The 57,365-nt window shown below is 29.9% G+C and overlaps 8 protein-coding genes across 10 annotated transcripts; 7 read left to right on the top strand and 1 right to left on the bottom strand.

The window, feature by feature from the left end:
• The first annotated feature begins 6,366 nt into the window (after nucleotides 1-6,366).
• Nucleotides 6,367-9,455, top strand: LOC114189178 (nuclear transcription factor Y subunit C-2-like). 2 transcript variants are annotated; one of them, XM_028077884.1, is made up of 3 exons: nucleotides 6,406-6,445; nucleotides 7,751-7,791; nucleotides 8,507-9,455. In XM_028077884.1, the coding sequence occupies exon 3, from the start codon at nucleotides 8,535-8,537 to the stop codon at nucleotides 9,285-9,287; it is 753 nt and encodes a 250-aa protein (XP_027933685.1). In that variant the 5' UTR covers nucleotides 6,406-6,445; nucleotides 7,751-7,791; nucleotides 8,507-8,534; the 3' UTR covers nucleotides 9,288-9,455. The 2 variants fall into 2 exon arrangements, with proteins under 2 accessions (XP_027933684.1, XP_027933685.1); XM_028077883.1 differs by lacking the exon at nucleotides 7,751-7,791 and having other exon boundaries at nucleotides 6,367-6,445.
• Nucleotides 9,456-15,629: 6,174 nt separating this feature from the next.
• Nucleotides 15,630-18,199, top strand: LOC114187327 (protein trichome birefringence-like 11). Its single transcript, XM_028075546.1, has 4 exons — nucleotides 15,630-16,417; nucleotides 17,073-17,462; nucleotides 17,544-17,702; nucleotides 17,769-18,199. Exons 1-4 carry the CDS (start codon nucleotides 15,966-15,968, stop codon nucleotides 18,118-18,120), a joined length of 1,353 nt encoding a protein of 450 aa, XP_027931347.1. The 5' UTR covers nucleotides 15,630-15,965; the 3' UTR covers nucleotides 18,121-18,199.
• Nucleotides 18,200-18,633: 434 nt separating this feature from the next.
• LOC114188999 (3-dehydrosphinganine reductase TSC10A) lies at nucleotides 18,634-22,565 on the top strand. Of its 2 annotated transcripts, XR_003605543.1 has the most exons (5): nucleotides 18,634-19,250; nucleotides 19,821-19,968; nucleotides 20,768-21,058; nucleotides 21,259-21,343; nucleotides 22,242-22,565. XR_003605543.1 is itself a non-coding variant. In XM_028077694.1 (4 exons), the coding sequence occupies exons 1-4, from the start codon at nucleotides 18,726-18,728 to the stop codon at nucleotides 22,259-22,261; spliced, it is 984 nt and encodes a 327-aa protein (XP_027933495.1). In that variant the 5' UTR covers nucleotides 18,637-18,725; the 3' UTR covers nucleotides 22,262-22,560. The 2 variants fall into 2 exon arrangements, 1 of the variants encoding a protein (XP_027933495.1); XM_028077694.1 differs by lacking the exon at nucleotides 21,259-21,343 and having other exon boundaries at nucleotides 18,637-19,250; nucleotides 22,242-22,560.
• Nucleotides 22,566-31,140: 8,575 nt separating this feature from the next.
• On the top strand, nucleotides 31,141-32,323 carry LOC114187029. Its single transcript, XM_028075133.1, has 2 exons — nucleotides 31,141-31,642; nucleotides 31,764-32,323. The coding sequence occupies exons 1-2, from the start codon at nucleotides 31,520-31,522 to the stop codon at nucleotides 31,992-31,994; spliced, it is 354 nt and encodes a 117-aa protein (XP_027930934.1). The 5' UTR covers nucleotides 31,141-31,519; the 3' UTR covers nucleotides 31,995-32,323.
• Nucleotides 32,324-35,470: 3,147 nt separating this feature from the next.
• Nucleotides 35,471-37,776, top strand: LOC114186603 (peroxiredoxin-2F, mitochondrial-like). Its single transcript, XM_028074555.1, has 5 exons — nucleotides 35,471-35,717; nucleotides 35,814-35,843; nucleotides 36,044-36,202; nucleotides 36,839-36,933; nucleotides 37,438-37,776. The coding sequence occupies exons 1-5, from the start codon at nucleotides 35,514-35,516 to the stop codon at nucleotides 37,541-37,543; spliced, it is 594 nt and encodes a 197-aa protein (XP_027930356.1). The 5' UTR covers nucleotides 35,471-35,513; the 3' UTR covers nucleotides 37,544-37,776.
• A 252-nt stretch (nucleotides 37,777-38,028) lies between these two features.
• LOC114186602 (peroxiredoxin-2F, mitochondrial-like) lies at nucleotides 38,029-41,088 on the top strand. Its single transcript, XM_028074554.1, has 5 exons — nucleotides 38,029-39,790; nucleotides 39,889-39,918; nucleotides 40,042-40,200; nucleotides 40,530-40,624; nucleotides 40,807-41,088. The coding sequence occupies exons 1-5, from the start codon at nucleotides 39,431-39,433 to the stop codon at nucleotides 40,910-40,912; spliced, it is 750 nt and encodes a 249-aa protein (XP_027930355.1). The 5' UTR covers nucleotides 38,029-39,430; the 3' UTR covers nucleotides 40,913-41,088.
• A 2,104-nt stretch (nucleotides 41,089-43,192) lies between these two features.
• Nucleotides 43,193-46,171, bottom strand: LOC114189009 (E3 ubiquitin-protein ligase RHF1A). The gene is made up of 7 exons (XM_028077705.1): nucleotides 45,843-46,171; nucleotides 45,152-45,198; nucleotides 44,946-45,008; nucleotides 44,717-44,807; nucleotides 44,254-44,591; nucleotides 43,821-44,158; nucleotides 43,193-43,497 (listed from the first exon to the last, which is right to left on the bottom strand). Exons 1-7 carry the CDS (start codon nucleotides 45,984-45,986, stop codon nucleotides 43,487-43,489), a joined length of 1,032 nt encoding a protein of 343 aa, XP_027933506.1. The 5' UTR covers nucleotides 45,987-46,171; the 3' UTR covers nucleotides 43,193-43,486.
• Nucleotides 46,172-54,705: 8,534 nt separating this feature from the next.
• LOC114187952 (glucose-6-phosphate/phosphate translocator 2, chloroplastic) lies at nucleotides 54,706-56,985 on the top strand. Its single transcript, XM_028076400.1, has 5 exons — nucleotides 54,706-55,345; nucleotides 55,604-55,829; nucleotides 55,925-56,147; nucleotides 56,306-56,519; nucleotides 56,711-56,985. The coding sequence occupies exons 1-5, from the start codon at nucleotides 54,845-54,847 to the stop codon at nucleotides 56,720-56,722; spliced, it is 1,176 nt and encodes a 391-aa protein (XP_027932201.1). The 5' UTR covers nucleotides 54,706-54,844; the 3' UTR covers nucleotides 56,723-56,985.
• The last annotated feature ends 380 nt before the right edge of the window (nucleotides 56,986-57,365 follow it).

The raw sequence follows: 57,365 nt of genomic DNA, 5'->3' as shown, positions 1-57,365 counted from the left end.
AATAAGTTTGACAGCCTATTACAATCTCTTAACATTTTTTAAAATGATATTTCTTAAACATCTAAATATCTCACAGGATTTCAAAATATGAGAAATAGGTTTCATGCAATCTTTTAAAAGAAAGATAAAGACATCATCTTCTAAACCATCACTATCCTAAGCATCACTGATTGACTACTTCAGCTCGTTGAGCTACTGACCACATCTGTTCCTACTCCTACACACATATTAATATAATATCATTGCAACAAAAAAAAACAACAACACAAGAAAAGCTAATGCATTTAAAAGAATAATCGAAAATAAATATTTCATAATTTCTCACAATTTCACTAAATCAAACTTAACCAAATCATTTACAATTATCAATTATCATTTTAAAGTAGTTTAAATGATCAGCTCCTCTTATCTTAAGTAAGACTCTTATCACCGTTCTTTCCTTGCACAATGTCTCTGGTTATCACGATCCTATATTTACAACCCAGAACGATTGAATAATGATTTAAGAACCATGACTAAATGAAAATATATCTAGAAAATAGAAGAATCACATACAACTAGAGAAAACTGCATGCACACAAAAAATTAGAGGTTCTCTATCAGGTAGAGGAGAAAAATTTGAACCTATCCTAATATGAAGTTGATTGACTTTGTATGGTAGAATTCTTTACACTAATTACTTCTATAGATTTAGATATTTAAAAGAAAGAAATGAAGGATGTCAATTTCATAAAAAAGGAAGAAGATTGAGAATAAGAATGAGATGAATTTATTAAAATTTATGATAAACAACTATTTTTTTTTTTTTAAAAAAGAAGACCCCTTCAACAAATTTTAACTTTTTTTTTATAGTATGTATAATATATTATTAATAAAGAAAATTAAAGTATTAATATAATAATATAATTCTACCTTTCTAGGATCGAAACCGCTTCTATAAGATTAATTGTACCTCTATTGAACAGTTATATTATATGCAAGTTCACTAGTTAAAAATCAAATTCACCTTACACTTTGTTTTATCTTAATAACTAACTTAAAGAGTGACTTAAAAATTTTAAATTTATCTTTTAGCGAAGAGTACCTTAACAAAAAAATTGAGTAAATGTGGTAGCACATATTTTTTTTCATTTAATTTAAAAAATATTTACTTTCAACTAAATTAGATTTTTTTTTTTCTTTTAAATTTAACAAAAGTTTTAGTAAAAATATACAATGGAAGTTTTTAGAATTGATATCGATAGCAAAAAAAATTACTAATTTAAGTTATTGATATTATATATTAAATTAATAAAAAAATAAAGTTGGGTGTTTACAATATTGACAGTTTATAAAAAATAGTTTTGTATAATATTACCGTTAAAATGATATGTATACATAACTTTCTAAATCGAGGAGATTGCGATTGAAAATAATATATTTTAATCAATTGGAAGTAATAATTTAATATTTTTCATAATAAACAATTTAACTTTCCAAATAAATTTAATAGTTAGAAGGGACATACAAAATCGTGTATAAAAATGATTCTAATAAGGGATACCCTCTAAACATTTGATTTGAAGTTATCAGTGTAATTGAGACTAAAACAATTATGGATACTTTGTAGGAGTGGCAAAATGGGCCAGATTCAACGGGTCGGTCCATCAGTTAGTGTTAAAAGGGACGGGTTGGGTTGAAAATGTTAATCCGTCAGTCTGTTCTAGCCTGTCCCATGCAGTCCATCAATTTGACGGGCCAAAGTACGGGCCAACCCGTCCTGATCCGTTGGTCCGTTTTAAAAAAATAAAATAAAATAAAATTAACTAAAAAAATTAATTTTTTATATATATTTTTTAAATGTGCAAATATATCATAGTATTACAATTTAAATCACTAAAACCTACAAATTAAGTTTTAATTATTAGTTATAATCAAATAATTTAATATGTAAATTTTTAATAATTATTTTAATCTATCTAATTAAAAACATTAACTAATCAATTAAAAGTTTAAAAAATATTTTATTTGATTAAATATGCCTTTAATAATAATTTATATGTATATATAAACAAATTTTAAAAATTACAAAATTTTAAAAAAATGAAAACAAATTTAAAAAAAAAAGAAAAAAAAAATGGACGGACCAGCTCGGTCCGCCCCGTTAGCCCGTCCTATATGGGATAGGTTGTGATTATTAATCCGTTTATGTTTAACAGGTCAACCTGGCCCGACCCATTTTTTACGGACCATAGACGGGTCGGGCCAAAACGTGTTTCATAATAGTATTTGACTTAACATTAAAGCAAAAATGTGTCAAATAGTATAAACAACTCAAATACAATCCTGAAATGCGTACTAAACATCAAATAAATGTAACCAAATTTGATTAAAAAGACTAAATCCATGTATTTCGAAAGATGAATAACTAAATTGGTCCAAAGTTTTGAAATAGACTAATTCAAAAATTCACTAAAAGTTAAGGGACCAAAAACATATTTAACCTTATAAAAAATTATCTTCCTTACTCTATTATCATTAATTTTTGTTTCATTTGAATAATTATTTTGTTTCCTTAAAATAATTTTCTTTATTTCTCAACTATTGACTATATTGATATTTGAAAATTTTTCTTAGATCTCTAAAATATTTTTCATTTTATCATACCCTTAATTAATTATACACACACACACACACACACACACACACACACACATATATATATATATATATATATATATATATATATATATATATATATATATATATATATATATATAAAGTTCATGTTAGGCACCAATATGAACTTTACATCTAAGCTCATCAATTATTTGTAATCACATGAAAATTTATTAAAAAGAAAAAATAAAATCAAAGAATACAACGCACAAGAGTACCACACTAAACCTAAGATAAAAATTACACTTCATGAAAAAAAATTACACATTAGGAAACATGGGCAAACTATACTTATTATAGAAAAAAATCTCTAAATAAATACATGGAGCTAAAACATTAAATCACTTATATTATTCTCTATGAATCAAAACTTAATTAGTTAACTTGTTAGTACAATGATTTCTTTTCCTTCACGAAAAAACATAAAAAACTATAAACATTGTATGCTTACATATATTTAAGTCCAAACGTTATCTCTATCTATAACTCGTCAAAGAAACTGACTCGTTGATCCAAACTTCAATAATAATTGTTTTTCTTTAATTTCATTAAATAGAATTTATTATACTTTTATTATTAACAATTAATGTTACGTTTGGTGGAAAAACTATTATTGTATCATTAGAGTCAAATATCAATAATTTATTAATTCCATTGCTATTTTCTAAAAATGTTATTTTCTTTTCTTTCTTTCTACTATTTTTTTTTTCTCAAATTTGAAATTGAAATCTAAATCTCTTCACAATAAAATTGAGGTATATTATATTTTATATATTATAATTTTTTATATATAATTAATGTGGACCTTCAACAACAAGTAACAGTTTTGTTTTTCCAAAGTTCATTAAATATAATTTATTATACTTTTATCAAACTATTAAATAACAATAAAATTTAATAATTAAAATAATTATTTATTATATTTATTAAGTTAGACACTATTCCATTAACTAAAAATTATTAGTACAATAAATAATTTATACTGTAAATAAACAATATAATTAATTTTGTAATTAAAGTTTAAATTAATTTCTAATACTAGTTATCAATGTTTTAATTATTTAATATTAATTATTTTAAATTAGTCGCTATTTTTAAATTAGACACTAACTCATAATCAATAATACTAATTAAGTAACTCCAGTTTTGGTAGTTATTAGTGAAGATCAATTTAGACTCTAATTTACACATTAATTATAATTTTTTATTAATAATAAATAATATTTTAGATATAATTTTTTTTAATAATTTATAAAATGATGTTTAATTTAATTATTATTTAATAATTTTCTTGTATAGTGTTATTAGTAAACTTTGTTAGTTGATAAAAAATGTTATTGTATCATTAAAATAAACTATGAATGTTTTACTACTTCCTTTACTTTTTGTATCTTTTATGTTTTTGTTCCTTACAAATTTAAATTTTGAATATTATTAGATTTTTTCATATTTCATAAAATTTGTCTTATAATTTTGTTATAACATTTGTAAGAAAATATTTTTCTTTTAATTTTTCTAAAAGTTTTAAATTTTGAATATTATTAGATTTTTTCATATTTCATAAAATTTTTCTTAAAATTTTGTTATAACATTTGTAAGAAAATATTTTTCTTTTAATTTTTTCTAAAAATTTTAATTGACAAGTAATTCTTTCATAAGTAATTGTTTTTTTACAAAATTATAAAAATTACAAGTATTTATTACAATTTTTTTTTGTAAATAATGTTTTGTACGTACTATTTAAAAAAAAATGATAATAATGTTCTACAAATTATTTTTATAACAAAATTTTTAAATATTTTTTACGAAAAAATTATAGAATAAAATACATAAAATATTTGATTCTTTAGTAATGAATATTATTTTGAACTATGACATCGTAAATACACTTGCATTCTTTTGTTATTTTTTTTTCCTTTAACTTTTCTTGTTCATCTTTTTTACTTTTCTTCTTCTTTCCTTTGATTTCTTTTTTTTATTCAAGTATGAAATTTAAATCTAAATTTTCTCAAACCAAATTTCAAATTTATTAGTATCACTTATATATTTTATTTAATCATTTGGTCATTTATATATATATATATATATATATATATATATATATATATATATATATATATATATATAAATGACCAAATTATATAAATGTATAATAAATACGAGAACTTCAACAACTAATAGTTTTATTTTAATTTCATTAAATATAATTTATTATATACTATTATTAGTGATAAATGTTAGAACAAATATTAATATATCATTAAAGCAAAACTTTATTACTTTCATTAATTATTTTTAATTTTTTCATCTTCACTTAAATTTTGAATTTTGATTCTCTGCTGATTTTTTTGTGTGTTGTTTCTCTATTGTGCTTTCATAATACACTAATTATCATTATCATTAATTTTAACGTTTTAAAATATATTAAAAAGATATTTAAAATACCAGTACAATGTAATTTTAATGCCCAACAGAGGACAATACCAAAAAAACCAGTAGAGAATCTGGACTAATTTTTTTCTCACAAGAATTAAATTAAAATTAAAATTGTTTGAAATAAGTTTTAATATATATATATATATATATATATATATGTGTGTGTGTGTGTGTGTGTGGTTAAATATGTTTTTAGTTTGTACACTTTGACCAAAAATTAAAAGTTGTTTCTGTCCAAAACTTTGATATATTTTGTTACCCAAACTTTAGAAATGATTGAATATCGTCTTTTTAATCTAATTACATTAAACGTTTTTTACGTGTCTAAGGCGGTTAATATTAACATTTGAGTTGTGTACACCGTTTGACACATCTTTACTTTAATGTCATGTGTTTTGTACTAATATTTTTGTTAGCCAAAACCTTGGTAATTAAGATTAGAGACCAATTTAGATACCTATTCACAATCCAATTATAAATTTTTATTCATAATAAAAACTATTTTAGAAATCAATAATTTTTAATTTATAAATTAGAATCTAAAATTGTTATTATTGTCGCTAATTATTTTTTATATCTAAATTTAGTTGTTATTTAGGCATTATCTTATAGTTTATTGCAGTGAAACTACATACAATTATTGTGTTATAATTAAAATATTTATTATATTTCTTAATTCTTGTGAGAAAAATTTAAAAGATAAAAATAAAGAGGAAAACTTGTTCAACAATTATCCCACTAATAATGAATTTGGTAATCTTATTTTTAATACCATTTATTATATCACTTAATAATAATTACCATGTCAAAAATTATAATTATTAATTAGGACATAACTCTTTTTACTTAAGATGCAATATAAATGTTACATTTGATTTTGATTTTATGATACACTTTGAATTTGTACAAAACAATTGATGTCATGTACAACATACTTTTATATATATATATATATATATGATGACAAGATAAATTTATCAATCTTTGATAAGATAAACTTTTACACTGTCTTAGAAATCAACTATGTTTAATTCAACTATATAAAACTGACTTATAAGATGAGATCGAGCATAATTATATATACTATAACTTAATTGTATATATAATTAATGTTTATAAGATAAAGTTTGTGTCTACTTATATATTATAATTTGATCACATATTTAATTAATGACAGTTTCTTATATTTTTGGCTATTTGTAATGAATGCTAACCGGCGTGTTTATTACAGAAAATATTATTATTTCTTTAAAATAAATCATCAGTATTTAACTAGTTTCTTCGTCCATTTCTTCATCTTCTGCTCTTTATCTTTTCTCAGAAACTGAGATCTGAGTTCAACAAATTTCAGGTAAATTTTTTCTTTTCTTTTTCCTTCTTTTCTTCTTTTTTTATTCTTGATGTCTAGCGATCAATCTTGATTTAGTTAAATATATCGCAATTTTTTTTATGTTAAATTATATAGTTAGTCTATTGGTAAATTTTTTAAAAGATTATGAGTTATTTTGTTTACAAGGCTAAAACTAGCATGATATTGACTTTGGATTTTTATTCTTTTTCCTTGTTTTACAAGATTTGTGCAAGTTGTATTCAAGTCTACAATAACATTATATTTGATTTTTTTTTAATTATTACCAAAGGTATGATAAAGCTTATTTTTTTCTTAAATTCTTACTGTTGAAATTTAAAAACTATAAATCTAGATCAATAGTTAAGATTTCATGTAGTTTGTGATGAAAAATATCTTTCACAATTTTTGATAGATAATATCTTTTATAATTTGTACTCGATAAAACTTTTCAAAATTTGTCAATGATAGAATCTTTTATAATATTTGACAAACTCGTCTTTACCAAGAAAAGTAGATTTAAATATGTCAATTTATATTATGTTTTTTTATTTATTTTTTAGAAGTTGCGATGGTCATTTTTCTATGTCTATTTGTGATGGAGAAAACAATTCTTAAATATTTTGTGATGTCTAGATTTGTGGTGAATAATTATACGTGATAAATATGCCACTAATATTTTTATGATAAAATTTAGTTTATCTTGTGATTCTTTGTTATTCAATTATTTTGTAAGTAAAACTAAAGAAAATGCTTAATTTTATTTATTAATAAAATTATTTTTATAAACAATATCTAAATATTTTTAATAATTTTTTCTTACATGGTAAAGTGAGATTGGACCCACATTTATTATAATTTGTTAATATTTAGTAATTTGAAATCTTCAATACACCCTTTTATGTTGAAAAGTTGGTATCTTATACAAAAATAAATATTTATGAATGGTCTAATAACGAGTGACATGATAATTTAATAATCTTTTTATTATAACTCTTGTATCATCTTAGAATATTCTTTAAGTTCAACCTATACATATAAAATTAATTTATAAAATGAAATTTATATTCAGTTATGCAATATTTTTGAACATATCTCTAATAATATGAGATTTTCAACCTTAAGAACTAATGTTTTTTTTTTCAATTTTATTAAATATATTTTTTGTTATTAATAATATATACTAGCCGACAAGTTAATCAAAAAAAAATTATTATATCATTAAAGTAAATCATCAATGTTTAATTATTTTGATTACGCGTTTTTTTTTTTACTTTTCTTTCTCTTCTTCTTCTTTTCTTGTATTAGGTTCGAAATTAAAATCTAAACTTGTTTAGAACAAATTTCAGGTATATTTTCTTCTCTCATATCTTTTCTTTATTTTTTTTCTTGTTCATTGATGATCAAACTTAATTTAATTTAACACATCATAATTGTCTTTATGTTAAATCTAATAATTAATTTATTGATATTTTTTAATAACAAATTTAAAAGATTACATGCGTCATCTTGTTCACAAGGCTAAAAGTGAGCACAATCTTAATTTAGTACTTCTATCTTTTCTTCTTCTTAGTATTACATATGTTGTGCATGTTGCATATCAACCAAGAGTAACATTATATATTCAATCTTTTTAAATTATTGTTGTCAAAGGTGTTATAAAGCTTTGGTTTTGTTCCTAAAATCTCAATTTTCACTGATATTCTGATTGTTGGTAAAAAAAAGAACTTTTCCCATATAATTCAAGGTTTGACACATTTAATTTTAGAATTTTAACTACAACCAAGACTTAAGTTTAATTTCAAGGGGTCATGGAATGGGTTTGTGTAATCTGATCATGTGTCTAAAGTAGAAAATGGACATAAGGTAAGAAATTGTATTATTCTACGAATTTTAATTTTGTTATAAGATGTACATAATGTTTATTAAATTTCTATTCCTTTTATCACTTATGTTATGTAAACCAGTCTATGTATGTTCTAACTCTGTTTCATTTAGACTAATGTGAATTTTTATCTGAGATACATAAATGTTTATTCTTGTTGCATGTACCATGTTGATCAGAATATTTTGAAGTCCAGTGCATAAGAACATGGATGAGAAGAAGCGTGATGAAGGAGCAAAAGAAGGACGCGGCAAGAGCAAAGTTGAATCTGACACCAAGACGGATCCTCCAGCCAGTCCTCTGGCTCTGACCATTGGTCCCTCAGCACCTTCCTCTAGCACACAGTCACAAAAAAAGGAACCATTGGAGAAGCAACTGAGCAACTTCTGGGCAAAACAGCGTCAGGAAGTTGAGGAGCCGAGTGAGTTGAGGAATCATCACAGTTTGCCATTGGCTAGGATCAAGAGGATAATGAAGGCTGATGAGGATGTGAGAATGGTATCAGCTGAGGCTCCTGTGCTGTTGGCCAAGGCCTGTGAGATGTTCATCATGGAGCTCACAATGAGGGCATGGTCTAATGTTGAGGAGAACAAAAGGAAAACATTAAGTAAGAATGACATTGCAGCTGCAATGACAAAGTCTGATATCTATGATTTTCTTATTGACATTGTCCCCAGGGAAGACACTAGGGGTTCTCAAGTGTTTCCAGGTGTACCAGGAGCAACACCCTTTCCTCAGACTCTGTCTCAGATTATGCCTAACTATCCTGTGCCACCTCATCAACATGCTGCTGCAGGCTCACAATCTGATGCTGCTGCTGCTCAAACAATGCTCATGGGAATGCCCCTTCTTGATCCAACTCATCCTCAGCAGCTGCAACCCCCTACTTTTCCATCTCCAATGATGCCACCCAACCCTGAAGAAGAGAACAGCCCTTCTCCTGATTCTGATGATGACTGAGCAGATAAAAGTTAATCACTGAAAAACTTTGCAATTATGCATTCGGTGTATGGTCAATAAGCTCAGCAGACTTTTGCTTTTCATTTTCCTTTTCAATGGTTTCTTAAACTGAATTTGAATGTTTGAAACTTTTATCCTTCGCAATTTGATGGTTTCATGTTGCTTTTATTTATTTACTGTTAATTTGGGGTTGTGAATATGGTTGATTATAAATGCTTGAGTATTGCAGGGAGCTGAAGCAGTATATGCTACTACTATATGACCGGACATAACTGGTCTCTACCGTAGTATATGTTTCATAGATTGTTGCTGTGTTTTCCATAGCACAAAGGCGTTATTCCGTAGATATATAGAAGAGAGTTCAATTGCGCTAGTATCATGAACTCTCTAATATGGCATTGCATATGAAAGTCACGTTATTCATTGAGTTCAATTGCGCTAGTATCATGAACTCTCTAATAGGATATTTATATTTATCAGAGATTCATCTGTGTTGCCATTGATTTTCTATAAGCAGAGGATCCAATCAAAGGATCATCACTTATCAGATGCTTTCACAATTTGTCTGTGATACAGTGTTTAATCAAGATTTATATGTAGTGTGCCTTTCAAAGTTAGTATATATTAGGACTATTATGCACTGAATATGCCTGGAATTTTTGTGAGAATTATCACAAGCATACACACTAAAAGGCACTGATTTGCACATTATAATTAATCAAACTATTAAGTGTCTGAACTTCGGCATGCTAGTATTTGCACAACCCAAAAAGGATAACCACAATTCATGGCATGTTTCCTTTTCATGAACGTTGAACAAACTAGACTGACTATTCTCAACCCAAACAAGAAGATTATGCAGACCTCCAAAACCTTTTACATGTAATGTCTCAAAAACTCAAACTCCAAACACTTTTCAACTGATCCAACTGAAATCACAGAACTCCTATGCCATTTTTTTTTTATAAATACAGATAAATAAATAAAAATTCAAACTGTTTCAGAAAACATAAACAAGCTAAAAAGGGAAATAAATATTTAGTTACTTAATCTTTTAAACTCATGAATGTTATTATTTAGTTGGTCCTTAGCTAAAGTGACCACATTTCACTGTTAACTATCGCCTATAGAATAAAATGACCAAAAGGACAATATTAACACTAGGAGACCAGACTTAAAATTTATTTTTTATTGATAAAATATGAAATCGATCTAATTAAATAAAAATATTAAGAGTAATTTAGCTAAAAAATAAAACTTTGTTAATATATTCTATTATTCTAATTAAATAGAAAGGAAAGAACAGAGAAACACATGAATGTCATATCTGATAAAAAAGATTATCTTATTCATATGTTTATACCAGACAGAAAAACCCAGGAGGCTTCAAAGTTCAAATCCACAGTCTCAGATTCAGCCCGCGTTCATAGTTTAGCTGAGAATTCAAGAACAGTGAGAAATTTCTTCTTTTTTTCAAATTTTTGGTTTCTAGGTTTGGCGTTAGGATAATTGTACTTGGAAATCCCCAATTTGGAAGATTTTAAAAAAACGAAGTGTCATTGACACCGTTTTCGCTATAGGTATTTATTTCCTTCTATCGAAGGAGTGTTGTGTCGTGTCTTGATTAAACTCGGAGAAACATGGGTCCAAAACCAGTGTCAGACATGAAGATGAGCAACGCGATTAGGTCTGGGATAGTGGTGCTGGGAACGCTTGCATTCGGCTACTTGAGCATACAAATTGGTTTCAAGCCTTATCTCGAGAAAGCTCAGAATCAGAACGCACTCTACCAATCTGATGCTTCTCAGGCAGAATCGTCTTCAGCTTTCCCAGAACGCCCATCATAACCACACTCTGTTTGGATTAGGAGAAAAGGAGGCAAATTATGTTGTCCCAGTTGTGTGATGGTAACTAATTACCTAGTTAGTTTTGTGTTGTTAAGCTTGATGTCTCTAATTTTATTTCTTCATATAACATCATCTATCTTGCTTGAGCCGTGTTTGTGTTTAGTGATGTGATATTATCATCTTGGATTGTTATATGTGTTTGGAATTGGCAATAATATTTGTTCTCATTACCCCAACAACAGTGTTTTTTTCCCCTCTTTTCTTGTTATTTATGTTAGATAGTGATATGGATTGAATTTAGCCTGTAGAAGATGTTACTTGATAGGGAGTTAGGGACTATGCATGCACCAGCTATTTGCCTGTGTTCTATATCAGACTCCTAGGGAATCTTTGTCCATACATTCTTCGTGAGCACAAAGAATAGACCAAACATTATTGAAGGTAATCAAACCCCAAAAACACAAACTAAGTATGCCACAGGTTACAGTTAAATTCAGGCTGCATTGTTTGCACCAGTATTTTATATTTTTTTCCTCTGCAACTTCAGCACGCATTGATCCAACAAAGTGCTGCACAAGTTATGATATCAAAGAAAGAATGACAATATATGATTAGTGCTGTAAGATTAATGTGGGATATACTTTTTTAGTTTGTTTGATATATGATAATATTGTGCATAGCCAAATCAAGAGTTAATGGAAGAAACTGATAAATGGTGTCAACCATCTATGAGTGCATCTTCATCAGTATAGGATCAGTATCTCCTTCTGTACCTAAATGAATATACATTTCCTTCCCTTCATCCTTTGGTTAAATTTGATGATACTCGGTAGTTTAAGCTTAGAAAGAGGGAGAGAGACATAGAGAATTAGACTTTTTTTAATTTTATTTATTCTCAAACATAAACATAATAGGACTTTACCTCTGAGCATGATAATCATTTAAGACATTGCATATTCTTATGATGATTTTGTGTCAATTTTGTCTGAAAAACCTTGAAAATTTATTGCATTACCACCCAATTTGTGGGTACCATTGTGATAGATTAACTAGTAAACTCTAATGATGTTAGTTTTGAGTAAATTAGTAATTAACATAAGTGTGAATTATGATGCACAATTACAAACGTGGAAATGGTTAAATGAAAGTAAGTTTGGTTTCTGCTATTCAATATCAGTTTGGATATTGGATCCAAATGTGTGCCCAGGAATCAAGCCTATTTGAGTAAATGATGATGGAGGGGATATCAGTGAAGCCTACAAGTAAGGAGTGCTTGTTATTGTTAACATTTTTAGATTGCAGTATTTTTAATATTAAGAGCAGGAGAAGTAGTAATGTATGATTGTTTTCGATGTTATAGCTGTCGGGCTTTCTGCTTGGAATGTTTACTAATTTGGATAGTTTTGCCGGGTTCAATTCACAATCCCCTTTCACAATGATGACCCTGCAACAAATCTATGGCTTTCTACTGGTTGGATGATTGATTTCAACATCTTGTGCTTCAATCAATTTCATGATTAATTATAATTTCTTTGCCTTTCAAAAAACAATGGTGTGAATTTTTCCTCCATGATTTCCAGAAATTGATTTGGAATATTTGCGATGCAAATTAATTTCTAATAATATTTGGAAATTATTAAGGCGCTATTAGGCCTTTTTTCAAACTGCATTTTTGTTGTCCTTTAGTCATCCATTTTGAGACTATTGCCATATAATTAGTACACAATTTAGTCCTGAAAACGGCATATTGTTTATCTTTTATCCTTGAATATATATTTAGCTCTTTAATTAACCGTTGCATCAGGCAAGCAAAGTTACTGGCATGACAAATTAGATTGCACGTCTACTGTTTAAATCACTTGGAGAATTCCTAAACGGATTGATTCACAAAATTGGATCAATTTGTCAAATTTTCCTCCCTGATTTCATAAGCCTAAATTATCCTTTTCTGACACATAACAGAACATGTGTCCCAACTGTTATCAATCAAACCCATGCAATTAATGATATGATGAAGTGGAAGCATTTATCGGAATGATAGTGGTGTTATGAACTTGTTGACTACGGAAAAAGGTTATGGATTATGGAGTGTTAGAAGTGACTGCGGGCTAGAGCATTTAAAGCTTTATGAACAAACTTGCAAGGAGACTACAAAAGTTTTTATATTCGACATTTAAATGGACATATCAAATTTGGAATGTAGAAGTTTCACATGTTGAATGCATTAACCTAACTGAATTTGAGGATAACATTTATGTTAAGACAAAGAGGGAAATAACCCTTCCTTGCGAAGGATAATGAGAGGGATGAGATCATGAAAGCTAAGGATGTAAATCTAGACATCTTCGTTCTGCTTTAGCCCGCATCGCATTTGATAGGCAAGAAGGGGGTCGGATTGGCCCGTCCCTTATAAAAAATGCAAGTTAATTTTTATGATCCATTATGCATAATGTTTGGTTCATGAATTTGTAAGTTAGCCCGCAATCTATATAAGAATTTTAATAATTTTATTTATTTTAATTAAATTAGTATAAATAATAATTTCTATTAGTCTATTTCTTAAAATAATTTTTAAGTTTTAAGTTTAAATTTATTGAAAATAGAAATGACTTTTAACTAGACTGAAATAAGAAAAGAAATTTAAATGAGGGAACTACTTTTAGATAGTTTAAAATCGGACGAGCAAGCTATATTTAAATGGATTAGAGAAAAGACGTGAATGAAAAGTTGCTTAAAAGAAACAAACAAAACCTATTGTATTTAAAGCTGTCAAAACGAGCTACCCGACCTACCATTAGTTTGCCACTTACTGAGCCAACTGAATCCACCTCACTTATTAGTAAATCAAAAAATTTTGAACCTGGCTCAGCCCACTACAGATTGGTGGGTTAAACGGATTGACTCACTGGGTCACTAAATTAAAAAAAAATACAAATTTTTTTCTTCTGTCCCAAAAAGACTAATCTATAATTGTGATTAAAATTTAAATAAACTTCAATATAATCCAAAATAATGTTCAATCCCAAATACAAACCAAAACCACAAAAATATTAGGTTTGCATTTGCCAACCCAATATGTTGGCTAAAAAAAGCAGTCTAACCCAATCCAAATACAAACAAAGGTGGGTTGGTGAGCCAAATCGGATTACCACGAATTCAACTCGGGTGAGTCGGATTCTTGGTTGACCGCATCAAAAATTACCCTGCACTAAAATTTGTAAAAGAATTTCAACTTAATCTGATTCAAACTTGTGATGGATTGGACTGACCTACAAATTTTAATCCACTTTAATAGTTCTAATTATGTTGGTACTAGTATTATTGAATTTTATAAATTTAAGTCAATACATGTTAACCTATCGTTGACCTGTACAAATTATTGTGAATTATGCGAGATAAATCTAAATAGACCAACAAACTAAAATACTCAACCTATCCTACATTTTTTCTTCCGAGTAAAGCCGACCTGCATGATCCGTCTTAGGTTATCATTCGCGCTAAAAACTTCACTAAATCAGCCTTCCACTCTCATATATTTCATTTCTCGGGATTGTTCTCTTCTTACGGACAGTTATTGTCTTCATAGTACATACTTTTTCTGAATACAATATATCCTAAGGTTGCTCTCCCAATTATTTTGTACCTTGCAAACATCAACAATTATTCATCGAATAACATTCTCTTTCTCCTAATTTCTCCGAATTGATACATGGTTAACAATCAAAGAATTAAGATTAGCGTGAGTATTTATTTAAAATAATATTAAAATAAAATTATAATTATTGATAAAATAAAAAGCTTAAACCACACAAAATGAACAAGAGGAAGTAAGTAAATCAACTTAAACATTAAAATATAAATTATTCATCGCATATATTTAAGTGATTAAAAGCCATTAATGAACCATGTTTTATATATTTATATCATATATTTATTAAAACCAAAATAAACGACTATTTATAATGGTTACAAAATAAAATTATTAATATTTTGTATTAACGTCAATAACTTGCATCCTTAAAGTAAACCGGCGTGGCGGTGTCCGGTTCATATATAAAATGAAGCCATTGACCCACGCTCCACGCTTCCGCGCATGAAACCACGTTCCAATCCAAAGTCCAATTCCCCCACTCTCTTCCAACAACGCGGTGCACGTCTCTGTAACCGTTGCTCACTTCCTCCATGTTCTTCCAAATATTAGACTCGTATTTTTTTCCGTTTTTAATTTAAATTAAATTTCCTATTTTGCCATTTGAAAACAAATCATCCTCATTGCTCATTTCCTCCATGTTCTTCCAAACATTAGACTCATATTTTTTCCAGTTTTTAATTTAAATAAAATATCCGATTTTGCCATTTGGAAACTCATCCTCACAAATAGACAAAGAAAATAATTCAAACACACAATATCCTCAGAACAATGAAAATTTTTATTACTATTATTGTAAAAAATAATGAATGATATTCAAAACTGACCCATAAATAAATATAGTTAACAAAGGTGATAAACTCTTTAGTCAAATTGTGATTGGAGAGTACTTTTTAATATGAAGCCATGCTGTAGCTTTTTTTCTTCTTGATCAACCATAAATATTTATTTTCTCTTTTGGCTTTGCATACGCGCCATATTTCTTCAACTCACCCATCAAGTAAGGTTTAGCGAAGGGGCCAATGAACATTCCTTGCATGCCACCCTTCTGAGTTTACAAAGTTGTCATCTTTCTTGTCTTTTCTCATCACTCTTCACAAGTTCAACCGTTATTACAGGAACACCACTCTCACAAATTCTAGAATTGCGGAATTTGATTTTCCTCTGTCTATACTCAATTTGATGTCTTCTAAGAGGACCCCAGAGCAATACGTTGAAGCCATGCCGGTGTTAGAAACTTTAAGGAGGGTGAAACGTTTAAGGTTGTTTGAACCTTCGGTTAGTGTTGCCGGGTTTTCTCTGGTATCTGCCTTTATTATATGCAGCTTCTTCTACTTGGATTATAAGGAAGTCGCTGGAAGGTTGGGGTTCTCGGGTCAATCTGAGAGGGTTAGTTGGTGGCACCAGAAAAGGGGTTCCGTTGAGGAACGTGTGCATAGAGTTGAGTTTCTTGGAGAAAAGGGTGGTGAGTGTGATTTGTTTGAGGGTAACTGGGTTTGGGATGAAAGTTACCCTTTCTATGAATCAAAAGATTGTAGCTTCCTTGATCAGGGATTTCGGTGTTCGGAAAATGGAAGACCTGATTCGTTTTACACAAAGTGGAGGTGGCAACCCAAAGCTTGCAACTTGCCCAGGTACACTTATGCTGCTCCTTTTTGTCCTTATATTTCCCATTTTTGCCTTGAAAAACGATAAAAAATAAAATAAAATCACGAAGTACAACAGACCCTCCGTTATTCATTGTTTCGAGTACCCTTTTTGCTACTGAGAAATGTTAGCTCCATTTCCATTCATGCAGTCAATGTCCAGTTTTCAGTATTTGAAACTCAGAATAATATTTTTCTTTTTTTTTCAAAAAAAAAAAAAAACAACAAAAGATAATGTGTGACTTTTCCAATTTTAATAATGTTAGACTTAGCTAGTGGTGTAAGACTAATCTAGAGACACTCTATTCTGACTTAGTATTACGCTATTCTTATCCGCGTCTTTTGAGAGTGACGCAACTATTGGGTAGCAACGAATTTTTCCTTGTATTGTTTTATAAGGTAGAGATATTTCCATAAATATTTGTTAAAAAAAATATAAATATATTATCTTGAAGTCAATAACCACATTTTATATAACAATATGATCAGGTTAGGTGAACACTATGGCTCGTCTTTCTTTTGGATTCAACAGCAACCCCCCTTCGATCCTTCCTATATTAGTTGCATGGCCTTTTCATTTATCTTAGGTTGTAACATTGTTTCTCTGAACTAAGAACATTGGACTTCTCATTAATAAACACAGATTTAACGCAACAAAGATGTTAGAAAAACTGCGAAACAAGCGCCTGGTGTTTGCTGGGGACTCAATTGGGAGAAACCAATGGGAGTCACTATTATGCATGCTCTCTGCTGGAGTTTCTAACAAGGATTCAATCTACGAAGTAAATGGCAGTCCAATTACAAAGCACAAGGGGTTTTTGGTGTTCAGATTCAAGGATTATAACTGTACAGTGGAATACTACAGATCTCCATTTCTTGTATTGCATAGCCGGCCTCCTCCTAAAACCAATGAAAAGATTAGGACAACACTGAAGTTGGATCAGATGGATTGGTACTCTTTGAAATGGAGAGATGCAGATGTTTTGGTTCTTAACACAGGGCACTGGTGGAATTATGAGAAAACCATAAAAGGGTAACTCATTTCCAACCTGGCTTTGACATTCATCCGAAGAAAAAACATGATTGATTCTTTTTTTTTCTGTAATTACTCCAGGGGCTGTTATTTCCAAGAAGGTGTGGAAGTGAAGTTGGAAATGAAGGTAGAAGAAGCATATAAGAAGTCCATTGAAACAGTGTTGAACTGGATACAAAATTCAGTAAATGCTAGGAAGACTCAAGTTTTCGTTCGCACTTACGCCCCTGTGCATTTCAGGTATGTAAATTGGTTTAGAATATCTGAATATGCTTAAGTTCATGGAAACTAATATGTATGATGCAGAGGTGGTGATTGGAGAAAAGGTGGAAGCTGTGATTTGGAAACACTGCCAGAGCTTGGATCCTCGTTGGTGCCTAAGGATAACTGGTCACAATTCAAAATAGCCAATTCTGTGCTATTAGCACACACAAAGAGCAATGAAGTTTTGAAGTTCAAGATATTGAATGTAACTGAGATGACGGCCCAGAGAAAAGATGGCCATTCATCCATATACTATATGGGCCCGAATGCAGGCCCAACACCTCTCCATCGCCAAGACTGTAGCCACTGGTGTCTCCCTGGCGTACCAGATGCTTGGAATGAGCTACTCTACGCATTGTTCATGAAACATCAAACTTTTCATAGACAAAACTAGCAATACACATGTCAAGCATATACTACATATAGCATTTCTTTTTTTGTTTTGTATAGATTCTTTGAATATTTTGCATTACAAAGGTATATAAATCAAATTTATTTTTTTTGTTTAATTTAATTCATTTAGTCTATATTAGTATATTTTTAAATGTATTCTTTAAAATATTAAAAAATAGAAAAAAATCATGGCAGCATACAACTTCTAAAAAACGAGGCAACCTTGACAAATAAAGTGACTATCGTTTGTTAATTGTATTGTTTTCAAAAAGAATTGTTTTAGAAACAATATATTGTGTAAATATACAACTTCCAATTCTTAAAATGAAATAAACAAGTATCTATACTAATAAATATATTAAAGGTATAGAACTAAGAAAAATTTATTTTCTAACATTAGTTAATATATAAACAATAAAATATTTGATTACTTTCTAATTTTCCTTCCATCTTCGATATATATGATTCTTATAGAACAAAATAAAACAATCTTATTTGATGAAAGCACATACTCTCAGTACTTAAATAAAATAAAAATGGTATACAATTTTCAAAGTCGCATAGACTTTTTCTCTGAGTGGGGATAGTTTCGAAGGCGCATTATCAATGGCGGACGCATACTTCTTTCTTTTCTTTCTTCTTCCTCTGCTTCTTCTGGTCGTGCTCTATTTCCTGGTTAAACCGCGATCGGTGAAGATCCCTATCAAGAATCGGCACGTGTTTATCACGGGCGGATCCAGCGGCATCGGGCTGGCTCTGGCACACCGCGCGGCGGCGGAGGGCGCGCGTGTGTCGATCTTGGCGCGGTCGCCGGGGAAGCTGGAGGAGGCGCGAAATGCGATCCGGCTGGCGACGGGGATCGAGGTGGCGGTGTTCTCGGCAGACGTACGGGACTTCGAGGCGGTGAAGCGCGCGGTGGACGAGGCCGGGCCAATCGACGTGTTGCTGCTGAACCACGGCGTGTTCGTAGCGCTGGAACTGGAGAAGATGGAACTGAGTGAGGTAAAGTTCACCATGGACGTCAATCTCATGGGAACATTGAATCTCATCAAGGCCGCGCTGCCGGCAATGAAAAACCGGAAGGACCCGCTGCCCGCTTCCATTGCTCTTGTTTCCTCACAGGCCGGTCAGGTAAACCTGCACCTCTTTGCGCCCTCTGTTATTTATGATCTGATAATCTATCTTGTGAATTACTATTGCTGGGTTTATACGTGTGAATTACTTATTTGGTTGTATATATTTGCATTTTATAGGTTTTAGTTTGTATAACTATGAACTAATAATTATAGTCCTAGTGTATACTCCGTTTAATTCGACTTAGGCTTTGCTGACACTAAAAATTGTCCAGATTAAACTAATAAAAAAATTATCTGTTGGAACTAAAGCGAGTTAAGCAGTGTATGAACAAATACTGAAATGAGTAGTTTCTAGGTGCAGGGACTAAGTGCATGTTTTGATTAATGTTTGCAAAAGCAATTCTGGTCTTACTTCTTAAGACTAAGACAATTTTAATGTGCAAATGTGCTTATCAGAATAATCAACATGTTACAACTTTTACTTTCTAAACTCAGTTTGAAACATTCCCAACTGAAAACCAAACATAGCCGCTGCTAAAACAAAAAAATTTAACAGGTGTATCGACTAATAAGTAATTAAACTTTATTTTATTTATACTGATGTGGAATTTGTGTTTATGTTTAGGTGGGCATTTATGGTTACGTTGCTTACTCAGCGAGTAAATTTGGTCTCCGTGGTTTAGCAGAAGCATTGCAACAAGAGGTTATAGCTGATAATATTCATGTTTCTCTGATTTTTCCTCCGGATACAGATACTCCAGGATTAGCTGAAGGTAGGTATTGAATTGGATGTTTGAGTTTATTTCTTGACACCTCTTACTTTTTCTAGTTTCTACTTCATTTTTCATTGTAAATAACCTCAGTTTGTGTAAAGCTCACCGTGGAAGTCGTGTACTTGCTGTGACTCCTTGAAATTACTTAGGGTGTGCTTGATTTCCATTTCCAAAAGTTTTCAAAATGTAACTAGGCAAGTTGCTCAAATACCTGGTGGCGAGTGTTGCAAGGCACGGAGCATACTGTGAAATTGAGGAAGATGAACAAAATGAAAAGAAAAGATGGCAAATCTTGCATTTCTTTCTGTATTTAGTTTTTAAGCACTTTTTTAAAACAATTTCGTAACATAACAGATTTTGGATGAGAAGTTGATTGTAGAGTAGTGTGCAATCGTTTAAGAAAATAACTTTTAAAACTGAACAATGTAAAGAAAATCAATTGGGCCTTAAGTTTGTTACACAGAATTCTGCATCAATTGCGGATTTAATAATTCCAGCTCCCTTATTATCTGAATATCTCTTATTTCTTTACGTGATCTAAATCCATACATTTGACTGATGTCATGGGGGATGCTATTGTATCAATCCTATTACAAACTTATAGAGATTAAAGAATGAATAATTATTGCTTAAGATAATAAGTTTAAATCCATGATTACTAAATATCCACTTAGAGTTCATGAGTATAAAAATAGGATTGTTGCTTTCAGTTTATTAAATGTCTGTTTGTAGCATCTCTTTTGAAGTCTTTGTATCCTGTAATCAAAGTGAAGTATAATCTGAAAGGTTACTTTTACAGAAAACAGGAGAAAACCGGAGCTCACCAAAATCATTGCAGCCTCATCTGGTTCTATGAAAGCTGAAGAAGTGGCTCAGAAAGCTTTGGATGGTATAAAAAGTGGCAGCTTTATCGTTTCTTGCAATTTGGAGGGAATTGCGCTATCCCTAGCAACTGCAGGTTTATCCCCTCAGAGGTCCTTCTTAATGGCCTTTGTTGAGGTGGTTGCTGCTGGAATCCTACGGATTGTTGCACTAGGCATGCAGTGGACTTGGTATGGAAGTATAGAGAAATATCACAGCCAAAGGAAGGGTAAGTGCTGCAAAAAGTGATATTGGAAAATTATTTTAGTTTTTGTTAATTTAATTCGTATCTGTCCAATCATCAAAAGATTAGTAATGCTTTACTTATTTAATCTATTGCCTTCTATACTTTGCCCGCTTTTCAACTTCGTTTCTAGAGTTAGAAAGTTATTGGACCCTTACATCTGATTGGCTCCCAATTTTGACCAGCTATCCGTCATCTCCGTTAATTTGTGTCGGCATAGCAAATGGTGTGAGATTGGGAGAATCAATTTTGCCCGATTGGACCAGAGAGGTGACCAAAGTGATATTGGAAAATTATCCCTTAGTTAATTTGTGTCCGCATGGCATCAGTTAGTTAGTGCTATAATAGCATACGGTGAGTTGATGTGAAGATGATTTTGCTTGCATGTATGGTTAGGTGACCAAATCAACCCATTTAGAAACTGTAACCAACAAAATTTAGGGATGGAGAATGGGGGAAATGTACAAATTTGACTAAACTTGTCCTGGTTTTCAAAGTAAAACTTAGTACTCATCTGTGTCTTCGTAATATAAATTGAATAATTTTTTTATGAAAGATAAAAATCTCAATAAAGAAAACATGGTATTATCAAGAATTGAATGTTAGTACACATTTTCTATTAAAATATGGATAAATTCAGACAATTTTCATGAACATGTAGTTATTTGTCATCTCTAAAAGGATCTAATTCAAAATTGGGTTAGACGCTTCAATGTGGTTACTTAGAGTTTGCCTGGGAAATCCTGTTACGCTCCTGGGCTTTAGAAGTATAGTGTTATATTTGGGCAGTCTTTTTAAAGTTAATTTACAACAGTGCTTTTATGATTTTATTTTCTTTGCTTAAAATTTGAGAATGGGTCTATAACAGATTGAAATAAGATTGTTATTATTATTATTATTTTTTATATACTTATCTTTTTATTTAGTATCTGTCGTTTGATTCCATATAGTGACTGTGGTTCATGCACTCTTATTAAACACGTAGCGAACAGCAAATGATATAATGTTTGAATTCAAAAGCAATTAGGACATTGTAAAAGTTTAGGATGTTACTTTTATCTGGTGGAGCCCCTTAAGGTATTACTTGTACCCTGTTAAAAGGTTAATGTTAATTCAAATGAATTCCCCAGCTAAAACTTGTGAAATTGATGATTTATCATTCTGACAGGTTCAACCCGGAGTAGCTGAAACAGAGCCCTGTGCCCCATTTTAGGAGTTATATGCAAGAAAGATACTGGATTGGATCTCGATAAACATCAAGTTGATTAAGGCTTTTTCTTTTCTTTTTTCAACTTTTCTTCCGTTTTCTAATGTTTCCTAACATCTGTTAAGTAAAGACAGGTTAAGTAACTTGTTCAGGTTGAGTAATACGCTATGGATTGGATAGGATTGATGTATATTTTCTTGAAAAAAATTTGGTCCTCAGTTTTATTTTATTTTTTTACATTTTGATTTTGTTCGGCAATAATATTTTGTCCTCCATAAAATTTTAGTTTTGTTTTGAGTTTTGTTGATATTTTTTTATTTCAAGTCATAACTTGTATGTTAATTTGATCATATTAGTATGTAAGTAATATGTATATCTAAAATTACTTTGTTTAACACTAAAATTACTTTGTTTAACACTAAAATTACTTTGTTTAACACTGAAGTAGATAATGTTTAGTTCTTTCAATTAGGGTTTGGAGTTTTTTTTCAGCATTCTTTTATTTGTCAAGACAACTAAGACGAAGAATTCAGAAAAAAAAAGGTCTTATATCTTTTGATCTTATTTCTCTGTGGATTTCATTATGAAAACGGAATTAAAAGAAATAATGCATGAAGAAATCTTGTGTAAAGAAAATAGCATTGTTTTTACTATACATTAATTAATTCTTTAAACAAACATTATTTTTTAAAAAGTACAAAGGTTATCTTACTGAAAATAAATTATTTTTCTTAAGGATCATTAAAATTTTATTGGATTCTAAAAGTAAATGAAAAATTACATGTGCCAGACTTTCTTAATAGCTAACATAATACTTAGGAGATATATCATCACTTTGATATATATATATATATATATATATATATATATATATATATATATATATATATATATATATATATATATATATATATATATATATATATATATATATATATATATATATATATCATTAAAATAATAAGAATCAAAAAATTTTATAAAAGTTGAAAAAAATATGAAGAATGATATCTAAACGTAATTTTACAAGGGGTAAGAAAGTTATATAAGTCTATTTTTAATCACGAATTTTTGAGCAAATAAATTATTAAAATTTTAGGGTGATTAGCAATTTAAACATTTAATTTAATCAGATCTCTTTAAAAGGTCATATATAATTGTAAAAGAAATTCTGTCTATACGTAGCATTCAATCAATAAGTTACTGTTATTAATCAATCAATATTTCTAGTCATATGTTCTTTTAGAGAATAAAAAAAAATTAGGATTGACTTAAGTTTAGATTTGGGAAGTCTAACACTAAATAATTTATTAGTATAAATAGGACTTACATCTTTTTCCTTTATTATTTTTTATATATAGATTGCTTTTAATTACTGTAATGTTATTTTATTACTTGATTATTTGTGTAAAAGCATTTTTTTTTAATATTTGGATATTTATTATTTGAGAGTCAAATTATTGATAAATCGATTAATTTTCTGTCCTTTGATTGATCCTACTGCACTTTGATGTTTAAAATTTTCAAATTTAAATTAATGAATTAGAATCTCGATATTTAAATTAATGAAAAATTGTGTTTTTAAAATTTATATTGATGTAAATTGTCAAATAACATGCACCTCTTATGACAGACAATGAAAAATGACTACTTCCAAAAGTGTAAATAAATACCTCATTCATAAAGTGGAAAGGATAAGCATACATCATTGTGATGAACTTTCCTGTTAGTATTAATTAACTACATGATATTTTGATTGTATTAATTAAACTTGATGGAAAACTACATAATCTATATATAGAAGAAGCAACAATACTTCCAATAACTTCTAAGAACACTATATTAGAAATTAATCAAGCTACTTAAGCTTGTCCGATATAACCATAGCCATGAAATTAAAACAGTTAAGAATTCCGGGTTCTTGATTAATTGGTTTGTAAATAGTTAAGAACACATGAGGAAGCAGTTCTTGGAAGCACCAGCTGGCATGAGACAACACATAGAAGAAGGACTAAGAAGTACTAACTCAAGTGTTTAATAATGTTCATTTACCTTTCAACCTTTGTCTAAGAAGCACCAACCATATACGGCAAAATCTAAAGTCAAGTGTATGTGTTCAAAGATTTTTAACCTAAATACAAGTTTGTGAAACTATTCATAGATTGGTTAGTCAATACAAATTGGTGCCGTTGTTTTGCTTAGTCACCCACAAGCACACGACCGTGATTTTTGGCCATTCTTTTGTCTCATTCTTTTGTCCCTTCAAATCAAAATACCTTCATCTTCATATATTGTTTATTCAATTTCTGATACAAAAATATGTACATAAATACGTGTACCACATGACAGAGAATGATTAATACCCTTCAAACTTCTTTTACATATTGAGTGAACATGCATTTGATCTTTACAAAGAATGAAAAATAGTCCTAAAGAAACACTTAAACTTGTACCGTGGACTTGTGAGTCAGCTGTGAAATCTGATACACGTGTATCATATATATGTCATTGAGTTTTACAAGTCCTTTCCAAAAGTCACGATGGATCAACTATCATTGTTTTAAAATTTTGAAATAAGAGTGTTGTCAACGTCTTATGTGATTGAACTCAGGTTTCATTAATATTATATCTTTCTTATAAAACTTTTTATGTAAAACCTAACAAGTGAGAAGGACATTGACACTTGTTAGAAATTCAATAAATATTATTCTTTTTAGAGTAAAAAAAAACAGGGTAATTTAATTTAAAATACTAACATATATTATTAAAATAGTTGCACCATAGTATTTTTATTAGTGTGTTAAAGTATCGTTTTTGAAGCATGAAATATAAGTTCAAAAATTCGAACTATTCATCTTTTCTCTGACTCGGAAAGTAAGGAACGGTAATAGGTATTAAATTTTGTTTTCATTATATTCATCATACTAATTATGTATCCTTTACTATCCTAATATGTCACGCTTCCTCAACTATTCAACGCCAGATTTAATGTAATGTAACCTTCAAGACCATGTCAACGTGTATCATAATAGCTTCTAGACAGATTGGTTACAATTTTTTTAAAATACAATATATTATATGAACGAATTATTATTTAACTTTATTAAACATGTCATATTTTATTATATAAAAATAAATAGTATGATTTAAATAGATTTAAAAAGTATTCATGTGTTATGTGTATATCACTCTAGAACTTCATTTCTACTAGTAGAAAAACAATTAAGTTAATATGTTTTGTTTAGGAAATGGATTTTCTCAAGTTATTTTTTCACGTGATCATATCACATGAAAATTGTATCTATCCTAATAAACAATCTTCACATAATATAATTATGGAAAACAAAATCAATATAAGAGAATATTTTCCCGATTTGCCACTGTATTCTTTTCTCTTCCAAATACTTTTATGTTCGGTGCTATTTGTAGACAATAATATCATGTTTATTTTTGCTTAATTAATAAGTCACCAAATATATGCTTGCTGGGTGATTTTTACGTTTATGGTTGTGCCATTATTATATTATTACTATTATGAAAAAAATCAATCATTATTATTGTAAGTAGTATACCCGTGACACAATAATTGCAGTTTTAGTAACATGAAAAGAAAATTAAATCGATTGATTTTTTACTTTCAAACGAAGTCCTTTTTTGTTAAAATTTTTCTGGGAAGTTAATATACTTTAAAAAATGAAGTTATTTTGATAAAAAAATAAACTTAAATTTTGAAATAAAGTTTGGAAAAAATGATGTATTATTATTAAATTGTGTTAAAAGAACATTGAACTTAAAGTACAAACAGAGAAAATTATTGTTTTTTACGACAACGTTATAACTATACCTGCACACGGCATTAACAAACATATGTCAATAATAATTAACATAGCTTTGACAAAAAAGTAAGATAATATTTGAGTTAAAAATTAAATGAAATGTAGTTTTCTAGATTTGAACACTCCTCACTGTTATATATGGTGCTGTTCAAGGAAGGTTCCTCTCCCTTTCATTTGGCCATAGACATTGACATAATATCAGATGTTTTGTCTTTTTGAACTATTCAGCATCTTCATCCAAATGTGTGGATATGAATATTGTTTCAAAGTTTATAATCAATTACAGACAAAATAAAAATATTTTTAAATTATAATAATAAAAAAACCAAAACATCCAATGAAAGACATCGCTAGTTGCTTGCTTCATATGGTTTAAATATAAATTGTAATAAAACTAAGAAATATAACATAATAAAAATTAATCTGTATAATTCTTTTCATTTACTAACATAATATAGTTGTAATATATTTATGTTAATCCCTTTCAAGATGGTTTACATGTTAATCATTTCTAGCTTTTATGAAAAGGTTGATAAATTAGAGAAATAAAAAAAAAAGTTTGAGTAAATTAGAATTAATTTTCTTATGAATAACAATTGAGGTGATTAAACTAAAAGCACAATTTTTTAAGAAAGTAGTTAGGTCATTAAAGTTAAGTAGTGGAAGTGAGGACCTGATATTTTGCTTCTAATGAGCTTTGAGAGACGGTGAAGTTTTCTTAGAATGCTAAAAAAAATGGAGATTTTCCAACGTAAACAAAAAAGTATACAATAAAACTCTAATGTTGGGACGTAATAAAAAGCATTAAGTTTGTGTGAGTTCGTGTTAATGGAAGAATGTCAACCTAAGTACTTAATGAAAATTATGGAAAATATTGGAAATGTGTTTTGACACGAATATAGATGAATTGACTAAAAGCGATGTCATAATAACTAATGGTAAAATACGAGTCATTGATATGCTAATAATGGATCAAGAGACAAGATGAAGGATAAGGATATTAGAATATAATTTTGCTAACATGCATGGACACCATATTTATTTTCAAAATTTTAAGTCCAAAAAAATCTAAAACACTTCATGGAAAAGTCTAATAATATCTTGAAGTTTAACTAATTTGAATTTTCCGATAGATTTATGATGACTTCAAATATACCGATTTTAATATTTTAAAATGTAATAAATATAAAAGTTACTGATTATTTATTTTATTAGATAAATAATGATGCAATTTATATATAATTTTGTTACTCTTCCAAAATATTCGAGGAAGTTAATTTGGTTTGCTTCTATTCATCCAGGAAAAAAACGTTTGTTTTATGAAACTTATGCATAATACGTTTTTGTTATAAAGAATAAAAATTATGCTATGATTTCCATTTTTTATTCCAATCCTTTATTTCTTAACATGATTTAGTGTAGGTCATTAATTTTTTTAAATGAAAGATAGTGGTAAATTAATCAATGATTTACATTAAACCACATCAGGAGTAAAAGATGAGAGACAAAAAATGAGTCATATTTTCATTGTCCTATAAACAAATACATGCTAGACTGAATTTATGTTCTGTTTGTTCTCTTGATAAGGATAAAGAGAAATTCATTTAACATATTTTCTTTAAATGTTAAAATGTTTTATATATTTAATTGTTTTTATTAAGTTTATAAGGAATTAGAGTTGTCAACTTTTTTTCAAAGGAAAGATATTGGTAAATTAACCAATAATCTACTCTAAACTATATCACGGAGTAAAAGATGAGAGACAAAAAAATGAGAATCATAGTATCATTGTCCTATAAACAAATACATGCTAGAAGACCGAATTTATGTTCTGTATGTTCTCTTGATAAGGATAAAGAGAAATTTATTTAACATATTTTCTTTAAATGTTAAAAAAATTTATATATTTAATTGTTTTTATTAAGTTTATAAGGAATTAGAGTTGTTAACTTTTTTTTAGTAGCCCTAGCCCCTATGGAGCTAGGCCCCATTTTTTTACCCACGCATTAGGGGGCTTTTCCAAAGTCCCTAGGCCCAAAGCCTCCCAAATAGTGGGTTGGGAAAGTTTAGGACCTAGTTAGCCCCTTGGGTGAACACGTTTTAGATCACATCTTCTTCTAGTTCAATTTTTTTTTGGTTAAATGTGTTTTTGGTCTTTCAACTTTGAGTACAAATTGGAATTAGTCCCTCTTCAAAACCTTCAGCCAATTTAGTTTATTTTTTAAAATTTTATTTGACGTTTTAAATGTGTTTCTCAGTTAACATTGAAGCTAACATTTGTCAAACGGTGTAAACAAACTAAAATACTATAATAAAATGTGTTTGAATATCAAATAAACTCAATAAAATTTCGTTAAAAGGATTAAATACATGCATTTACAGAGTTGAGGGACTAAATTGGTTCAAGGTTTCCAAGAAAGATTAATTTCAATTTACACTAAAAGTTGAAGGACAAAAAATATATTTAATCCAAAATTCTTCTATGCCGTGAATATTCTTCACATTTAAAACAATTCCTCACCTTTCTCCTTCGGTGAACGTGTTTTTGTAAACATGTCTTCTTTTTCTCCCACATATTCTTCACCTAAGTGGGCTTTTAAGGGTTTTTTGCCCTATGGGCCGGACCAAATTCACAGCTCTACAAGTAGTGTGTGGTTGAAACTTAGTTAGCACGGGTAACTTATTGTTGACTGTTGAAAATAATATATCTTGGAAGGTTCTACATCGTCTAAGATAAATTAATTTCAATGACGTTAAGTTTATGGTATTTTTTGTCCCAGTCAAACACTCTTTAAGTTTGTATTTGACTTTTTTATACTCTTGAGGTCAAGGTATAACTAAGATCGAGATTATGAGTAGGATTGTAAATGATTCATATAATCGTAAATCGTGATATATATATATATATATATATATATATATATATATATATAGAGAGAGAGAGAGAGAGAGAGAGAGATAAATAATTATTCGATTTGATAAGGAGTAGAAATTAATCTAATTTTATTTGTTGAAATGTTAAATAACATGTATGATGTATGAAAATAATTAATGTGATAAAATTTAGAAATAGAAAAGTAATTAAAATAAAACAATAGAGGAAAAATAAATCAAAAAAGCAATTTGTCATCAATCTTCATAAATAACATTAATATAAATGTCTTTATACAATAAATAATAAATAGTAACATTATAATTAATAAATACAAGAAGTAATAAATACTAACGTTATAATTAATAAATACAAGAAGTAATAAATACTAATGTTATAATTAATAAATACTAAACATTATTATGCTTTGAGTATATACAAAATTGTGGCTCCAAAATTGAGAAATTTTAATTGTATTTATTTTTATTAAGAAATAAAATATATTTGTATTAATATTTAATTTAATTAGGTGAAATGTGATTGTGTGACCGATAACACATAAAAATGTAAATGTTTAATTACTCATCAAACAATAGGAACACGTAGTGCAACAGAAAATTCAAACAAAAAATGACGATTTACACGATTTTACAATTTTGTTTGATGATCCTACTGATCCTACTATATTATCTGTATTATGATTATGCGTGAGATTTGACTCATATATACTATGTAAATCGTAGGATCTCATGCTTTTACGATTTAAATCTCGATTTAACTACCTTACATGTAGTAGAATAATGTGAGGTTTGTGTTACTTTTTTTTTTAGAATGTGAGTGTACTTGGAGTCAAACACTGAAAGTAGTCTATATGTGATTGATTTGGTAGAATTTTATTTTATGTTAATATACTCGATGATTGCGATCTTCCACATCAGAAAATATTAATGATTTTTGAGTTAACACTTATTGATATTATTTATTTATTCATTTTTTCAAAATTTGTTTTGATTATTGATAAAATATTTTTCAAATCACTTATATTATTGGGAGTTATTTTTGCAATATGGTTGATTGAGTTTTATTTTATCAACTCTTCAATTTATGTCATTAAATTTATTAAAAATAATTTCACTTAATGTTGAACGACAGTTTCATTAATCAACATAATAAAGTCCTAACATACTATTAAAATATAACATTACTGTTAAGAATTAAAAAAATTTATTGAGGTCAACGACTAGAAAATAACTGTGAAGAGTATCAATGAAGAAGTTCAACGTTAAAAAGCGTTAGTAAATATCAATCAAAGAATAATAATTGTCAAATAAGTCAAACGTTTCTATCCTCTAGAAACATTTTGAGAAGAAAAAAATGTGAGAAAACAAACGTAAAATTAAAAATATAAATAATTCAAACTTTTAATTTTTCTGATGAAATCTTAAATCTTAAATTTTAAAATTTAAAAATACTTATCTTTTAAGAGTTTCTTATATCCATGTATTAATTAAATTAACGACTAAGTCATGAGGTAGGTTCCTTATCCGAAAATCATTTGACGTGCAAATACATGGACTGTATTGAAAACAGAGGTAAACAAAGAAAAAGAAAAAAATATTAATCAAATCACAGGAATGTGGACTCATATCTACAAATCTTAAGTTTCCAAGCTCACGCGGTTCACCTCACGTGACAACCGACAAACACTAAGTCCAACCAAGTTGAAAATTGGGACTTTCATTAGCCACTCAAAGCAAAAAATCTTCCAAGCATACTCAAAACAAGCTGAATAACTAAAATTTTTAATCTAACTTTTTTCTACATACACTTAGTTTAATTAAAAGTGTTTATTAATTAATCATAATTTTTGAATGTATATTATTGAAAAATAAAAGTTTTAGGCTAAGGTGTGGGTGTTGAAAGAAGAAACAGTGGTGTTAGAATGAATGGTGTAGATTCTGGGGGACCCTGATTGCAAGTGGTTAAACAAGTAGATCCACCGACCTATGGAAGTAATATTTGTGTGCTTGGTTTAACCTTAACCATGAGATGATGGATATAGGGATAAGAATCTCTGCGACAAATATTCATTTGTCGCCTATGCATATGAAAGGCTTTGAATAATGTGAGCCATAACTTACTGTTTCATGAGATGAGATGAGATTAGAGATTGGAAAGAGAGATAAGCAACCCCATCCTCAACCATGTGGTTTCAAGATTCAATATCTGGACATTGGTTGTAACCTACTTTTTCCTTCTAACTTTGTGATGAAATAGGATAACATCACTACCATTTTCCATCATGCCTCTGCAACCCTTCTGTAGGGCTTTTGCCAGATTGGCCAACTGTGACCATGACCCCACAAACCCACATCACCCTTTCTTCCCTTTTTTTTTCCTATATAAACCTCTTTTTCCTTAACTCATCCAAAACACAACAAAAGAGAAACAAAGAGAGATTGGAAACTCTTGTACTTGCCTTCATACCTAATTAGGAAGCTTTTTTTGGTTCTCACTCGGATCAAACGGACATGGAGGTTGCAGTTGAACTTGAAGATGACCTATTTTTTGCAGATTTGAGCAAGGAAATTGCTCTCCTGATCATGGATGAAGATGAAGACCATCTCGATTCTTCTCCTCCTGGTTCCCTTCAGGTTCTTTTACCACTTTCATCTCTTCAAACTTCAAACTTCAAACTTCAAACACTTGCACCACCATAGTTTTCCCCTTCTTCTTCTTTCAATTAATCTTAACATGGTTAAACTATTTTTTCAGGCTTTTTCTGAGGCAATTTATCCTCCTCCGCAGTTTGCTTTTCTCTATGAGCACGCTTTGAGGAGAGAAAGCAAAGGCACGGGTGTGTTTATCCCCCAGGCAACACAGCCAAGAAGGAAACAGAGGAAAGGAAGGGCTGGTTCACATGCAAAGCATCAAAAGCAGTCTCAAGATACCAGAACGGTTTCTCATGTTCCTAACAAGAATTCTTTCAAATCCAGAAATGGCTAAGGATAGTATCACACAGATCCCTGTCAAAACCTGCATAATCTTACAAATTCTACTGATTAATTTCTTTCCCAAGTTTTAATAATTCGTGGATCTGATTCTTTTGCCGGCCAATAATGATATGGGTAGTTAATTTGTATTCTTTATATATATATATAGGTTAGTGTAAATGGGAAAACCATATATACCAAAATATTAGACATGGTGTAGGAAGGTTCACCCAAGGTTTTGCTTCCTTCCTCTGCAGACAAGCATTTCATTGTTATCTTATCTTGTTTCTTGTCATAAGTTTGTCATGGTTGCAAAGATATATTATTGTTCTTTTATTCCCACTTTTCCTTTCTACTCCCTCTATACACTGCAACTTCATCCTTTCTTTTTCAACTTCTATATATCTTGGAAATGAAAAAGAAAAACAAATGAAGCTGAAGTAAAATTGTGATTAGAATGATTTTTTTCTTTTCTGATCGTTTTATTATATAATTTCTATAATGTTTTTACTTACAAATTATGCACAAGTAAAAATTAAATGTGATTATTTATATTTTTTAAAAGTTACAGAGAAGCCATTAACAAAATTTAATATTTCTATCAATTCGATGTGCGTCATGGAGTAAGTGAGACAAACTTGTTTAAAATTATATTTACTTGATAAAATGACATTAATCAAAATTTAAGTGAAGTTATCCTTTTCACTTCTGGTTAAATTATTATTATTATTTTTAAAATGAATTTTGAAATCAAACTGAAATTGCGTTTTTGTGATATTTGTGTAAAGAGAGCACAAAATATCCTGAACGAAACCTGCTATTTTTTGTCTAGTCTAAAGCATCTCTCCACCACGAGTTAACCGACGAACTATTCAGAAGCGTGTTCTATGTAGAAAAATAGTACCAATTTTGAATATAGCTCATATATTAGAAACGGAGTTAAATTAACTTGACTTTATAAAATTGGTAAATTGGTTTCTTTCGTTTACTTTTTAATCATATTTGGCTTCCACCGCTGACAAATAACATTACTTTTTTTTTTAATTATAAAACATTTTATTTTAAAGTTTTGCATTTGGATATAAAATTTAGTTCACATAACTGTTGGTTTCAAGTTAATTCTATCAAAATTAATTATGCTTAATTTTAAATCCGTCGGACCCTATAATATTATTTAAAATGAATTTATGCATTTTAATTTAGGAAAATATAACTAAGAGATCCATGGAAAAGTTAAGCTTATAATAATTGTTTATTTAAGAGAGCATTTTCATTCATCATATACTTTTATTCCCTGACAAACATTCATTAAAAGAATTGACAGAAGTTATTTTGATATGGATTTGTGGATCCTATGAGCATGTTCCATTGAAGAGTTTGGATAGCGAATAGTGAAGAAAAAGTTTGGAACCGTTGCTTTCCTGGAAGAAAGACAACCGAAGAGAAAAGTCACAAAAACTAATATAGTTTTCACTTTATCGTTTACTAGATCCTATTAGAAGCGATGCAAAAAAAAAAAGTTGTTTATGATTGCAAGCATAAGCATTGGGCTTTGCTTATTATAATAAACCTGTGAATCTTCCAGGCAAGATCTGCTGTCTAAGAATGCTTCTCCTTTCTTACAAGTTACAACAATTTTCCTTGTGGCCGACACTCTCAAGAAAAAATGAACTTGTTTATTTTCTCCTTTTATTACAAATTTTGATATTTTTCTTTTCATTAAAGGGTGCATGTTGCAACCAAGAAGACGTTAACTGAGAACCCTCATTTTCTTCGCTATAAATAATTGAGGGACACACTGAAAGGTTCATTTATAACACCGAAGAGACAAGCCCATGGTACTACCAAAGTGGCAGGGCTGTTTTCTAGATTTTTAGGATATTCGAAAATTAAATTTTAACAATTTTCTTTTTCAATTTGAATAGACATCTTTTAAACTATTTTAAAATATAAAAAAATTAAAAAAATTAAAAAAATTATCAAAATTTAGTTATTAAAAAATTACCACTTTTAAATGATATCTTTTTCCGGTATGCATTCCCGACATCAACAGGAATATTATGAGTATTATTCATCGTCTTAATCCTTGTTTTGTGTCAATGACTAGAACTTTTAGATAGGAACATGTATAATTTCACTTCAATTTCTAATCTTTTCAATACTGTCCATTTTATATATTTCGTATCTAACTAAACAATTCTTATTTATTCTGCACGTTTTTTTTTTCTTTCCACATTTTTTTTCCAAGGATGTAAGTAAGAATCTTTAAAGGTTACGGATCATATCCCACTTAGAAATTCTCTTCTCTTATTTCCAACTTTCCAATCTGTTGCCATAATTTCACTTCTTTTATAAGGCCTTCGAATACTTCCTTTCACGTCTTACAATTTTTTCTGCTCATTTTTCATCTCTTTGTAGTGATTTCAGAGAAAGTTGATAGAAGGTGGTGATTTGGTTTAATAGAAAGACACTGGATTTAAGTAGAAAGTTTACTATTAATAGGGATTGATTTGATTGAATTAATAGTAGGTTGTTTTTAGTATAATGTAAACATTATCATTATGTGTATTTTTTAAAAATATAAATATTTTGTTTTAAAAAATAGTTGAGAAATAAATTATTTCTTTCAAATATTCTTTTTAAATATTCTTTTTAAATATTGTTTATTAATTTTTAGTAATAGTTATAAAAAATAAAAATATTATATATGTGAGTAAATTAGCAATCTATGAAACAACTCTTGCAAATCCATCCTTTTCTCTTCTCACATTTCATTTTCTCTTTCAAAACTTTCCTTCCATATCATTACAGATTATCTCAAATTACTTGAAACCAAATACAAACAACATCTTAAATTAACCCTCTTAAACTTTCACAAATAATAAACTATATCTACCAAATAAAGTATTAGTGTAAAAATATTTTGATTCATCTAATATTGATTTAACAATTTATAAGGTATCTTTAACAATTCAATCCAACTTAAGTTAAGATTAATTTGTGATTTTTAATATTTGTCTCAATAACTTTTTTTTAAGGTCAATTGTCTATCACTATTTATACATGATTTTTTTTTGTCTATTACTCATAAAAAAAATCGTCAATATACAAGCATTTGATCATTATTAGAACTTTTAAGTGAAGAATATCACTATTAAAAAATATGGAATTGAAAATATTAGAACTTTTCAACTCTTTTGAAAATATAAGGAATTGAAAAGTATCGGGAATCATTATAAATTTTGCTATAAACAATATTGTTTAGTTAGAACAACACATGCAAGGAATTGAAAAGTATCGGAAATATGCTCAAATAAAACAACACATGCATCAAAATATAAAATGAAAAAAAAAATTGAATCTAAGAAATGACTCAACCCAGAATGCGGACCAGAATCAGTTGGGCTAAAAAGATGGAGTATGAACTTGGCCCATTTTAAGAAAGGCCCAGTAAGGGCCCAAAACAATTGGAATGTGATTTTTGTCTTGGTACACGATTTCAATTCAGTTACGAACCTGTGAGAGTTTTGTGATGGCTTCCGCTATGGTGAATCGAGGTGGTTGTCGGATCATGAAATCAGTGTCTGCAGTTCTTGGTACGAGGTTTTACGCCAAGATTGCAACTGGGACTGACATAGTCTCTGCCGCATCCAATGTTTCTCTCCAGAAAGCTCGTACCTGGGACGAGGGTCTTGCTTCCAAATTCTCCACCACTCCTCTCAAAGACATCTTCAAGGTCCCACTCTTTCTTTGGTTTTTTTTATGCCGTTCCATTTTTCAAACCCCTTTTTCACTATATTGCTAAGTCTTTTTTTTTTCTTTTAATTTCCAGGACAAGAAAGTTGTTATATTTGGGCTCCCAGTAAGTTAACTTTCAATTTTTCTGAATAATTGATGTGTCTCTGGATGCCACTTTGGTGTTTGTTTGTTTTGTTTTTGCAAGATTTGGTGCTGTTTTACGTGGATGAATGACTGCTTCCTTTGTTTCTAGGAAATGGAATTGTTTGAAAGAAATGTGATTATTTTAAGAGTGATAATTTTTATGCTTTGGTTATCTCTCAGGGTGCATACACAGGAGTTTGTTCAAACAAACATGTTCCTTCTTACAAAGAGAATATTGACAAGTTTAAGGCTAAAGGGATAGATTCTGTTATTTGTGTGGCTATTAATGATCCGTATACGATGAATGCGTGGGCTGAGAAGCTTCAAGCCAATGAGGCTGTAAGTTATCCTTGCCTACTTCCCTAGTCTCACTATTAAAAAAAAAAGGTTTCATATGTTCTGAGGTTATACTTTTCTCATTTGCATTTCCCTGGTAAAACACTTGGTATCTCTGTCTAATTTTTGCTGCTAAGTTTTGAGTGACAATTGAAGGATCGTTCAATCTGTAGACATGTTTGTAATTAAGCGTGGGATGTCCTTGTGTTGTACATTGTCATTTTGTTAGAACTGGTCACGAGTTGAAGATAATGTATCAGCAGTGACTTGGTTAAATGAAATATGTGAAAGTTGTAGTAAACATAATCTGTTCAATTAATATGGAAATTTCTATGTTGACTATCATGCATTCATTGACCTCAATGAATTATAATTTTTTTCTATTTGGTGTCTTTTGGTTTTCCCATCTCCTTTATTCTGGGAAGGGATTATTGAGAAAACACTCTCTTATGGGTTAAAATTTATTGGAAGGAGAGACAGGTGTTAATTAAATTGTAAGACTCATCAAATTGTGATTTTTAATAAATTTCAATTAATTATAGAGAATGTGTTTAAAAGAGGGTGTGTTCCTAACATTTCTCTTTCGGAAATGGGTTATGTGCATTTTCTTTTCTAATGTTATGCACAATTTATCTCCAGATTGAGTTTTATGGGGACTTTGACGGGAGCTTTCACAAGAGTTTGGAGTTGGTTACTGATCTCTCGGGTGCATTACTTGGAACACGATCTGAAAGGTATGTTATATACCATCCTCGTAGTTGCACTTGTTCACTTGAACAAGTGTTTGATTTTGATCCTGAAAAAACTTGCTTTCTTCCTATATTTTAGAACTATCACACGCCTAAATTTTGAGGTCATAAGTTCTCTGTTTTAAAAAAAAAGGATACAAAGTACTGATGAAACTACCAAGTAATGACAACATAATAATGTAAATATATTAACAATGTCAAACCATTTTCATAATCCTGCATGCATCATTTTAAAGAGGAAACACTATAAATGCACTTTGCCTGTTGGAATTTTCAAAATAATAATAAAATAAATTCTGATTCACGTTGATTTGCTATCACTTACTGTTTATTGGCCAAATATGGGGTTTGGGGGAAACCATACCTGAAGCCAGACCAATTGGTTGGGTAGCTAGTCCTTAGAACATTGCTTTCTACACAAGACATGCATATTCCTTTTTGAGTTAAAGATTAGATTTCAATTCTAAAAGAGTAGTTGTTTCCTTGTAGATGGTCAGCATATGTGGTAGATGGAAAGGTTAAGGCTCTTAATGTTGAAGAAGCTCCATCTGATGTTAAGGTTTCTGGTGCAGACACCATTTTGGGACAGATTTAAAGTTCCTGTTTGGTTTGTTTATATGTAGTAAGTCTTCAATAAAATGTACCTAATACTTCCTGCTGATACAAGCTTGTCAGTTTGGACTTTTTTCTGTGGTCACTACTCCCTTCTTCCCTGCATGCATGGTTATTCGGTTGAGTAACTTTTCGGCATGCATAACATATCAGCTGTAACTTTGGTATTTTATCATTTCTTTATTTATTTATAGTCTTACTTGTTTTTCTGTTGAAGTCTCCCTTGAGTTTAGTAACATCTTCATTGCAACTTGAGTTCCTAAGTTATTTTAGTGAGTCCTATTTTATTTCTCTATTCACAAAATCTTTATTTTGATTTGGAAAACTGTATTTTTAATAGTTAGGTAACTTTGATTGTAGTTTGTCGTATAAGAACTCTATAAAAACTCATTTTCTTCAATAGTATTTTGGAGTTGCTTGACTATACAAATCAACATGATACATTGAAGTTGCGACTAGTGAAAGGCTTCCATTAGGTTTTTACACTGTAACACCTTTTAGCCGTATTAGCTTAACGTGTCTGATACATTAAGGAATTATGACACCGAATCCTTTTGTTATATATCAATTCATGTTTACATAATAATTTGGAGAAGGAAGGTTGGTTTGTAGAGTTTAGAAGGGAGGGTGAAAGGTTGTAGGTTCAATTTCTCTTATTATTAAAAACTAACATCTAAGATTTGTCGATAAAAAAAAAATATTATGTTTGCATGATTTGATTTTTGGTCATGGGCGTGAGTGGTGATTTTGGGATAGGTAAACCCTGCATTTTTAAGTTCATGTCTGTTAACCTTCCACAGAGCTATGGATCAAGGACAAGTTTAAGTCTTGAAAATCCTTCAATTTTTTGGATGTATTATTTTTTATAACCACATTTATCTTCTTCTTTTTTATACTTTTTTTCTTAAGGTTTTCATGCTATAGGTATAGCTAGTTTAGATTAACAAGAAAATAAAATATGAATTTGAAGATAAAAATAATTAATTTATGGCCCATCGTTTGAAATCATAAGGCTTTTCTCACTTTAAACACTCTTGCCAATTTGATATTCCAATTATGGAATATTCTTTCATCTTGATTGCCTATTCAACCAATTATATCCTTAATTAACTTTCAATGATGCTTAAAATATTCAGAACAGGATTAAGCATAGTAGATATGGGTATTAGATATTTGCGTGTAAATAAATATCAATACTTATTCCTGAAGAGGCTAAATATACATTGTATTCAATTACAATTTTCAAAATATTGAAATTTCAAACATAAAAATGGTTAAGAGATTCCATGTCATATTTAAAACAAATTTGAAAGTTTAAAAATCAAAATTTCAAATGTGTATGGTAGAAATTATGTCTGACTAATTCATAACCAAGTATTTTATTTTAAAGTTAAATCTTCACAAAATATTGGTATATTAAATTATAGTATATACTCGTAGTAAATAATTTATAGATTCATTACTTTTGGTGAATTTGAATTGTGTTCTTAAGTTTAAATTTGTTCTATGTTTTTTTCATTAGGGAAGGACTAGTTGAGTGCTAAAGTGGAGAAGTAGTTCTTAATCACAGAATGAATTTTACTGCTACTTCTGTTGTACTTTTGTTGTTTTAGAAAGTGAGAGTTCCAAATGAATTTTTAAAATGCTGTGAAATTCGTGTTTCCTTGACATTGTTATTCAGTCTGCTAACGTAACAACATCTGTCAGTAATGTTAGCTGAGAAACATTAATCTTCTCAACTCGAGCAATTCTCTGGCAAGTAAAGGGCTAGAGACTGAAAAGTTAAGGGCTAGATTAGGAACCAAAATTCTTTTTTTTTTTCGTAATTTATTCAAGTGGCGGAATTACTGAGCGAAGAAGCAACAGAATAATGCAGAAGAAAGAGAGGACCCAAAAAAGTAGAATTGAAGGACAAGACAAGAATGATAGGTTATGCTGTTATGTAAAGGCAGAAAACGAATGCATGTGTTGTTTTGTTTTGTTCCATTGGCCTTTCCAACGAAACGAAAGGAATCCCAACAAGGAAGCCATGACAGGCACATTGGTGAAGCGAGTGATGAAATCATTGTGTGCAGCTCATGGGATGAGGTCTTCTTCCTCTTTGGCAAAGGTTAAAGTTGGAACAGATATACTCTGCATTGCACCCAATGTTTCTCTTCAAAGAGCTCGCACATGGGACCAAAGTGTCGCTTCTAACTTCTTAACCACTCCTCTCGTGGACATCTTCAAGGTCCCCACCACCTTCTGTTCCATTCTCACTCTCAAACCCATCCTTTTTATCTTTTCTCTCAGTTACTGTTACTGATGTATCTTCCCACCTTGCTTCAGGACAAGAAAGTCGTCATATTTGGAATCCCGGTGAGTTATATTATATATTAGAATTTTGTATACGTGATTTTCAAGAGTTAGAAGTAAATTAATGGACCTTGCTTTCATTGTATTTTCCAAAATATTTGTTGTGATGTTTTGACTATTTATCAGGGTGCATTCACAGGAGTCTGTTCAGAAGAACATGTTCCAACTTACATGGATAATGCTGACAAGTTTAAGGCTAAGAGGGTCGATTTTGTTATCTGTGTTGCAATCAACGATCCGTATACTATGAATGAGTGGGCAGAGAAGCTTCAAGGCAAAGACACTGTAAGTTATCCCTGTCTTCTTGCCTTACTTAGTTTCTTCTTCCATTCTCTTTATTCATAAAGTTGGTATATAAAAATTCAGAAATATAACTAGTATTTTCTTTTATATTAAAAGGAGAGGTGAAAAATAACTTTTTTCTTACAAATTGTTACTAGATGAAACAAGTTAGTAGTTTCCTTAGCATTTGAATTTGCAAACTGTTACATTTGCAAACTAGATGAAACAAGTTAGTATTTACAATTTTACATTTACCAAGGTTGCATTCTTTTACTTCTGGGTACTTGCTACGAATGTTGCCCTTTCATTTTCTTTTTAAATTGGACTTCCAGATTGAGTTTTATGGGGACTTTGATGGGAGCTTTCATAGAAGTTTGAAATTAGTCACTGATCTCTCTAATGTTTTGCTTGGAACTCGTTCTGAAAGGTATATAATATCTACCCTCCATGAATTAAGATTTGACACATAGTTTTGTTTTGTTCTGAAAGGTATATATCATAGAAGTTGTAATCCATATAGAAGTGCTTTTTTATGTAAGATGCATCTATTACTATTCTTTTCTATCTTTAACTTCATTCAGATATTAAAAGAGTATTGCTTGGTTGTAGATGGTCAGCATATGTAGTAGATGGAGTGATTAAGGCTTTAAATGTTGAAGAAGATCCATCTGTTGTTACAGTTTCTGCTGCACAGACCATTTTGGAACAGATTTGAGGTTTCTGCTGGTTTGTTTCTATGCATAAAGTTGATCTTACAGTGTGAGGTTGGTTTATAGTCAGTAAAATTGAAATTAAATCTTTGAACATGGTTGAGGTGTATGATGTTGGTTTATTTATTTTTTATTTTAAACTTCAAAAGAAATAGATGAATTTTCTTCTTGCAGTGATAAATCTTCTGCTCTTTGTTTTCTTCTAAAACTTTAGTCAAACTAAACTAAAATTGGCTTAGCAATTATTAACCTAGAAATGTAGGTATCACGAAAATTAAAAACGAAGGAAAATTGGGCTACAAGTTATGCAGATATTTTGTGGTGTGACTTGACTTTCAACTTGTTTGAAACATCGTTATTACACTGTACCAATTGTAAAATTCACGTCAATAGTTTTCTTTCATTTATGACATAAGCTACTTGACTAAAAACGGAGGGAGAGAGAGTGATAAAGTCATGTTAAATACGCTTTATAATCTTCTAATATAAACCTGATATGGTGTTTTCTTTTCAGGTTTAACGTGATATTCATACAAGTCTATCCTAACTAACTTATTTCTCTCATTTAAATAAATATTTCGAATTAATGTTTCAAGTATGTTAATTGATTATCAACAAGCCCTGTGGTTGATTTAACGCAATTGTCTTATTTGATTAGATAATATCATAATTATTTAAAAAGTGGGACTGTATTAAATAGACCGATAAATTTACGAATTAATTATCTTATCACGCTAAATAAGGATAAAACTGCAAATAATTTTAATTTTAGAGAGTTAAGACTATTTCTAAGCAGAAGCACAATTATTAATTAGTATGACGACGTAATTTTATATATAAAATGATATTTTATTAAAACATCATTTATAAATAAATCGACTTTTTAAACTTAATAAATTTTCTAAAAGTATGTTTAGTAGTGGACATTTAAGAAAGACTTTAAACATAAAATTTATTATTTATAAGATTTTGTATTAGAGAAAGATAAGATATTCATCATGAAGAATAAGTCTTTCTACAAGAATTATCAAGACCTTTAAAATATAAAAAAAATACACACACACACACACACACATATATATATATATATATATATATATATATATATATATATATATATATATATATTAAATTCTTTTTTACAATAAAAGAAATTAGTTGAGCCTATTACAAATTACTTAATATCTTAAAGTGAGATATAACATTAGAACCAAAATATCTACTTAAATAAAAGGACCTTTCAAAAATCCCTACTTAGTTCTTTTTGTTAATTTAGACTCAATTTAATGTGAGCAATGCAGACGATGCTAGTCTTTACCTAAAAAGATAAACAAATATACGTATTCGAGAAAGGAAAATGAAAGAAATTAATAAAATTTAGTAATTTTAAATGTTGACATTAAAATAAATTTTAATTACAGCAAATAAGCTAAGTATTTCATGCTTAATATATGTCTTTTCATGTTTAATGTTAAAATAAATATCAAACTAAAGTTATTTCGTGTTATATTGTATAAGGTAACCATAAACTTTCTTGGATTATCCGATCGGTACCATCTATATTCATCAACCGTTTTCGTATAATCAAACTGATAACATCCACATAGAACAAATAGTTAGTGATAATGATGACAAATTGTATTATATTCAATTATGCATTGAATGACCTTAATTACAATATTTAATTGAGTAATTGATGCCATTTGCCACCACAACTTACCTCCTTTTGTTTTCTTTAGGCATTGGTCAAGTAGTTGAAAAGTTGGACAAAAGTTTTTGAAAAGAGAAACACTTGGTTAAAATGTAATTGATAAAGCATCTGTTAAGCTTATAAACTATTATAATTTTTTGTTACAAAATCAAGTATTATGTTAAATGATTGAAATGAAAAAGGTAATGTTAATGAATAGTTTGAATATTTGATTAACTAACTTAATGTAAAACATAAAAAAAAATGCAGTAATATATTAGCTCAGATACAATTTCAAACACAAGTTAAATCGGACTAGAATACCAGAATCGGTTTCTTAAGAAAATATATTACAAGCTATAACTTCTATTACGAAATATAGGAGTTAAAAATTCTTAGTGGATATAATGATCATGTCCAATACTCTCTTAGCGCACATTTTATACCATAAGAAACAAAATGGTGACATGTTTTCTTAAATTGCTAATATCATAATGATTTATAATTTATGTTAATCCTGTTTTAGTTTAACTGCATGTGCAACATCTGTAATTTTTACTTAGCAAGTAGCCTCAAACATAACCAAATTTGCAAATTTAGAGGCTCTGAAATAATTAGATTAATGCTAATAAAGTATTGGCATGTAAAAGGGGTAGTAGACATAGATAAGACTCCATGAAACATCTATTGAGATAGATGCAGCATTAAATAAAAGCAGCAGCTCTATAATTGATGGCACATATTTCTAATTCCTACAAGTAATTGACATTGATAACGATGCAGGACGCATACCAACGGGTACATTGGTTATCAGAGGCGTCTCTTGCACTTCTTAGACAATTGACTCAGGATAGTGACTAAACCTGGTCATCTAAGTCTCCATAGCTTATCATTTCCACCCTGAATAGTGAAACACATTGAAGGCGTTAGTCAATACTCAACTTTCAACCATTCAGAAACACACTACACAGACATCCACCATTCCAAAATCCAATTTGGCACACTTCCTTTTAGAACAACAATAGTTATACCAACAGGGGTGCAAATGCAATTTTTGTTTCATTAAGATAGACTAATTTATGACTGCTACATAAATTCAACTTTAAACTTGTGCTGTAGTTTATTGGATACCAAGGTTTCATCGAACTTTGATAACCAGATAACTTTTGTAACAAACAAATTTTTAAGGTAGAAACTAAGATGTTTGATAGATTAGAAGTAACCTGGACCAAAAGATTGAACGCCTGTGACAAATGGGACATCTGAACTAACATCGTGAACTGCACCTTCACTCTCTTTACTTGGAGAACCCCCAATGCCATTCTCTCCAACATACTTCTTCCCTTCCTTTGGGAAGTCTGAAGTTCCCTCACTATGGATTGGAATGATAGGAGAATTGGACCGTTTTGAAAGATCAAGGCGTTCAATCATCCGTGCAACTCCAGCAATGCCTGCATTCATCTCACGCTGAACACCTTTACTCAGCTCTTTTACTGAGACATTATGGGCAAGTAACTTCTCTTTGAGGCCCCGTGTACCTTTTGAAATTGATTCCTTATATCTGTTGCAATATTTTAGAGATGTTATTAGCACTAACAATATTTCAGATAATAATTGGATTGGAGCATACACCGGTCAAAGTGCTAAGGTGTTTACCTGGTTGAAGCAGCAGAAAATTTGGATTTGAAGGATTCTGGGAAGGAAAACATCTCATAAGTGTTTGGTCGGTTTGCACTTTCGGATGTAGTGTTTGATACCGGAGGTTGACTGTTAAATGTAGATGTTACTCCAGAGGCAGGACCCGAAGATGGTGAAATTGTTTGCACCCCAGATACATGTATGGAAGAGTTAATATCAAGAACATCTGATGGACCAGCACCAGGTGATCTATTCCTTTCCTGTCTCTGAACAAGACGAGATCTATTTGCAGCAGCAACTAGGCGCCTCATAATCTGGTCATCAGAATCAGAGTCGTCTGAGAAAAAGTCATCCTCCTGCAACAGAATAACTTGAAACTGATCATTGAATGAAACTATGCTACATGTACCAAGGAAAGAAATGTCAATAGATATTAACACAACAAAACTGATCCCTAAAGATCAACACTTGGATATCTTACATAGGCATACTGTTCAAGGCGGGTACGAAAAGTAGTCATCTTTCTTGATCTCAAGCGTTTTTCAACTTCAACTGCAGCTAGAAGCTCTTGGCTGCAGAAGCAAAAGCAGTAAAGAAAAACTGCCAAGCATACCCAAAAAAGGCTAGGAACAAGTACTTAAAAAGGAGTAGAAAAAGTGACAGACTATTTTTAGGTGGGGAAGGGGTTTAGCAGGTGAGCATATATATACCTGGCAGGGTCTTTCAAAGCAAGGGATTGCCAACAAATTGGGCACTCTTGGCTTCTTTGTGACCTAAAGAAGAAAAGAGTTGTGTAAGATGCAGGCCTCACAATTCAAACTATTGTTCCACATTTGCAGAAGAAGGAAAAAGGTACCATTCCTTCTCACATTAGACAAAACCCAATCTATATTCATCAAGCACTTAGACAACTTACCACTCAAGAATGCAATGCAGATGATATTCATGTTTGCAATTAGTAACCTGGAATTCAAAACGAGACAAATTTATACTCTGTTAGAAATTTAATATCAGCAAATTGTAGATTATAAAATTTCCTTTTGATTATCTACAGGTCGCAACTCATTCGCACACAAAACATGAAACACATCAAAATAGTTAGATATCACGTTATTGAAAATATGTGGTAACACTCACTTAACAGGAATCAAAATTTAGACCTCAAACACACTTTGACGTTTAGAAGCTAAAAAATTAACCCTCGTCCACACATAAAAAATTATCAACTGGTGCAATAATAAGAACAGCACAGCCTTCTTCGGATATGCACATGACTGCAAGGCAAACTTATCCGTCAGTGCTGACAGTAGCTGACAGCAGCAGATCCACACACGCATCTCAGATTAAAGCAAAATAAAACACTGTAAAGTTCTAAGCAAATTCAATCGCAACTGCAAAACCCCAAAACATATTAAAAAACAGAATAAGTTGAAGACATATCAAATTTCCAAAAAGCACAGAAATTTCTCAAATTTTGTCTAAAACATTATCAAAACTCAACGTGAATGAACCAACAAGTTCATGGAGTGCGATCAGTGGTTCAAGTTAGTAACTTTTTCACAATCCCAAATGCAGAAAACAGAAAACAGTGATGGGTCACAACATACAGTGGATGGTTCGTGAATGGTGAAGGACTCTAGGCATATACTGCAGGAGTCTTCAAAAGAGTCGTCGAAAGGTGCAGAAGAAGATGGAGCTGAAATGGATGGAATGGCTGACAGAGGAGAGGGAGAACAGGTGAAGTTTTCCATGGTTAGCTGCACAGTGGTGTGAGATGGAGAAGGGTTTACGGTGAAGAAGAAGAAGAAGACGAAACCCTAGAAATTGAAGATGAGAGAGTGTAAAAAGAAGGAATACAATTACATAAGAAAAGCGAATGTGCGAAGGAAGGAGAAAATCATGGGATGATCCTATTCAGACGCTTTGATGAAATCAACTATTGCTTATCTCAGACTTTTGTCTTTAACTTTTAATTATTAATGGATATTTGTCATTAACTTTTAATAGTAAATAGTGGTGATATTTTTATTAATTAAGTTGCTTTTGAATTCTTTTTCCCTTGTGTTTTGATGTTTTCTGTTTAACACTACGTATACGGTCCTCCTCCATTTTCATAGATAAAAAATATTTTTGCGAATTTCAATAATGAAATAAAGAAAGAAAATTTCTTATTTTAAAATTCTTGAGTTGACAGACTAAAATTTAAAATACAAATGATAACACAATTTTTTAAGCATTGTATTAATATATTTTTTATAAAGTAGTAGAATAAAAAAAATTGGGTTTACTATAAAATACATATTAATCATTAACAAAACTAACAAAATACTTCGTTGATAACGTAATTATATAAAAAAAAAGCATGAACTATATTTTAGAACTTTTATCAAATAATCATTAAAATATTACTATATAAATATAAATTACGAATAAATTTGTCCAATAATAACTATAGCTTCTAATTAATAAGAAATCGGAATGTTATCTGCACAATTTATAACAATAAAAAAGACATTTAATTTAATATATACACATTTTGTTATACTGATTTAAACACCAAATAATCCCTATTATATAAATTACATTTTGGTATCGTTAATTGTGCACCAACCAAGAGATACTTGTAATAGTTTTTGATCGAAAAAGAAAAAGTATTTGTCCTTTTTCTTTTCCTTCTTGTGTGATTATTCTTTTCCCAACACAAGGAAATTTCTTTTGAACATTGCTGAAAACGTCAACCTTCGTACACCTAACGCTATTCCATGGAATATGAATACAAATAAAAGGAGTGAACTTTTTGACTTTAGAAATTGTCGTTCTTTCCTTTCGGTTTGTAAAGTGTCTATAGATTCATTAATATCATTCACATTCAAAATTTCTGTCACCATAACCACATGAAATAGAAGTTATTAGAGGTATTAGCTGTGGGCAGGGGTGGATTTTTTGTATCAGGAGGGCCATGTTCTTCCAAAATTTTGAATTTTTTTTAGTTATAATATATATATATATATATATATATTTGAAATTTATTAAATTTTTTAAATTGTAAATAATATATTTTAAGAATTGATAAAAATTAAATTGTATATTTTTTATTTATTTTATAAAACACAATATTTAGTGTTAATAGATAATAAAATATAAAATTAAATATAATAAAAAATTAAAATATTTTGATTTAATTTTTTTTATGGTCTTGTTTTTTTCAAAAGTTAACATTAAAATTATGTGAATTACTAAACTATTTATATTAAAAGTTTTAATTTTAATAAAATAGTCATTGATCTGTTTTAAGAAATTTAACAAAATTTACCGTAAAATACTAAATTGCATTAATTTTTCAATAATCAGGACCAAGTTGAAACTAAAAAAACTGGAAGACCAATTTTATATTTTTGAACAAAATTTGAATAAAAAAATTAATTAAACCAAATATTTATTAAGATAATTTTTATTTTTATTCTCATTATCTTTTTAGTTTTTCGCAAATTGTAATCATTTCTCACTCATATGCTTTCTTTTTTGTTTTTGAAGAAAAAAAAATTAGAAACAAACTCATTATTTTTTTCTCTCATTTCTCATCTATTCTATCCCTTTCTTGTCTCTTGTCTTAATAATGAAAACATTATTTTTTATCTCATAAACTTTATGAATATTCATTTTTTTATCAATATAAAAGAAAAATAAATAATGAATTATGTATTTTTTTCATAATCGATTTTTAATTGTGACTTGATTATAATATATTTTTATTTTAATAATTATGTGTCTCAATTACAAAAAAAATATTGTGATAAATTATTTTATAATATTATTTAATATATTGATAAAATTAAAAAAAAATAAATTTATTTTTTAAAAATGATAAAAAAGAAAGAATTAATGAAAATAAGAGAAATAATTTATTAGAAAAGTAATCTATCTTTTCACATCTTTTAAAGCATTATACTCATTTAATTTAATTAGAGAAGTAATTTATTATAGTATTATACTAATGATCAAATTTAATAATTTGAAAATTATATTATTTTGATGTCTCTAATATTTTTTTTTAAGATCCACCGCTGGATAAAATTTTAATGTATTTATAAATAAATAAATAATGCTATATGATCATCAAACAGTAATCTATTGAGTTTGAGAGTTGTTGGATTGCGTGATGTGAAAGATAAGTGTGATGATGAAAATGAATTAGATTTGCGGTACAATGGGACCATCAAGGTTTGTGGTTGGCAAAAGCTTCACCTGTGAGTGGAAGAAACGGCATTCTTTTTTGTCAATTTTCATCCTTTATATAATCATAATTGAATTTGTATCCGTTTATATAATCATATGAATAAAACCATTTTGTTATTTATGATATGGGAAGCCAAATAATGCAATCTCTGCAGATAACTGTTACAAGGTTCTTCCTTACCTATTCTGGCATTTTCTCAATAATGCAATCTCTCAAGATATGTGACAAAAAGTGAGAACAGCAAGAAAATGGATTGGGAATCACTAATATTTGTGGCTGTAACAACCCAATTTAGAAGAATAGTTATAATAAATAAATCGTCACTTATGAAATAGAATTATAACATAAGATATATGGGAGATGACATGTTACAGTTATCCAAATAATAAAGGGAAAAACCAAATGCACAATGCAGTATCATTAGACATAAATTAAACATGAAACAATTTAATTTGAGAGTGCTCATAGGACAAGAAGTTGCAAAAATAAAATAATTTGACACAAGGTGCTCAAAAGAGGATTAGTCGTCCAAAACTATACAACATCATCACCATCATCTAAACGATCCCTATAAATCTTCACATCTGCTCATATCAAGTATTTAGTGATCATTGAAAAAAGAAAAAGTCAATCAGAGAACACAAACACGGAGAGAAAAGGTAAGCTAGAGACAAAAATAATTTTCATCATATATGTATACAAGCAGATTTTTAAACAGACATACAAACAATATAAGACTCTCAAACTCAATTATCCGGATATATATAAAGAGATCGGATTCATGGGATGCTTGCACTTGTGGTGGCCTCTACTACTCTGCAGAGCTATTGCCAATGGGTTTCACCCTACCACGTACAAGGTTAGTCCATAATCATCTAGTGACATTATCCTGTCAAAGATTGGACCTCCTGCTACTTTCACCACTTCTACTCTATGTGAGCCTGACCGATTCTTTAGAGTTTCAGAATGCAATCTTGCTTAAATCTTTATCTAATTGTATACACTACAACACCACCATGAAATCTCGCCAAGAGTCTCATGAAATTACGTCTACTCATGCCATGTCCATCTTTCTCACACCAAATCCTCGTTCTATCTCAAGCATTATAATTTCATGTCAATGCCTAACCAATCAGCCAATTCATGTCTCATCTCATGTCAAGCACAACATATAACAATATCATTACATTGCATTAAACTTACGCGACATCATACTTCATACTATAAAAAGGGTAAACAAATCAATCATGGAAGTAGACAAACTTTCAAACAAATTTGTTGTGAATCTCGTTTAAGCTAAAGAGCTCTCGCTTAAGTTACATGAGTCTCTCGCTCAAGCCAGGGACTTTCACTGGGTGAGATTGTAAACAGTGCACACCACGAGTTCTCGCTTAAGCTAGTCTATCTCGCTTAGGCGAGATTACTCTCGCTCAAGCGAAAGGCCTTCGCTCAGGCGACAACTCGAAACAGAGAGAGGGATGAGTTTCTGCTATTCTCGCTTAGGCGAGAGCCTTTTTTTTTGACGAAAAATCACTCACTTAGGCGAGATCAGCAGATCTCCACCTGCTCTTACACATGCAAATCTAGAAACTCAAGCATAAAATGACCCAACATATTTTCAATCAGCACAAATGACCAACAAGCATTTTAAAATATGATTCCACAACCAACATGCATGCAATATTCTTAAAACTTTAGATTCTAGCTTCCCTTGCCTCAAAACTTAAAGTAAATTGTGGGAGGAGAGTTCTAACAGGAACAACCGTTATAACAGGAACATCACCACAACTCCAGGAATAGACTAATGAGCTAAAAAGATGCGCACAAGAACGGGAATAAGGTTATAAGGATGAACCCTATACATAACCAATGCAACCAAACTGAAAAGGACAGGAAACACAAAGTTTGAGCATGTGGGCAGCTAAAGGGATCCTGGAAAACAAGATGGATAGTCCTTTGTGGTCTTACAGACATACTTATTGATGGATGAATAAGATGGTTATGTTGTGTAAATGGGATTGGTACACCAAACCTTTAAGCGATAGTTAATTATGGATCTGATTCCAACTGCAGCATGTGATATATGATACTAAGGAGTATTTAAACTACGTTTTACCTCGATTCCTAAACCATGTGAGACTTATTGGGTGTTCGGAACAAATTCAAACTGCATTCCATGTGAAATATTACTCATCGGATCAGTCAAATCAAGTTAAGGGTGCGTCCTTCCTTGTCACATCTTACAAAATATTTAATCAACACTATCATGTGAATAAATCAAAAATAGTTGTCAAATGACTTTACATGATTTTTTCTAAAAATAAAAATAAAACCATAACAAAATTATTAATCTAGAATTTTTTTTTTCATATATAAATTTAGGTGTGATGCAGATTTAAATAAATACAAATTTAAGTAAATGTATACTGTATTTAAATGTTCAAAATAGTAATTAAGAATATAAAATTCATAGTGTGTCCAGTTTTTGTTTTGCCTATTGCCAATGTCCACCGTTCTTTTGTTTTTAAGTTTTTTTGGCTTAAATAGTGGGGCACATCTTGCTAAGGTTGGGGATTTTTGGCTAAGTTTTGATGATAAGTATGGTGAAGCTAAGAAAGCAAAGACATTGAGTGTGGTGGTGCATTCCCTTCTCTCCCAAGAGGATCAAACCAACGGGGACTTAGTTCAACCATTTGGAGTGTGTTTTCATCGATTTCACCCCTCTTGCATTAATTCTTGCTTACTTCAACAAAAAATCAATTGCAACTCGATCACTGTTTAATATTACTTTTTATTGTTTAATTTCAGAATAAATATTTTTTTTCATTTTAGGATTCTCTTTTATTTCCTTTTTCCCTTTAGGATTCTCTTCTTTTTCCCTGCTGCCCACAGATTTCATTTTGTTTGATAAGTAGTTAAGAAATTATTATATTTATCTTATAAAACTCTTTTAAAATATTGTTTTCGAATTGACTTTCGTTCTTTTTTAATTACACGAATTCAGTCTCCTGCGGTAAATTTAGTCTTACCTTTTCGTTCATTATAGAGCTTTTAAATTTGATTTGAATGGCCTGATACAGTAATTAAATATTTATAAATTATTTAAATTTTAAAATTAATAATTAAGAGTATAATATTAAAAATATATACAAAAAGTATATATAATTTTAGATATGTAATTATAGATATAGCTTTATATAAAATAAATTTTAATTATTGAAATAAAAAATATTATCAGTAATAATGTGTAAATAATTTTTTTATTAGAAGTAATTATTTAAATTTTAAAAGGTAGTTATAAAATGATAAAAAGGTAAATAATTCTTTTATAATAAATGCTTATTTAATTTTGAAAAAATAATTATTAAAATGAAAAAAATGAAAAAAAAATTTTGTTAAAAGTAATTATTTAAATTTAAAAAATAATTATTAAAAGCGTAAAATTAAAAAAATAAGGTCCGCCTCGTCCTCGTTCCCATACCTGCCAAAATACCCATTCTGATCTTAATTAATACCTATAATTTATTGGGTATATATATATATATATATATATATATATATATATATATATATATATATATATATATATATATTATGGGTGGTCAAATTTTAAGTTGTCATCCAAATTGATTTCATCATATTAGAAAGGTTTAATGTGTACAAGAAATTAAATAAGAAACTCAAACCTTTTAAGTTAGTTATTCAAATTTATTAATTGTTCCTGCCGTATCCAATAAACCTATATGGCTTAGAAAAATTGAAACCCAAGAAGATTTAAGTATTTATTCCTTCCTTTTATCATTGAATTTGGGATATTTTTTATTAGTATTTTTTATGAATTCCCATTTAAATTTTTATATTTGATCTTTGGTGTTAAAAAAGTAAAAAAGAAAAATAGTCTCATGAGTAAAAACGAATGTAATAATCACAATACATTATATTCTATTAACTAAATTTTTTAATTTAAATTATTATATTATTTTTCTTTTTTTCCTTTTCAACGTGTAAATAAAACTATTGATAGTTTGTAAAATTAATAAATATTTTATATTATTTTAAAGTTTTAGTTTGTGTAATTGTTTATTATTTATATAATTATTTGAATTTTTTATGTTATTATTTGATATTTATATAATTATAATATTTTTTTAATATTTAACTCCATAAAAAAAGAGTATGTTATTTTAATATTAAATATTTTGTTAGTATGATGATTTTTATTTTTATTTAAAAAAAATTAATTAATATTTGAAATAATAAAAATATGGATGAGTATAAATATAGGAGTATATCTGTTATCCAATAAAAAGATAAAAATGATACGTTAAATATAAAAACGAGAATGAAAATAAATTTTTATTACCCAAGTGAGAAAGAGAGAGTGAAACCCGATCCTTTCACATCCCTTGTCTTTCTTCCCTGCAAGATCATTATCATTATAGTGATTCCGTGAGTTGGTAGGAGCACCCTAACCAGAGTAAGAAGGCCTCTGCTTGTTCTGAACGGTCAGAATTGAATTTGCAAACACAAACTCATTCCAAAATGCAAGACACCAAACCTTGTTCCTTTCATCAACTGGACCACACCAAACTCGTTTAAGATTCATACCAGCCGTCAATAATGAATTCAAAAATCAAACTACACATTTTTTGCAGCGACCAAAACATTGTTAATCAGCGTCATAATGTGCTAAACATCACAACCAGAGATAAGTAGTGTCTGTCTTTCTCCTTCAGATTTTTAAGATTTTTGTTCTCAGCCCTCAGTCGTTGAACTCGTGAGGGTTGTCGTTTATGCACAAACTTCGAGGCAATTCAATTAGCGGTTCACAATCACCAGAAGCTAAAGGTTAACCACAATTATTGTTGTACTTGCTTTGATCATGCTGGGATAGACCACACTTGTAGGCTCCACCATATTCATCATGCAACTTTTTTTAAATATTTCATCAAAGATCATCATCATACCTTTTACGGTCCAACAAATTTCACATCTCTTTATTTTTTTATAATTATAAAAATTTTACATTCTAACTAATTACAAAAAGAAGTTAACGATGATACTATTCCTAAACGTTAGTTAGTGTGAAGTAGTTGTTGAGTTGTGTTCATATCACCTACTTTCTTTGCAAACTTCCAATTTAATTTGTACTGCAGTGGCTGTCATGTTGGAAGCTCTACGTTTCAAAAAAATTGTTGACTCAGAAAAAAACGTGATTAGTGCGACTAAATGCTAACGACACAGTTTTAATCTTCCTTACCATAATCGAAAATCTCAACACGTTATTTTGGTGTATTTTTTCCTTTCGTTTTCGTTTTATTTGTTTATTTAATTTATCTCGTGATCAAAAAGATCTATGATTCGATAACCGGCAATTTCTCTTATTATCCAAATTTTCATTTAACTTAGCTTTAGACCGAGAAGAAAAGAATATGATATATATTTTTATTTATACATCAAATATATCTCTTACTTATCTATTTATTCTCTTATTATGTTAACAAGTTTTGCTTTAAGTTTAACGTAAATAATGAAAAATGGTTGACTATATCTTATAAACAATATAAAATTATCTCAAATATCACTAGAAAAAGTTTGACTATCTAAATCATTTATAATATCAGAAAATGATATAATAAAAACTCAACCACCTAGTTGCGTTATATCTAAATAATTTATCTTTTAATTATACTTTTAATTTCTCCAGTTTGGACTAGACCCAATTTTGGTCTCCGAGTTGTTTTTTATCAGTCAGAATCTTGGTTTTAAATGATATAAATTTGCCTTTTTTTTTATCGATATCATTCTACCTATAACTTCAAAATTCTAATCTTCTACTCAAAATCTTCACAAATCAGTTAACTTAATTATCTACCACTCATAATTTATCAATCAAAACTTTAATCTTAGTCCAATATAAATAAATAAAAAAACTTCAAATTTCCCGTCATCAAACTCTTATATCTTACATCTTTTATGCGTAAACTAAACTTCTTTATATCTAAAAATTTTAAATTGTATATTTCATATCTTAAATCTACCACAAGGCAGTATCAGCAAAAACCAACTAGTTATGATAGAGATGACGATATTGAAAAATCTTTTGAAACTACAAAGAAAATTCTCTTTAAGATATTAATTTTATTTATTTATTCAGTAAAAATCTACGCCGTTAGTTGTTAACTTGGTACAAACTATGGAATCCCTATTCTCTATAAATGTCCAACTCTAACGCCCCTTCCTCACAGAAAACCCTGTTTCCAACTCTGCCATCTTCTCACCAACCCTTCTCCCTTCCTTGCAACATTCGTAATCACTTCACCATTGTTAACTCTGATATCCAACGTTCAGAAAACTGAAGAAGCAGCCATCATGATCTCTTTAACGAAATGCTCAGCGTCATCGCTCACTTGTTCTGCTTTCTCAACCAGAAAACTTCCCCTAGCAAGGCCTCAACTTCTCACATTACCAACCGTTAACAACGTTGAACAAAGCATAAGTCCCTCTCAGTTGTGCTCCCAGAAACCGCTGTACCTTTCATCCACAGAGAACATGGCATTGGTGAAGAGAAAGAGGGTGACGGAGTGCCAGGCCTACGAGGCTGACAGGTCACGCCCCATAGAGATTAACATTGAACTTCCGGGTGAAGATGCTGCTCAGAGGGTGAAGATTGGGGTGTATTTTGCCACCTGGTGGGCTTTGAATGTGGTCTTCAACATCTACAACAAGAAGGTTTTGAATGCTTTTCCTTACCCCTGGCTCACCTCCACTCTCTCCCTCGCCGCTGGTTCCCTCATGATGTTAATCTCCTGGGCCACCAGAGTTGCTGAAGTCCCAAAAGTTAACTTCGATTTCTGGAAGGCCTTGTTTCCCGTAAGAAAAATCCTTTTTTTCTTTCTTTCTATTTTTTGCATTTTTGTCGTTTTCCTAGCTATTTGCATGTGGGCGAAGAAACACTCATGATGTGATTGGCTATAAACTGTTTGTGAAAAGTTTTATTGTAAATTGAAAAACTTGAGAGAATTCAATAAAGTAATTCATTCTCTGTGTGTGGTCAAATGGTGTGACGATGCGAGTTTAGTTTGAAAGGCTGATGATACAGTAGTACTCAATTTCAACTTTTTTGTGCAGGTTGCGGTGGCGCACACAATTGGGCATGTTGCTGCAACTGTGAGCATGTCCAAGGTTGCTGTCTCTTTCACTCACATCATCAAGAGTGGAGAGCCTGCTTTCAGTGTCCTGGTGTCAAGGTTCTTGCTTGGGGAAGCGTTCCCCATGCCGGTTTATCTGTCACTGATGCCAATCATTGGTGGTTGTGCACTAGCTGCCGTGACTGAACTCAATTTCAATATGATTGGTATGATTACTTACTGAACAGCAAGTTTCTGACTTTGACAAATGTAGAATCTTTGTTAGTTCAACACTCTAAATGACAAATTTTGATTGTTTCAGGCTTCATGGGGGCTATGATATCCAATTTGGCATTTGTGTTCAGGAATATATTCTCAAAGAAAGGAATGAAGGGAATGTCTGTTAGTGGAATGAACTACTATGCCTGTCTTTCCATAATGTCTCTGTTGATCCTCACACCTTTTGCCATTGCTGTGGAAGGCCCCAGGGTTTGGGCTGCAGGCTGGCAATCAGCTATGTCTCAGATTGGTCCAAATTTTGTGTGGTGAGTACATCTACAATCTTCCATTGAAGGTGTTGTATTTGAAGTTTTTAACTGTTGAGTTCTTTAAATTAGTCCAACAAGATTTCTTATTGTTCTGCCTTTAATTTCGTGATTCTCTTGAGAAAATGTTTTGAAGTGGTGAATTTTTATGTTTGCAGGTGGGTAGCTGCTCAGAGTGTCTTCTATCACTTGTACAACCAAGTCTCTTATATGTCTCTGGATCAGATTTCTCCATTGACATTCAGCATTGGAAACACAATGAAGAGGATTTCGGTCATTGTCTCTTCTATTCTTATCTTTCACACCCCTGTTCAGCCCATCAATGCTCTTGGTGCTGCCATTGCAATTCTTGGCACTTTCCTCTATTCACAGGTGCATTAATCATCCCTTAAAGCATTTGATTTGTGAAAACAAAGTCAAATAAGCAATATTTTTTTATATATGGAAGAATTTGAATACATATCAAGGTGTTTACTATATAATGAATGCACTCTATTAGTGATACATCGGACACTGTCATGTGTGTTAAAGAAACTGACAGGTTTCGTTAATTCTGTGAACAGGCTAAACAGTGAGGCTGAAATTTTGAAGCTGTAATGTAACAAAAGGGAAGAATGACTCATGGTTGGAGCTCAAAGTGTCACTGATGAGGATAATGGCATTATTAGCTATTAAGTTATGTCGTCAATAGGAATTAAGTTGCTTTCTTTTTGGGGTCATATCCGCAGAATTTGTAATCATGTTTTGTGTAAATGAGATTTAGAAGGATGGAGTGCTTACATATTGAGGCTAAAAGTATATGAAAAAAATCTTCAAAAGATCATTGTAAAATCACTTAGAGCAGTGCGTCTTCCAACTTTCGCTGTTGAAGCTAAGTATTTGTTTATAATTAATTTCTCTAATATTACTAAAAGTTAATATTTAAATCAAACTATTTACTTATTTTAATTTTTAACTAAATTTGTCTATACAAATCAATTGTTCATTCATCTTCTAATAGACAATAAAAATTATTATTTTTACTTTAATATACAGCAATACAATTTTTTTATTTTAATCTTTAATGATATCATACATTAATGTCACACATTCAATAATATCATGATTATTGATTTGATAATTTTGTTGACATTGCACATTTGAAGATCCCATCATGACATCAAGATAATGCCCTCATTATTACTAGGTTTAACAGATAAAATTAGGATCAACGAATTT

Source organism: Vigna unguiculata, chromosome 6, assembly GCF_004118075.2.
Source record: "Vigna unguiculata cultivar IT97K-499-35 chromosome 6, ASM411807v1, whole genome shotgun sequence".
Taxonomy (NCBI): Eukaryota; Viridiplantae; Streptophyta; class Magnoliopsida; order Fabales; family Fabaceae; genus Vigna; species Vigna unguiculata.
The sequence above is the reverse complement of the archived record's forward strand: the minus strand, read 5'-3'. Positions and strand labels throughout refer to the sequence as shown.

Excerpts from the sequence above, each read along its gene's own strand:
- LOC114188999 (XM_028077694.1), top strand. The coding sequence starts at position 18,726 with ATGGCGGACGCATACTTCTTTCTTTTCTTTCTTCTTCCTCTGCTTCTT. Across the intron at positions 19,251-19,820 it reads TTTCCTCACAGGCCGGTCAG|GTGGGCATTTATGGTTACGT; the intron begins GTAAACCTGCAC and ends GTTTATGTTTAG. Across the intron at positions 19,969-20,767 it reads TACTCCAGGATTAGCTGAAG|AAAACAGGAGAAAACCGGAG; the intron begins GTAGGTATTGAA and ends TTACTTTTACAG.
- LOC114187029 (XM_028075133.1), top strand. The coding sequence starts at position 31,520 with ATGGAGGTTGCAGTTGAACTTGAAGATGACCTATTTTTTGCAGATTTG. Across the intron at positions 31,643-31,763 it reads CTCCTCCTGGTTCCCTTCAG|GCTTTTTCTGAGGCAATTTA; the intron begins GTTCTTTTACCA and ends CTATTTTTTCAG.
- LOC114186602 (XM_028074554.1), top strand. The coding sequence starts at position 39,431 with ATGCAGAAGAAAGAGAGGACCCAAAAAAGTAGAATTGAAGGACAAGAC. Across the intron at positions 39,791-39,888 it reads CTCTCGTGGACATCTTCAAG|GACAAGAAAGTCGTCATATT; the intron begins GTCCCCACCACC and ends ACCTTGCTTCAG. Across the intron at positions 40,625-40,806 it reads CTTGGAACTCGTTCTGAAAG|ATGGTCAGCATATGTAGTAG; the intron begins GTATATAATATC and ends GCTTGGTTGTAG.
- LOC114186603 (XM_028074555.1), top strand. The coding sequence starts at position 35,514 with ATGGCTTCCGCTATGGTGAATCGAGGTGGTTGTCGGATCATGAAATCA. Across the intron at positions 35,718-35,813 it reads CTCTCAAAGACATCTTCAAG|GACAAGAAAGTTGTTATATT; the intron begins GTCCCACTCTTT and ends TTTAATTTCCAG. Across the intron at positions 36,934-37,437 it reads CTTGGAACACGATCTGAAAG|ATGGTCAGCATATGTGGTAG; the intron begins GTATGTTATATA and ends GTTTCCTTGTAG.
- LOC114189178 (XM_028077883.1), top strand. The coding sequence starts at position 8,535 with ATGGATGAGAAGAAGCGTGATGAAGGAGCAAAAGAAGGACGCGGCAAG.
- LOC114189009 (XM_028077705.1), bottom strand. The coding sequence starts at position 45,986 with ATGGAAAACTTCACCTGTTCTCCCTCTCCTCTGTCAGCCATTCCATCC. Across the intron at positions 45,199-45,842 it reads CCATTCACGAACCATCCACT|GTTACTAATTGCAAACATGA; the intron begins GTATGTTGTGAC and ends TTTGAATTCCAG. Across the intron at positions 44,159-44,253 it reads TTTTCTGCTGCTTCAACCAG|ATATAAGGAATCAATTTCAA; the intron begins GTAAACACCTTA and ends ATATTGCAACAG.
- LOC114187327 (XM_028075546.1), top strand. The coding sequence starts at position 15,966 with ATGTCTTCTAAGAGGACCCCAGAGCAATACGTTGAAGCCATGCCGGTG. Across the intron at positions 16,418-17,072 it reads AAAGCTTGCAACTTGCCCAG|ATTTAACGCAACAAAGATGT; the intron begins GTACACTTATGC and ends TAATAAACACAG. Across the intron at positions 17,463-17,543 it reads TATGAGAAAACCATAAAAGG|GGGCTGTTATTTCCAAGAAG; the intron begins GTAACTCATTTC and ends TAATTACTCCAG.
- LOC114187952 (XM_028076400.1), top strand. The coding sequence starts at position 54,845 with ATGATCTCTTTAACGAAATGCTCAGCGTCATCGCTCACTTGTTCTGCT. Across the intron at positions 55,346-55,603 it reads TCTGGAAGGCCTTGTTTCCC|GTTGCGGTGGCGCACACAAT; the intron begins GTAAGAAAAATC and ends TTTTTTGTGCAG. Across the intron at positions 56,148-56,305 it reads ATTGGTCCAAATTTTGTGTG|GTGGGTAGCTGCTCAGAGTG; the intron begins GTGAGTACATCT and ends TTATGTTTGCAG.